The sequence below is a fragment of the Thalassophryne amazonica genome, chromosome 18, assembly GCF_902500255.1.
Source record: "Thalassophryne amazonica chromosome 18, fThaAma1.1, whole genome shotgun sequence".
NCBI classification, from domain to species: Eukaryota; Metazoa; Chordata; class Actinopteri; order Batrachoidiformes; family Batrachoididae; genus Thalassophryne; species Thalassophryne amazonica.
This window is the reverse complement of record NC_047120.1, coordinates 28,096,245-28,157,192: the sequence shown is the minus strand read 5'-3', so window position 1 is coordinate 28,157,192 and position 60,948 is coordinate 28,096,245. Positions and strand designations below refer to the sequence as shown.

At 41.5% G+C, this 60,948-nt stretch overlaps 1 protein-coding gene and 1 long non-coding RNA gene across 2 annotated transcripts; one reads left to right on the top strand and one right to left on the bottom strand.

The window, feature by feature from the left end:
* The first annotated feature begins 1,618 nt into the window (after nucleotides 1-1,618).
* On the top strand, nucleotides 1,619-2,835 carry LOC117531185. Its single transcript, XR_004566548.1, has 2 exons — nucleotides 1,619-2,069; nucleotides 2,101-2,835. It is a non-coding gene; the product is annotated as an uncharacterized LOC117531185 (long non-coding RNA).
* LOC117531183 (G-protein coupled receptor 26-like) lies at nucleotides 2,755-51,267 on the bottom strand. The gene is made up of 3 exons (XM_034194226.1): nucleotides 50,355-51,267; nucleotides 15,946-16,059; nucleotides 2,755-3,414 (listed from the first exon to the last, which is right to left on the bottom strand). The coding sequence occupies exons 1-3, from the start codon at nucleotides 51,020-51,022 to the stop codon at nucleotides 3,186-3,188; spliced, it is 1,011 nt and encodes a 336-aa protein (XP_034050117.1). The 5' UTR covers nucleotides 51,023-51,267; the 3' UTR covers nucleotides 2,755-3,185.
* Nucleotides 51,268-60,948: the final 9,681 nt, after the last annotated feature.

Sequence of the window (60,948 nt, the reverse complement as noted above, 5' to 3'; positions counted from 1 at the left end):
ATGAAAAAGTTCTCTCGTCTAATTTCCATGTGAAGCTGAGGCTGATAAGGTTGGTAGTTATTTCGGTACTGTTGTATAGTTCTGAAGAATGGACCTACAAGAAGATAATACATGAATATTAAGGCTTTTGAGATGAAATGTTTCAGGAGACTGTTTGTCATCCGATAGAGAGATAAGCGAACAAATTAATCGGTCACAGTACAAGTGGGAAAATGTCCTGGGAAACAAACTCCTTTACTCAGTATTGCCAAAGAAAGAAATCTGAAATATTTCTGACACATTACAAGTCAACCGGGGACATTGGCACACACAATTACATGTGGCCAAATTCCAGGAAACAGGGGTCAAGGGAGGCTGAGAAGGAACTGGATGAGTGACATTAAAAAAAAAAGGCACTGAGATGTGCAAGTGACAGGGCGGAGTGATGGAGCTGGGGAAATCATCCATGGAACGTCTTCTACAACAAAACATAACAGACTATTTTTGCAGCGATCAACATTAACACCTCCCTGATCACATGTTCATCTTCACTCTGATTCTTTTTTTGTGAATAATTTCTGTTTGTGTTACCAGATTGTTGTCGTTATCATCCACATTGTTGATTTTGACTGATTTTGACGTCATCTGTCACCGTCGCCATCACTGTCTCTGTTAATATTACTGTGATTGTGTGTCTAATAGTTGTCTATGTGTTCTCCCCTTAAATGGTAAATGGACTGCATTTATATAGCGCTTTTCCATCTGCAACAGATGCTCAAAGCGCTTTACAATTATGCCTCACATTCACCCATTCACACAAACACACACACACCGATGTCAGGGTGCTGCCATGCAAGGCGCTCACTACACACCAGGAGCAATTAGGAGATTAAGGACCTTGCCCAAGGGCCGTTAGTGATTTTCCGGACAGGATGGGGTTTGAGCCGAGGATCCTCTGGTCTCAAGCCCAACGCTAAACTACTAGACCACCTCCCCTTAATTTATGAAGGAATGCAGCAATATTAAAATTGTACATATTCCTAACAGTGTGAGCCAGTTGTGACTCATACTGAAGCTATATATACAGACAAGGTGAGAAAAGCATCCAAATCTGACAACTGTATAATAAGACAGGAAGCATCAGGACCCTAAAGGACCTTCCTTATCCTGCAAAAGTATCAACAGCGCCAGACACTTCATAACTCATTAAGCTACACCTCACGACTCCGTGAGTTTGTCCCAGGCACCTCTTGATCTCAAAGGCCGAAGACCCAGAGAGATGAACGTCAGTGCTGAGATTTAATACTCTATTACTAAATCAAAAATTAAAGCTGTAAAACTATAAATAACATAAAACCCCCAATAACCTTTGAGTTGTGATCTAACAGGAAAGATGCCATTATTTTGCTGTGCAACTTTGAGTTTTCAAAAGAATGTTTCATGGAGGAGCTCTTTTGCAAACAGATTGTGTTTGTTATGATTTATGGTTTCCTTAGCAGTTATGCCGTGACGGCTAAGATTCATCTTTAAACCCAACCACTGCGTTAGACATTTATAAGCTAAAAGCAGAAACTGCACATATGATCTGCTTAGACATGATGCAGTTTTTTAACAAACAATTGGCCTGCAGAGGAAAATTAAGGAATGACATCTTTTTGTCTTTTTACATCAATCATGCCCACAAGTTTGAGGAAGCATGATGCTGTCTCATTGGTTTACTCCACTTTGTGATTATAATCCCAGACCAGAACAATCCATCATGCTCCACTTGTCTTGACGTCCTCAGGGGCTCACGGCTCTCATGAGAGCAAAAGAGTACAATTTTTACCCAATAAAGGTCTGCTCGGCCAGGTTGGTGCCTCCTACAACAACATATGAAACACAAAAAACCCACATGCATGTTGCTGCCCTTCTAATTCAATTAAGGTTCAATGTACTACAATTGTTTAAGAGGCTGCGCAGTGGCACATTCTGTTTGTTTTACAGCTGGTAAACCATTTGACCATATTTATACCATAATACCATATTGTTCTGAATATAAGTTGGCATTTAAAAAGTTCTAAATATGGGGGTTTGTCTTGTATTTGGGGGTGGGGGGCAGGTGGGGGGAGTGGGGGGGAGTGGGGGGAGTAGAGTTTGTACATGTTATATACATCCCACAATAGCTGTTGACAATTACATGTTATATAGGTGTGGCCCACAGACCTGAAGCATCCTAACACTCTGGCTAGCTTAGGGTGCTCAATATCTGAGGAACATAGTGATTGTCCTGAAAAGATGGTGCCTCAAAAACTGATAAAGCAAAGGAGAATAAATTTTAATATAAATTTTGTGCTCATGGTGATGAATGCAGTAGAGTCATCAAACAGCTCTCAAGCAGCCATGAACATTAATTACATCCAGCATGGCAGAATGCAATTTTTGAAGATAGCGCGCCCAAAAACACCATCGTAAAAAAAAGAAACAACATCCACAAAAGCTTACTGTGGTCCTAAAAGCAGAAGTGTGTCAGTATGTTGATGAAAGAAGGAACTCAGAAGCTGCCTATATAATGTGCTTTTATTTGAATTATTTTCAAATAAAAGCATTGTCTTTATATCTTTTAGAAGATTTGGTCTTCAAAAGTATTCTTTCCTACAATATGTCTAGAAAAAGTGGAGTTGGGGGTTGTCTTGCAATCAGGATCACCTTATATTCAGAACAACAGGGTCGTTGGTTTTCTTGTCAGCTGTTGGTGAAGGTAGTTTTCAGTGCTACATTTTAAGTACATAAATCTTTCCTCTCAAACAGAAGTTTGCCCAGCATTTTCCAACAATGGTAAGGATGCATACTGGAGAAATGCAAGATAAAAACACAGCAAAATGAAAGTAAGACACATCAGACAAAGCTACGCTTGTCACTTAACTCCATTGTTCTAAGGTGAGCAGATCTGTCTCTTCAGGAGGATGTGAAATCTGCCATTGCTTCTTATCCACACAGGAACAGGTTCTCTTGCACTGGTCTGCTGATACGGGCATACCATGGCAGCACAGTTATATTCCGATGCTGACATTTGTCGAAAGTGACTTTGTTGCTATGCCTGAAAAAAATTCAAGCAGACGTGGACAGCAACCAATATGTCTCCGCTTCTTCATCAAGTCAGCTTCGGGATGTCTTGACATTTTTCAGACCTGCTCTCGGAGAGCGTGTCGGGATTCTGTGCATTTTCACTCTGGCATCGGAATGGTGTTTACTTGGTTCTCTTGCCCGCGCACCGAAGCATTTAAGGAGCTACGTTTCAGCAGTCTGTTGATGATATCAGTGCATGTCTTTCTGTACTGGTTTCGGAGCAGAGAATACACGAAGGGATCACAGGCTGCCTTGCTGTAAGCTAAACACTTGGAGACAATTCCCCAGTGAGGGTTGATAGGCACCGCTGGAAATAACTCCACAATCCTGCATAAAGAGTGTGGTATAAGAGAGAGACAGACCAAGTCAATGTGCTGGAAAAGACACAGACATCCTAAGTAGAGCTGCAACAATTTTTATATATTTTTATTACTATTTGGTTACAATCAACTGATTCTAAATTAAATATAAAAATAATCAACAGCTATTTAGATAATCACTGAATCATGTTGAGTCATTTAAAAATAATCCAACTTCCATTATTTCAGCTCCAAAATGTTAAATCTATATATTAAAGCCAAGTGGCCTCTGTGTGCCTGTATACATGAGTGTATGTGTTTAGCTTCAATCACGGACAAACTGGGGAGAGCTGACATTTGCCATTTGGTATGTTTATGTATTTTGGGTCAAGGATGAACACAGCCAAAACAGAATGTTGATAGGACTAATATTTTTGGAGAAACTAAGGATATTAGCTATTATATAACAGCTGAGTGGATCCTTGTCATTTGATTGGTTCTTTGTATGTCACATGACATGGATTATTCATCCCATTTGTGTTGCATTGCATTTAGAGTGCAATTTGTTTCCATTTAGAGTGCAAATTTGGTTCCATACTTTTGGTACCATTGCACTCTGCACACACACACACACACACACACACACACACACACACACACAGACCTACACACATACACGCACGTGCCCACACACATTAGCGTGCACGTGCACACTCACACACACACACACATACACACACACACACACACACACACACACAAAATCAACTCCACTGTAAGCTGTCTGGATACATGAAGAACTGTTCAGATGAAAAGCTGAAAAGGTGACGTGATTTTTGGCTGGACTGAGGAACTACACAAAGTCTTCTTTTTTTTAATGGAAGTCCAAAGTCAGTGCACAGCATCACTGGACTACATGTCACATTTTGGACTTCAGCAGCAGTTGGACACCAAAATGTAAGTCCCTTTTCTGTTGTTTATAAATTAATAAAATATCAAATGACAAGGATCTATTTTAGCCATTATATAAAACAAATAATGAATGTTTTTACATTCTTTCAATGGAATGAATATTTAATTTGGTGAAGCTGGAACATACCATTCAACTCAGCTTTACCTCGTTGAATGGTATGTTCCAGCTTTCACCTCATGAAATATTCGTACCATTGAACTCATAAACAGTCATTATTTGTATAACAACACTGAACAATGGACGTTGACAATTACATTCTGGACTCATGCACCATACCAGCAGGGGGTGGTAAAACATCTATATGATTTTATTTAGTAAGTTCAATGTAATGTTGTAATAATAATAATAATTATTATTATTATTATTAGTATTAGTATTATTATTATTATTAAAGTGTATATGATAACAAGAACCAACACAATTTATATATATGAAGACAGTAAATTAACATTAAAATATTACGTAATTAACAAGAAATAGAAGGTTTGAGTTCTTCCTCTAAAAATGGTTTAGGTCTAAAGTTTACGTTTCTGAAAACATTCTGGAATCACACACCATTCCAACTCACTATAGAAACTTTGGTAACACTTTACTTAAAAAGTATCGTCAAAATAGTGACATAACACTGTCATAACTGTTACATGACATAGTCATGAACGTGTCATAAACATTATGTCAATGTCATAAATGTTTTTGACTGCTGTCAATAACTGTCATTCAGTTTTTGTAATGACAAGTTAATATTTTTTTGGATTGTCTTGAATATGACAACTTGATATTAATCAAAGCAACATAACCAGAAACTGCCTTTGGCCTTTTTGCTCTTCAGTTGTATGTCAACTTTTCAACTTACCGAAACCTTGCATAATTTATTACCACCCTACCTATTTTGTAAACACTACCAAATCTAGAGCCCATGGATCCCCACGGGCAACGCACTAGTAATACTTATTTCTTTACTGGAATCTGGCAGCAGGCTTAGTATCTGTGGGTTGTGGACAAAAGGACATATGAAGGCATCATCTTAGTCTCTGGAAAAACACTGATTGATATTTTCCAACATCTCCTGACATTTTATGGACCTAACAACTAATGGATTTGTTGGTCAATTATTTAATTAATTAAAAAGCATGTAATTACATAATTAGACTAATTCAAATAGTGATAATTACTGGTGGACAAAACAATGTATTTTCAGACAAAAATTCTAATCAGTGATTGGAATTTGGTTTTGAGTTTACTTAAAGGGGACTGAGGGGCCTTGGGGGATGGCAGCATGCACTCACCGAGTGCCCTTCCAGTTATGTAATGTTAAATCAAAGATTGACTTTCTAAATTAAAATTAATCATAGCACCAATACAAAATGTGGTTGAAGTGAAACAATGTGTGCTACTTCTTTCCTGTTTCCACAGTGTGTGTTCGCTTGAGGCTGAGTTTCATCTGCAGTTTTAATTTATACGAACTAATTAACATTGCTCATTATTTAATGCAGTACCAAACCAAGGACACAGCAAAAAAAAAAAGGGACAGAGAGTACCATCAAATATTGCTTTGCCTCTCGTTCTTCAACAGGGATTTTGGTGGAGCACATCTGTTCTATTTACACCGTATCCTGTTTTTGAAAAAAAACACTGATCCTCTTGCACTCTGAGATTACTCTGACCACAATAACACTGACCTTCGAGTGGCTGGGAGACAACACTGACCACACAGTCAAGAACAAAACTGATAATTGAGCAGCATAACAGCAGCGGAGGAGCTCTTACTGTAATATACTGAGACCGTCGTGGTTCCGTAGGGGTTGCACAAGTTCAGATGTTTTTTTAAGCCTCCAGTTATGCCGTGAAAGTCAAGTCGAGGTCAATTAATCGTGGATGATGTACGAGGTGGGTATGCTTTACAGTAATACTCGTCACTAAACGGCTCATAAAACATATCTTTTGTACATAAATAACACAGAATAATGTAATGTCATATAATTGGAAATTAACTCACCCAGGTTTCAGTCTGTGTGTGTAACTGAATATTTTGTGCTAAACTTACGTTGTTCACGGCAAATCCATAGGTGCCCTACTACACTTTATGAAATTATTAAGCTTGTAATCTCGTCTTTTTCCAAAGCAGCTATCAATCATTTGTCAATTTCTAATGTGGTCCAGAGGTCTTGACCTCTGTGATCTATCACAGTCGCAGTTGCGTGTTGGATATTTTCTCAATGGGTAGATCATCTTTTCGGGACACTGGCTGTGTATGGAACTTGCTGCTGCTGTTTTGCACTGCAGGGGGAAACCACTGCTCTGGTGTCATCCCTTTCATCTGCTGAACAACAAGACCACAATCTGATATTCAGATCACATGTTAACTCACTCTGTGTGTGCACATGTGGTGCGTGGCTATGACCATGGCCATGTCCTGCTTGTAGCATGTCAGTTGTACCACATAAAGCTGGCTTTAAGCCTTTTCCTTGCCAGTGTGGTCCTTCCAGTCATCTTTTTAGAGTCAGAGACTATGTATGTACATTCTTCACTGAAACAGCGGTGGCCATCAGCAGCCAATTCTATGAGTTCAGTCTCAACCTGACTTCAACCTACATGGCCTTCTCTGTCTCTTTCAGTCAAGGGTGTAACAAATAACCAAACATGCAGCAATCCTTCTGCATATACCTCTCTGTCTTGTCTCATTTTTGGCACATCACTGCTGGAATTGTAGAGCAGGTAGCTGAGTGGATAAGAAGATGGCCTGCCAATATGTAAACCTGGGTTTAAATCTTGCTAATGCTGTCTGCATCCTTGGACAAGACACTTAATCTACATTTGTTACAGATTCAGCTAGGCTGAGTCAAAATAGGACCGCAAGATGCAGGACAGTCAGGACAAGGAGGTGAGGGCAAAAACCAAGGTGTTTAATATTCTAATGTGATAGAGGTGAGTAGGCAATCCCACGTGACAACATACCAAACACACCACAAATGACTGGATGAATAAACAAACAATGAGGTAAGAAAAAACAACTGTAAAAACCCACAGTGGGAAGTAACACTTATGAAACTGAATAATCAGGTGATGACAGACAGACATGTGACAGGAGACAAAGGCAAACGTAATCAACCAGCAAAGGAAAGACCAATAGGAGTAGCTTAAAAAAGACTAACAGTGACAAACAGGTGTGCAGGGGAAAATGTAAGGAGGAACTAACAGGTGCATGTGAAACAAGAACAATCAGAGATTTCTGATGTCTACCAATCCAGATCACCTCCAAAATTCAGTGGAATATTCCATGCCCTAATATCAATCTGTGGTGAAAATTTGGTGAGAATCTGTGAAGTACGAGGGCTGTCAATAAAGTATAGGTCCTTTTTATTTTTTTCAAAAACTATATGGATTTCATTCATATGTTTTTATGTCAGACATGCTTGAACCCTCGTGCGTATGCGTGAGTTTTTCCACACCTGTCGGTGACGTCATTCGCCTGTGAGCACTCCTTGTGGGAGGAGTCGTCCAGCTCCTCGTCGGAATTCCTTTGTCTGAGAAGTTGCTGAGAGACTGGCGCTTTGTTTGATCAAAATTTTTTCTAAACCTGTGAGACACATCGAAGTGGACACGGTTCGAAAAATGAAGCTGGTTTTCGGTGAAAATTTTAACGGCTGATGAGAGATTTTGAGGTGATACTGTCGCTTTAAGGACTTCCCACGGAGCGAGACGTCGTGCAGAGCTCCCAGGAGCCGTCGTCAGCCTGTTTCAAGCTGAAAACCTCCACATTTCAGGCTCTATTGATCCAGGACGTCGTGAGAGAACAGAGAAGTTTCAGAAGAAGTCGGTTTCAGCATTTTATCCGGATATTCCACTGTTAAAGGAGATTTTTTTTTAATGAAAGACGTGCGGACGGATTGCAGCGTCGGCTCGCAGCTGCCGCGACGCTCCGCCACAGGAAAAACACCTCTGTTGGAAGCCTTAAGGACAAGTTGGAACATGCCCAGCTGTTAAACAATTTCTCATATACTCACTCCACTGAAAGCCATCAAAAGCCGCCTCGATTTTACAAATGGTTATCAACACGGAGGTGTTTTTCCTGTGCCGCCGCACCGCGCCAGCTGCGTCCCGACGCGCGGACCCGTCCGCACGTCTTTCATTAAAAAAATCTCCTTTAACAGTGGAATATCCGGATAAAATGCTGAAACCGACTTCTTCTGAAACTTCTCTGTTCTCTCACGACGTCCTGGATCAATAGAGCCTAAAATGTGGAGGTTTTCAGCTTGAAACAGGCTGACGACGGCGCCTGAGAGTGCTGCGCGACGTCTCGCACCGTGCGAAGTCCTTAAAGCGACAGTATCACCTCAAAATCTCTCATCAGCCGTTAAAATTTTCACCGAAAACCAGCTTAATTTTTCGAACCGTGTCCACTTCGATGTGCCTCACAGGTTTAGAAAAAATTTTGATCAAACAAAGCGCCAGTCTCTCAGCAACTTCTCAGACAAAGGAATTCCGACGAGGGGCTGGACGACTCCTCCCACAAGGAGTGCTCACAGGCGAATGACGTCACCGACAGGCGTGGAAAAACTCACGCATGCGCACGATGGTTCAAGCATGCCTGACGTAAAAATATATGAATGAAATCCATATAGTTTTTGAAAAAAATTAAAAGGACCTATACTTTATTGACAGCCCTCGTAGTTTTGAAGAAATCCTTGAAAGCCTATATTAAGGGGAAACTTCATTCAGAATCTGGATCTGAATACAGATCACCTCCAAAATTCAGTGGAGTTTTCCATGCCCTAATATCTATCTGTGGTGCAAATTTGGTGAGAGATTCAATTTATTTCAATTTATTTTCATTTATATAGCGCCAAATCACAACAAGATTGCCTCAAGGCGCTTCACACAAGTAATGTCTAACCTTACCAAAACCCAGAGCAACAGTAGTAAGGAAAAACTCCCTCTGAGGAAGAAACCTCAAGCAGACCAGACTCAAACGGGTGACCCTCTGCTTGGACCATGCTACAGTTCAAGCAGTAGTATGGACAGTGACACAATCACTCAAAGCCTATATAAAGGGAAATTTTGATCCAGAATCCAGATCCGGATCACCTCCAAAATTCAGTCTAGTCTTACATTCCCTAATATCTATCTGTGGTGCAAATTTGGTGAGAATCTGTGAAGTAGTTTTGCTGTAATCCTTCAAAACCTATATAAAATGAATCTTGATCCAGAATCTGGATCCACATCACCTCCAAAATGTAATGGATTCTTCCATGGCCTAATATGTATCTGTGTTGAAAATTTTGTCAAAATCTGTCAGGTAGTTTTGATGTAATCCTGCTAAAAGTAATCCTTCAAAGCCTGTATAAAGTGAATCTTGATCCAGAATCCAGATTCAAATCCAGATCACCTACTCAATTTAAAGGGTTCTTCTGTGGACTAATATCTATCTGTGGTGAAAATTTCGTCAAAATCCATTCAGTAATTTTGACGTAATCCTGCTAACAGACAGACAGACAAATAAATACTGATGATTTTATTACGTCCTTGGCGGATGTAATAACAGAAACACTCACAGAGGAATAACTAAACAGACAATAACTGAAGATCATGAACACAGAACAGCAAACGGTGAGTAGATCAATACTAACAATAAACAACCGAAACCACAGACTATAACAAAATCCACACATAAAATACAACCCCTGGCAATAATTATGGAATCACCGGCCTCGGAGGATGTTCATTCAGTTGTTTAATTTTGTAGAAAAAAAGCAGATCACAGACATGACACAAAACTAAAGTCATTTCAAATGGCAACTTTCTGGCTTTAAGAAACACTATAATAAATCAGGAAAAATAATTGTGGCAGTCAGTAACGGTTACTTTTTTAGACCAAGCAGAGGGAAAAAAATATGGACTCACTCAATTCTAAGGAATAAATTATGGAATCACACTGTAAATTTTCATCCCCAAAACTAACACCTGCATCAAATCAGATCTGCTCGTTAGTCTGCATCTAAAAAGGAGTGATCACACCTTGGAGAGCTGTTGCACCAAGTGGACTGACATGAATCATGGCTCCAACACGAGAGATGTCAATTGAAACAAAGGAGAGGATTATCAAACTCTTATCAAACTCTTAAAAGAGGGTAAATCATCACGCAATGTTGCAAAAGATGTTGGTTGTTCACAGTCAGCTGTGTCTAAACTCTGGACCAAATACAAACAACATGGGAAGGTTGTTAAAGGCAAACATACTGGTAGACCAAGGAAGACATCAAAGCGTCAAGATAGAAAACTTAAAGCAATATGTCTCAAAAATCGAAAATGCACAACAAAACAAATGAGGAACGAATGGGAGGAAACTGGAGTCAACGTCTGTAACCGAACTGTAAGAAACCGCCTAAAGGAAATGGGATTTACATACAGAAAAACTAAACGAAAGCCATCAATAACACCTAAACAGAAAAAAACAAGGTTACAATGGGCTAAGGAAAAGCAATCGTGGACTGTGGATGACTGGATGAAAGTCATATTCAGTGATCTCGAATCTGCATTGGGCAAGGTGATGATGTTGGAACTTTTGTTTGGTGCCGTTCCAATGAGACTTATAAAGATGACTGCCTGAAGAGAATATGTAAATTTCCACAGTCATTGATGATATGGGGCTGCATGTTAGGTAAAGGCACTGGGGAGATGGCTGTCATTACATCATCAATAAATGCACAAGTTTACGTTGATATTTTGGACACTATTCTTATCCCATCAATTGAAAGGATGTTTGGGGATGATGAAATCATTTTTCAAGCAAAAACTGTGAAAACATTCCTTGCAAAAAGACACACAGGGTCAAAGAAAATGGAAAATGAAGAAAATGGTCCATGACAAGGCTCCAACCTGCAAAGCTGATCTGGCAACAGCAATCAGAGAAAGTTGGAGCCAGATTGATGAAGAGTACTGTTTGTCACTCATTAAGTCCATGCCTCAGAGACTGCAAGCTGTTATAAAAGCCAGAGGTGGTGCAACAAAATACTAGTGATGTGTTGGAGCGTTCTTTTGTTTTTCATGATTCCATAATTTTTTCCTCAGAATTGAGTGATTCCATATTTTTTTCCCTCTGCTTGGTCTAAAAAAGTAACCGTTACTGACTGCCACAATTTTTTTTCCTGATTTCTTATAGTGTTTCTTAAAGCCAGAAACAACTAAACAATTAAACAACTGAATGAAAATCCTCCGAGGCCGGTGATTCCATAATTTTTGCCAGGGGTTGTAAAAGACAACCACGGATGAGAATACAGCGAAAACGGACCTCAAAGAAGAAGAGATACATGAATAATCAAAACCAAATCCATAGTCAAAACAGCTGTAAATGGGTACCAGCCTCGGCTGGGGAAGTAACCTGTGTGTGACTGGCGTCCCGCCCAGGGGGAGTTGCAGACTCTCGTTCACGTAATGGCACGGAATCCAGAGATAAGCATCGGCACCAACAGGCCCGAAGCATATATACAACTTACTTTTTACTTCTGGAATTATCTCCTCTCTCTGAGAGTGAGGAATTTTAACTCCAGACACATACCATTCTTCTTCAAGCCATATCTCATGCCATCCCCCCATCAATCACACGTGATAAATATTTCTCTGGCTTTTGGCACAATTCCAACCATTTTTAAAATAGCCCGATAACACCTCTGCTTAAAAAGCTTTCTCTCAATCTTACTTGGGTTGAAAACTATCAGTCAGTCTCACATCACTCATTCCTATCTAAAGCTATTGAAAGGGTGGTTTTCAAACAGCTCTCAACTTGCTCTCACAGAATGACCTTCATGATCCATATCAAACAAGCGTTAAAAGTGTCCACTCCACTGAAACAGCTCCACTATCTGTGACGGAAGCTTTAAAAACTGCAAGAACAGCAACTCAGTCTTGTGTACTGAACCTAGTAAGTAAGTCCCTTCAGCTGCTCCCCTGTTTTTCACTCAGGGTCAGCACAGTAGATCCGACTTAGATTTACACCAGACACCCTTCCTGACACAACTCCACATTACATGGAGAAATGGCAGGGGTGGGGTTTGAACCAGGAACCTTCCGCATTGAAACCAAGTGCACTAACCACTTGGTAATTGTGCCATCATAAAATACTGTATGTAATAGAAATATAAATTGTACAAGTACACTAACTACTTGGCCACCACCCCCTTCTTCTGTACCGCACCTACCTGACTAATTTTACTTTTCATATGGTTAGCCAATGTATTCATCTGTACTCTCAATCATGGGCATACTGGGCAAAGCACATTCTTGGGGTGAAACCCATCTCCTTGGACATTCATTTAATATACCATGGCTGGGGCAGTGGTCCACATGTCATTGCCTCTCATATCACCTCTATGCAGATGATACCTAACTCTATATGTCATTCCTGCCAGAATACCACATGGTATCAACATGTATCTGGAAAGGTCTCTCAGATATAGCCTCATGGATGAAGGAATATCACCTTCAACTAAATCTTTCAAAAACTGAACTACTGATCTGCCTAGCCAAAGAATCTCTGCATCACAATATCAACATAAATATTGCCTCTCTTCCCCTTCAACTAGAGTGGCAAGAAACACTGGTGTCATGATTGATGAATAACTATCCTTCTCTGACCGTGTTGCCACTGTCTCACAATCATGCTGCTTTGCACACTAAAATGGGAAGAGTACAAAGAATAAAAAAAAAAATCACTGAAAAACTGTGACATCAACTGGTTACGATTGACTAGTTTGTGCCACCCTGTTGGCACAGTAGTTAGCATTTTCAACACAGAGCAAAAAGGCCATGGGTTCAAGCTCATACTTGCCCAGTACCAATGCCCTGTGCAGTTTGCAAGTTCTCCCAGTGTCTGTGTGAATGCCTTTGCATTCATATATAGGGTGTTTTAAAAAATGTACCCAAAAGTACTCTGAAATATGAATACCAGGAAATGGTTTTACTGGGAAATAATGGTGTTTTTCTCATTTCAGGAACCCTAAAGTTTTTTCTGCAAGATATTAAAGGCTAGGAAAAATGCTGCAGTTGACCCTAATTCAGAAAACACAAATCGTCAAGTTCTGTGCAAGGCATCCTAAAGGCTGACTTGCATCTCTTTCCATACAAAATTCAGTCTCAGGGCGAATTAACTCGCCACCAAATGGCAAGGAGACTCGAATTTGGTAGGTGGTTTTCCATATATATATATATATATATATATATATATATATATATATACACACACAAACACACTTTTTAAAAGATGTATGATGATTTATAGTCATTTTGACTTAGAAAGGAACACTTCAAAGAAATCTTTTAAATGAATTCATATTCAAGATGAGTGTATATAAACTTTTTATACCTAGTAAAGTCAGTGAAAGCCATCCTGTGTTATTAGGATGAGGGCCCAACTTCAGAAGTCAATCTTTACCATGGCTGATTTGCAAGGTTGTAACTTTTGTAATTTGGCGATTCTAGACTTCAGTCATTTCCAAACCAGGATATTCATTAATTTCCTTTACCCACTTACTCCAGTCAAGGATCACCCAGTAGTCATAGGGCTTAAGGCAGGGTACACCCTGGACAGGACGCCAGTCTATCGCAAAGCCACATACGAGGGCTGTCAATAAAGTAACGGCCCTTTTTATTTTTTTCAAAAACTATATGGATTTCATTCATATGTTTTTACGTCAGACATGCTTGAACCCTCGTGCGCATGCGTGAGTTTTTCCACGCCTGTTGGTGACGTCATTCGCCTGTGAGCACTCCTTGTGGGAGGAGTCGTCAGACCCTCGTCGGAATTCCTTTGTCTGAGAAGTTGCTGATGAGACTGGCGCATTGTTTGATCAAAATTTTTTCTAAACCTGTGAGACACATCGCAGTGGACACGGTTTCGAAAAATTAAGCTGGTTTTTCAGTGAAAATTTTAACGGCTGATGAGAGATTTTGGAGGTGAGACTGTCGCTTTAAGGACTTTTCACGGTGCGAGACGTCGCACAGCGCTCTCAGCCGGCGTCATCAGTCTGTTCAAGCTGAAAACCTCCACATTTCAGGCTCTATTGATCCAGGACGTCGTGAGAGAACAGAGAAGTTTCAGAAGAAGTCGGTTTCAGCATTTTATCCGGATATTCCACTGTTAAAGGAGATTTTTTTAATGAAAGACGTGCGGCGACGGGTCGCGACGCTCCGCCACAGGAAAAACACCCTCTGTTGAAAGCCTTAAGGACAAGTTGGAACATGTCCTGCCTGCTAACAGTTTCTCATATACTCACTCCACTGAAAGCCATCAAAGCCGCCTGGATTTTACAAATGGTTATCAACACGGAGGTGTTTTTCCTGTGCCGCCGCGCCGCGTCGGCTGCGTCCCGACGCGCGGATCCGTCCGCACGTCTTTCATTAAAAAACTCTCCTTTAACAGTGGAATATCCGGATAAAATGCTGAAACCGACTTCTTCTGAAACTTCTCTGTTCTCTCACGACGTCCTGGATCAATAGAGCCTGAAATGTGGAGGTTTTCAGCTTGAACAGGCTGATGACGCCGCCTGAGAGCGCTGCACGACGTCTCGCACCGTGAAAAGTCCTTAAAGCGACAGAATCACCTCAAATCTCTCATCAGCCGTTAAAATTTTCACTGAAACCAGCTTAATTTTCGAACCGTGTCCACTTCGATGTGTCTCACAGGTTTAGAAAAATTTTGATCAAACAACGCGCCAGTCTCTCAGCAACTTCTCAGACAAAGGAATTCTGATGAGGGGCTGGATGACTCCTCCCACAAGGAGTGCTCTCAGGCGAATGACGTCACCGACAGGCGTGGAAAAACTCACGCATGCGCACGAGGGTTCAAGCATGTCTGACGTAAAAACATATGAATGAAATCCGTATAGTTTTTTGAAAAAAATAAAAAGGACCATTACTTTATTGACAGCCCTCGTATAGACAAACAAGTGTGAGAAAGGTGGAACACCTGGAGGGAAGTCATGCAAACATGGGAAGAACATGCAAACTGCACACAGAAAGGGCCAGGTGGGAAGCAATTCCACAACCTTCTTGCTGTAAGATGACAGTCCTAATCATTCATCCACTGTGCCGTCCCAATCAAGTCTATATTAAGTTGAAGACACATTCAGTGACTTGGAAATGGTCATTGTTCATCTCCTGCTGTCGCTCAAGAAAACGTCATAAAAGTAATGCTTTCAATAATTTTATTTTGGTTTGTCCAATTACTTATGGGCTCTGAAATTCAACACACTATGTACGTATACAAAGGGCCATAATACCGAAAAGCTGGTAAGGTTAAATTGCAAGATCATCTAGAATTATTTAATTTCAGCTTCATTGTGGTGGTGTACAGAGATTACAAAAACTGTGTCTCTGTCCAATCATTTATGGACCTGACTGTAAGAAAAATACTGGAAATATAGCAGTAACAGTGGAGTATAGAGGTACAGTGTGTTAGTTATCACAAGGTCAGCCAATCTCATCTCCTGACTGGAGTAGGCAGAGCGGGTGTGGGAGGTGATGGCAGGGTTGGGAGGTTTGGGAGATATCAGAAACACCACAGGTCGCACATGTGACAGTGTACACTCTCACCTCGTGATCACGTAGGGAGCAAAGCAAAGCATGAAGGTGCCGATAAACGTGCTGATCTTCCTGTTGCTCTCTGGCGTCGCCTTTTCTGCCTCCTCCAAGCAGCGCTGGCGAACACTAGTAACACAGAAGAAATGAAAACATGGAATGGTCCAAGGATTTCTGAAGAGGCATACCAAAGACTGAAAATAGGACCAGGACTGCCCCTGGTCAAACTGGGGCCCCAACTGACTTTTTTGAAGAGTTGTGGTTGTGTGGTGTGTATATGTCCACCAGTGTCAGTTGCACGGATCAGTAAACCTGACATGTACATACTCATTAAGAGACACCTAAGTGTCACGTATATTTAGACATGACTACATTGGCATGACACTGCGTCATGTGGAGGTATGGTTTTGTATGAATTCCGTTGCAAAGTCTGACGTAATGCGTTACATGATGAATCTCCTTCCGGACCCAAACAAAGACAATACGTGTTTTTCTCTGCACTCGTTGGTTCTGGCGGCACAGTGTAAACAGTGAAGGAATGCCACAGTGTTGTTTGCCCATGTGCACCAATCGACCTGAAACTTCACCAGATTGTCTTTCTATAGTCAGTGGTGGGCACAGCTAACCAAAAAGTTAGCTTCAATAAACATCAATCCGATAACTGAAAAGTTATCTTTCATGACACTAAACCGATAAACTGCTAAAAAATGTATCTTTATAATTTATTTATATAATTATTTATATTATATTATATTACTATTTATATAATTATTTAGCTTTATCTTATCTTTATCAATAAAAATTTATCTTTATTGCGAGATGATCGAGTAACACAATTACATTTAGTATTGACGCGGCTACATCAGATTTCACTGTCAGCTTCTGATAAACCATTTTCACTTCACTTTTCGCTGCTGGGTAAATTAAGGATCACAAACACGTAAGAATGCACGATAATGAATGAATAAAAAAATAAAACCCCAAACACTGTCATCATCTTCAAAAGCGGTAAAAACACAGTATTAGAAGTCACAGTTTATCTCGGTATTAGATACACCGTCATTATGAGCTAAAAGCTGCTGCTTTTTTCACATGCTTTCAACCCTACGGATCAAACAACCGAATTACGTCCATTAACCCTCTGGGGTCCGAGGGTATTTTTTGGACAGTTCACTCGCCTGGCATAAATGTTTTATTATTGCTGTTAACAGCTCTCCCTGTATCCCACAATCAAGTTTTATGTCTCTTTTTTTCAGGACAACCTGTGCTTTCAAAATATATATGTTTCTGTTGTGTTTTATAAGTGTAATAAAGGTTTACAATCAAAAATAAAGCGAAAAATAATTTTCCACACACATTTATTCAAAACACACAGTTGCCCCTGACAGTGCTATTCCTGTTATCAGGAGCCTCCTTGGTGACTTGGGCTTAACAGCAAAAACAAGCCTTAGAAACCTTGGCGTTATTTTTGATGAAGGAATGTCTCTTGCTCAGCACGCAAGCAAGCTTGTGAAGAATTGCTTTTTTCACCTGCGAAATATCGCCAAACTTAAACAATTGGTGTCACAGAAAGAATTAGAGGAAATCATCCATGCCTTTGTCTCCATGCAGTTGGACTATTGCAACAGCCTGTTCACTTGCCTGGGTAAGAAGGAGATAAATCGGTTGCAGTATGTCCAGAACTCTGCTGCGAGGCTTCTGACCCGCACCAACAGGAGAACCCACATCACGCCTATCTTGGAATCCCTAAACTGGCTCCCTGTTGCCTCCAGAATTAATTTTAAAATCTTGGTTTTGACTTTCAGAGCACTACATGGTCAGGCTCCTGATTACATTGCTGACTTGATTCAGCCTTACACCTCAGCCCGCAGCCTCAGATCTTTAGGTCAGAACCTGTTGATGGTTCCTCGAACCTCCTTTAAAACTCGAGGAGACCGATCTTTTAAAGCCGTAGCGCCTCGTCTCTGGAACGAACTCCCTCTGTCCCTGCGATCCCTGGACTCTGTTGAGATGTTCAAAAAGCAACTAAAGACTCTACTTTTTAAACAGGCTTTTCATGGCCAATAATCTTTTAGTACTGAGTGTTTTACTGTATATTTTTATTGTTTTACCTTGTAAAGCGCTTTGTGACCCCTGTCTGTGAAAAGCGCTATATAAATAAAGTTTACTTACTTACTTACTTACAGCAAACTATAATAAAGAACTATTTTGACACTTTATAAAGGTTATTTGAGGTCTTGTGTGAAAGACTGAACAACAAAAAGATTCAAGCAATAAACACAAATGCACATTTTGAACAATATATACAAAATGGTCTATGTGTTTTGTTGTCCATTGATATGGTAAACAGTGTTTTACGCAGCAAAAGCAACAGTTATGTTATATGGCTGGGGGGGCCTGGCTGCCGGTTTGTTTCTGTCTTTTGGTTTTCCTCCCAGGTGGCGTGCATTTGGGACTGAGTGGCTGTGTTGCTGAGGCTGTCAGGACCTCACCCTGATCACCTGCGACTCGTCAGGACTCACAGCTGTGGTGCATCTGGATGGATTGGAACATGTTGGCATTTAAGACTGGAGTGCACAGTGTGTATTTGCCAGAGACTCGACCTTGTGACCAGACGGGTGAGATCGTCGTCTCGGGAGCCATCTCATCAGCAGCGGATGCTGAGAACGTCCAGGTTTGATGCACAGTCTGTGAAAGAGGAGGGGGTGAGGTCTCACGCTCGTCAGCACACTTCCTGAGGTACGTTAGATTTTGTGACTAACAGTTATACAGTCAGTAAATGTGGTGTCCCTCACACCTTATTGTATTGAGCTGTTTGTTAGTCATGTATCAGCTTCCACTGCAGTGGAGTTTTGTGAACTGGATGTTCCATGCCTGCAGGTTGGGAAGCTGATCAGTAATCAAGCCAGGAGGTGTTTGCTGTTTGTACACCTTTAAGTGTTCTGTGTGTAGAGTGTGGACTCACATAATGGTTCCTTCTTTCACAGACTCGGTTGTTGCGGCCACCTGGGGGGTGTCGGCGGGGTCCTTGGGTCCGAAACAGCTTCTGGCTCCGGACCGTTAGCGCTGCTGGGAGCGCACCACGCCAGGCCGCACCTTTTTGTTATTATATTATCACTGTTATGTATTAAATTCAGTTAGCCTTTGAACCGTGCTCTGCTTATTTCATACTGGGTCCTTCAAACGCTGGTCGGTTCTCCGAGCTGCGTCCGACACATAACAGTAGTCTCTGGCCAAACATCACGGACCCAGAGGTAGCAGAGACGGTAACGCGCCGGGAAGGCGGCAGCAGACGTTCAGTGGTTATCCGGATCAGTTGCGGGGCTCTCCGCCCGGAAGGTGCGTGTTTGAGAACCCATTACTGGATACTGATTTGTGCTCTCTTGCAGCCGTGTTCCTGTATTGTGCCTTATCCGTGGGTCGTGGTGGAGTGTGACTGGCGACGGCTTCGCGTCACACTCCGACCGGATAAGAGGTTTAAACGGGAGCTGCAAGAGTGCGTTTGTAATGGGTTCACGCGCACGGCGGAGCTCTGTTAGCACGGGTCGCTGGGCTTCCTGTGTTACAGTCGTAGCCCCGTTTCCCCGGACAAAGGTAACTACTGCGTCTGTTGTTTCAGCTCCGGCGTTATTTAGTTGAGCACATTTTGGTTGTGTGTTGCACTCAGCTGCGCACATAAAAGCAGCTCGTTTGTTTTTTCTGTCGCCAAAGGGTTTTTTTTTTGTTTTTAGCACTCTGGCTCCCCCTTGTGGTGACTGAATCACGTTACCGTCAAGCTCTTGAGTAGGAACAGGTGTGTTCCATTTGGTTGAGCTTGACGGTATAACTCACTGATTTGTTTTGTGTTAGTTCATTTTGTGTGGGTGTTGTTTGAGTTGGTTTTTGTGTGGGATTTTATTTTTTGTTTTCCACTATTTGTCTGGGGTTGTGACCCTGCAGCCTGTCTGAAAACGAACAAAACAAGACAAAAAAAAAAAAAAAAAAAAAAAAGGGGACCCAAACAACTGTGTGTTGGTCTGTTTGTTTTTCCTTTTATTTTTTTTTTGTTTCACTTCCCCAGGGTTAGATGGAACGGTCCCCTGGGGGGTGATGGGGTGGCACTTGGGTTGTTTTTTCTCTTTTTGTTTTTTGTTATGCCCTCTCTTCTCCTCTGACTCCAGCCGGGTGTGCCGTGGTGTCGGCATTGCTGGAGGGGTGCAGTTGGGTTGTGCTGGGCGTTTCCCAGGTAGCCTCTGCACCCGGGAGGGGAGGGGGGGGTTTGGGGTATCTTTTTGTTCCCCCCCCCCAGTTTCTGCCCTCAGGGTTTGACTGTGGTGTCCTCTGGGGGGGAAAGGGCTGTAGGCCCATCTAGCCATGGACGGCCGGGGCTGGGTCCATTGGTCATGAGGGGAGGCGTCTCCTGGGGTTGACGAGTGGTCCTCTGGGAGGCGCTGGTAGTCCCCGTGGGTGACGTTGGGTCCCAGAGGGACCTCGGTCGTGGTTATTACTCCTGGAGCTGGCGGGAGGCCCTCTGGGGGGTGTTGGTCCCTACATGTCGTTTGGGGGGGAGGAGGGGGGGGTGTTGTAGCATTTTTGTTTGTGAGCTGAAGTTTGGGTTTTTCTTTTCTCCCCTTCCCTGGGGTTTGATGGAACGGTCCTCTGGGGGGGGGGGGGGGGGGTATTTTGGCATTTTTGTTTGTAGGCTTGGGTTTGGGTTGTTTTTCCTTTCTCCCCTTCCCTGGGGTTTGATGGGACGGTCCCCTGGGGAGGGGGGGGGTGTTTTGGTTGTTTGTGTTTTGTTTTATGACTAATTACACATGTTTGGATAAAGGCTGACCGCACAGGTGTAGGAACTCCTGGCCACACCTGTGCTACGAGACTGTCAGAAACAAGGGCAAAGATGCAGCCAGTTCAACCAGTCTGTTGGAGGATGAACGCAGACACGGTTTCCAGCCATGGTCCCTGGAGGGGGGGTGTTTCTCCTGGGCCAGGTGTGTGTGGTCGCCGGGAGGCTTCCCGTGAGGGTGGGGTACTGTTATATGGCTGGGGGGGCCTGGCTGCCGGTTTGTTTCTGTCTTTTGGTTTTCCTCCCAGGTGGCGTGCATTTGGGACTGAGTGGCTGTGTTGCTGAGGCTGTCAGGACCTCACCCTGATCACCTGCGACTCGTCAGGACTCACAGCTGTGGTGCATCTGGATGGATTGGAACATGTTGGCATTTAAGACTGGAGTGCACAGTGTGTATTTGCCAGAGACTCGACCTTGTGACCAGACGGGTGAGATCGTCGTCTCGGGAGCCATCTCATCAGCAGCGGATGCTGAGAACGTCCAGGTTTGATGCACAGTCTGTGAAAGAGGAGGGGGTGAGGTCTCACGCTCGTCAGCACACTTCCTGAGGTACGTTAGATTTTGTGACTAACAGTTATACAGTCAGTAAATGTGGTGTCCCTCACACCTTATTGTATTGAGCTGTTTGTTAGTCATGTATCAGCTTTCACTGCAGTGGAGTTTTGGGAACTGGATGTTTCATGCCTGCAGGTTGGGAAGCTGATCAGTAATCAAGCCAGGAGGTGTTTGCTGTTTGTACACCTTTAAGTGTTCTGTGTGTAGAGTGTGGACTCACATAATGGTTCCTTCTTTCACAGACTCGGTTGTTGCGGCCACCTGGGGGGTGTCAGCGGGGTCCTTGGGTCCGAAACAGCTTCTGGCTCCGGACCGTTAGCGCTGCTGGGAGCGCACCACGCCAGGCCGCACCTTTTTGTTATTATATTATCACTGTTATGTATTAAATTCAGTTAGCCTTTGAACCGTGCTCTGCTTATTTCATACTGGGTCCTTCAAACGCTGGTTGGTTCTCCGAGCTGCGTCCGACACATAACAAGTTATCCAGTAACATTCACATGCAAACTAGTGGAGCAATCCTGATAATTACACACTCTTTGTTTGAGCATGTGAGATTGTCATCAGAGGCTCTCCGTGTGCTCCTGCATTCACTGATCGCTGTGCATAATGGCGCAGGGCACACTGCCCTTACCAAAAAGTAGTATATGCAAGTATATTTCAAGTATACTTCTAGTTTACTTTTTATATACTTATCAGTACTATTTTTTGGTAAGGGTGCGTATGTACTAATAGTATGTACTCACTGGAGCAGCCAGGGGGCTATTCAAACTGGCCAACTAGTAACATATCACTCCTAAAAACGATCTTTGGCTTTTCACGTGAGGTAAATCTGCCCTACGATTGGATTTTGGAAAACCATGTGACGGTGAACCAATTGGACACTCACATTGCGCATGTCATCACACAGCTTCTATGAGGAGTACAAAGATGGCCAATGGCTGGCTTGAAAGTCCGCGGAGTTAGCTTTTCAGCAAAAAAAAAAAAGAGTAAGTTTCTATCTCATATCATTCAAAAGTTATTTATAATATAGTAAAGCTTGGTCTTAGCCATCGTATACGACGGCGTTGGCCCCAGAGGGTTAATGTATTGATCGGCAGAGTAAAAGACACGTAGTAAATATAAATTCTTACCTGTTAGTGTCAGTGGGATTCATCTGAATAAATAATCCACATAAAGCGTCCTTTAAAAAAAAAATTCAAAAATTCAAATTCAAATATATTAATTTATATAGCGCCAATTCACGATGAAATCCTCTCAAGGCGCTTCACACAACATAATAAAAACAGAAAAAAAGAATACAAGAATAAAAACACATCATAACACTAATGATAAAAAAAAATCCAAAACAGTGTCTAAACATGAAGAAAAGTCCCTCCCTCTGTATACAGCTGCACTGTGAGAGCTCCTCTCCCCCACCGAGTCTTGGCAATTATATTACAGCCACAAAGAAATAAAATAAATAATGTTAAAATTAGTCCATTCTGTTTTTGTGTCGAATGGACTCACTCACTGTAACGTCCAAAGTGAACCTGAACTACACAACCCACAATGCTCCCTACGTCGACCGGCCATTCAAGTTTTGCGCTTAATGATGACATCATCAACAAGTGACAGTCTGCTACAAACAGACAGACTAAACTGTTTGATTTTAGGGTTTACAAATGTTTTTGACCGTTAAACTTTGTTCACTTTACCAGCAAAAAAATGTTATTGGACTGAAAGTTATCGGAACTAAATTTATCAGAAGATAATTGGTCCGATGATGTTTTAAAACTGATCTGAAAAGCTAATCCGCTAGCAAAAACATTAGCTTTGTTAATTATCTGTTATCAGATTAGCTGAATTGTACCCACCACTATCTAAAGGTTTCCGACTAATGGAAAAGAAAAAAGTAGATGGCTGCAGCTGATCGGGTAAATAAACACGACTATATTAGACATGTTAATGTCACCTTCGCAAAAGTATTTAATTTTGATCAGCGATTGCAAGTGGAACGGGTATCATTAAGAATCTATAAATTATTTGTTATTTGGTTCACATTGTGCCAGAGCTAACTGGTGGTCGGAGATAACAGCTCTGACCACTTACCATGATGAAAACACGTTTGTTTTTATCTCGCAAGTGCGCCGCTGAGGAAATGAGATTGTTCTGACTATTTACCCAGACTGACAACAAATATGACAAAAGTAAGTACTTTTATGCACTCTTTTTGGTATTTTGTGAATGCAGAAACACGCAGTCCTGTGTTATTAAACAAATGCACCCTTGCGCATGCTCTGCTGTGAAAAACAAAATTCGCTGCCTAATCAGTGGGTCAGAGTCCGACAATTTAGCCAGACTGACAACAATTATGAGTAAAGTAAGTCCTTTTATGCATTTTTTGTGGTTTCTTGAGGCATTTTGTGAAGGCAGAAATGCGCTCCAATCTCAAAATGCGCTTCTGTGATATAAGCTTAAGCACCCTCTCTTCTTCTGTGGTGTTTAATGGCAGCCAGCATCCTGTACCATTTGTAACATTTACAGACATCACCCAACCAGAATCAAACAAATTCAAGCCCTTTTTAACCCGTTCTGGTGCGCAAAAACAGAATTTTGTGTTGTGAAAGTGTAGTGACACAGACCCACAACAGGGGGCGCAAATGAACGGTCAATAGATGAGCCAAAAATTAACAATTTAATGTTGTGAAGGAGCACAACAAACATACAGACAATCACAGAATATGATTACAGTCAATCCACAAAGGTGACGTGTGGGCAGGCTCGAGGATAGAAGACGTCTGTCCTGAGAAGAGCCGGAACCACACGATTTCCGCCGCCACCGAACCTGGTGAATACTGGAGCCGGCAAGTCCCGAATTCCCAGGTGATCACCGTCCCCGACTGTCGGATCTGGTACTGCTGGCGAGAACAAAGACAGTCAAGTGTGGGTGTGTGTACACCCAGTAACAACAACGGGGGGAATGCCACCTCCACCTCTCACTCAGAAAACAAGTACGTGCAGCAGTTGAGAGTACTTATCACAGAATAGCGTGGGGAGCGAAGACGTCAGCTCTCCACGTCTCTCACACTCAGCCTCCGGCTGCGAGCACTCACGGAACTGACTGCAAACACTGTGTAACAAACACTTGTCAGAAAAGACAAAAGCAACGGCTGAGAGTTTTACCTCCAATGAAGTACGATATGGAGATGTGGAGATGACGTCTGGTCTTTATGGAGTGAGAGGACGTTGAGTAGATGGGTGACAGCTGTCAAGAGGTAATGAGTGACAGCTGTCACCCCCGGCTGTGTCCATGGCGGCAGCGCCCTCTCGTGCCTGAAGCCCGCACTTCAGGCAGGGCGCCCACTGGTGGTGGGCCAGCAGTACCTCCTCTTCTGGTGGCCCACACACAACATTTTTTCAATGTAAACAAAGTGACCAGCTCAGCCATCGCTGTAGAGAAACCCACGTGCGTAGTTTGTTTGGGTCCGGAAAGAGATTTATCACATGACGCGTTACATCACAGCTTTGCAACTGAATACCATCCAGACATAAACAGAGAAGGTGGTGGTATTCATATTTCTCCAGGGCAGAAGGGTCGTGGTTCAAAGCCACCCGTATCCACTCCAATCCACGTGAAACCTGTGATGCAGATCTGTTGTGGCAACTCTGAGTGAAACCAGGGAGGATTCAAAGGGATTTACTTTCCATCCAGAGCTACACAGGGAGTAAGCCACACAAACAGTACCAATGGTGAAAATGGTAAGAGAAGGCAATACAGTTGATTGCATGTTTTATCTACAAAGACCAAATACCCATGCTGGGGCAGCTTGCTGTGATTTGGCACTATATAATAAACTGAATTGAAAACTGAATTTTAGATTCATATCGGTTAATTATTTCACCCCTATTCGGTACTTTAAACAATGGTGAGCGAGGAGGTGGATTAGGGCTGTTCGTGTTATATAGTGAAATAATAAAAGTTGCGAGAGACTTCGGGCCACATGTTGTTTTTGTCCCACTTGGGGATTTATAGGTGCAGACCAAATTAAACTCAATCAGATAAGATTTAGCGGTCCCCCAGAATGACACATTTTCCTCTCCCTCCGCTGGCAAGGCAACATCACTCTAACGGGAGAAGACTCTGATGCCATTATTTTTCTTTTACAGGGACATGTGATGGCTTCTAATCGCAAAAAGTGGTGGTTGATTGGTCACCCAGAGGAGAACATTACTGGAAGTCATCTCCCTTTTTTGCTTGTTTGGGGAAAATTGTTGCTTTGTGGGGGACCCCTAAACAATGTCCGATTACAATAAAATTTGGCACAGATCTTTTATTTTATTAGTGGAACAAGAACAGCATGTGGCCAAAAAGATTTTGTAATATTTGACATTTTGAACAGGTCTAATGTGGATGGCGTTGATCCAGCAACTTCACGGGCGAGTATGATGATGGCACCTTCTCCCAAGTTGAGAGTGTTATCTAGAGGAGGTGTAGCACCTGTGATGAACTTCTGTTGTGCCCTGATGTTGTCTTGTTGTCCATACATCACAAGGTTTGTTTACAATGTGCCCTGAACCAGAACTCTGCTGAAACTGATCTCTCATGTGAGTCACGGAGTGCAAGACGACACAAGATTCACAACTGTGAAACAGTGAATGTATAATGCATTCGATCTGACATTTTATTTACCTATTTTATATGTTTTACAAGGATAATTTAACAGTAGTTTAGTTCAAACAGCATTTTGCCAAATATGCTATATGATGCTCTTGAAATAAATCATAAAAATATGATGTCCATTGCTTTTGTAAATGTGGCCAATGATAAATAGTCTCTAGAAATGTAGTATTCAACTCTTGGACACTGGTCTAGTGTTAAAAAAAGCAATGAAAAATCACAATAAATCATATTATTGCATTGTAGTACTTACGGAATTGCAATTCTTAAGAATTGCAATACATACTGAACAGGCACCTAAATGTTATACACTTCAGCAGCCTGTGTGCTTACTGCTCAGAAACTGAATTTTTGTGAAAATCTGAGTACAAATGTGCTTGAGTTAGTGCCATTTTGGTTAGGACTATGGTAGTGGTTAAACTTTAAAATCTTTAAAGACAAATTCTTTAAAAATCGATTCTCATGTCACAACATTTTAAACACTGCAATATTGTGAGTATTGATATTTTTGTGCTTCACTTTTTCCACATTGTGTTATGTTGCAGCCTCATTCCAAAATGGAACAAATTAATTTTCACCCTCAAAATTCTGCTCACAGCACCCCAAAATGATAAGAAAATGATAAAAAAAACATTTTTAATTTTGAATATTTGTTAAAAATTAAAACAAAGAAATCACATGTACATAGTATTCAGACCCTTTGCTCAATACTTTATTGTTACACCTTTGGCAGAAATTACAGCTTCGTCTTCTTGAATATGATGTCACTAGCTTGGTGCACCTATCTTTGGGCAGTTTTGTCCATTCCTCTTTGCAGCACCTCTCAAGCTCCATCAGGTTGAACGGGGAACGTTGGTGCACAGCCATTTTCAGATCTCTCCAGAGATGTTCAATCAGATTCAGGTCTGGGCTCTGGCTGGGCCACTCAAGGACATTCACAGAGTTGTCCTGAAGCCACTCCTTTGATATCTTGGCTGTGTGCTTAGGGTCATTGTCTTACTGAAAGATGAACCATCAACCCAGTCTGAGGTCAAGAGCGCTCTGGAGCAGGTTTTCATCCAGGATGTCTCTGTACATTGCTGCATTCATCTTTACCTCAATCCTGACTGGTCTCACAGTACCTGCCACTGAAAAACATCCTCACAGCATGATGCTGCCACCACCATGCTTCACTGTAGGGATGGTGCCTGGTTTCTTCCAAACATGATGTCTGGCATTCATGGAAAAGAGTTCAATCTTTGTTTCATCAGACCAGAGAATTTGTTTCCCATGATCTGAAAGTCCATCAGGTGCCTTATGGCAAACTCCAGGTGGGCTGCCATGTGCCCTTTACTCAGGAGTGGCTTCCATCTGGCCACTCTACCATACAGGCCTGATTGGTGGATTGCTGCTGGTAAACTAATGCCTTCAGTGCAGTTATTTCCAGCTGACTGATTTTGCTCTTTTTCTCACTGTCCGAGGCACTGACGAAAACTTTGACAGATACTGGCCCTGCACCCCAGGGTGCCGGACTGACATCAGGATGCCCTGCCTATAGCACCAACGACTGCAAATCAAATCTATGGACCTGCCAGTGCTGAACATGGACATGCATGGCTTAAAGACACAAGATAGACTGTTTTGGGGGTTTTTTTTGTTTTCAATTATGGACTCTGTTTTAGTTGCTCTTCTGTTTTTTTTTTCTGTTTCTGTTTTCCATTTCTTCTGTTTCTTAGCAAATTCTTGTGAAATGTTATAAAAACCTTGTAAATATGAGAATGGCGTAAGCAGTGGGTCACCCCACTGAGTCTGGTCTGCTTGAGGTTTCTTCCTCATTATCACCAGAGGGAGCTCTTCCTTACCACTGTCACCTGTGTGCTTGCTCAGGGGAAGTTGGTAAGGTTAGACCATACTCATTTGAAGCACCTTGAGGCAGCACTGTTGTGATTTGGCACTATACAAATTGGTGACTTTTGTTACTGTATCTGCAAATATTATAAATAATTATGTAAAATTCAACCATTAATGGAGGATTAGGGGCCTTAACCCTCTGGGGTCCGAGGGCATTTTTTGGACAGTTCACTCGCCTGGCATAAATGTTTTATTATTGCTGTTAACAGCTCTCCCTGCATCCCACAATCAAGTTTTATGTGTCTTTTTTCAGGACAACCTGTGCTTTCAGAATATACATGCTTTTGTTGTGTTTTATAAGGGTAATAAAGGTTTACAATCAAAAATATGCAAGGAAAAAATAAAGCGAAAAATATTTTTCCACACACATTTATTCAAAACACACAGCAAACTATAATAAACTGTTTTGACACTTTATAAAGGTAATTTGAGGTCTTGTGTGAAAGACTGAACAACAAAAAGGTTCAAACAATAAACACAAATGCACATTTTGAACAATATATACAAAATGGTCTATGCGTTTTGTTGTCCATTGATATGGTAAACAGTGCTTTACGCAGAGAAAGCAACAGAGTTATCCAGTAACATTCACATGTAAACTAATGGAGCAATCCTGATAGTTACACACTCTTTGTTTGAGCACGTGAGATTGTCATCAGAGGCTCTCCGTCTGCTCCTGCTTTCACTGATCGCTGTGCGTAATGGCGCAGGGCACACTGAGTATGTACTCACTGGAGCACCCAGGGGGCTATTTAAATGGGCCAACTAGTAACATATCACTCCTGAAAACGATCTTTGGCTTTTCAAGTGAGATAAATCCCCCCCACGACTGGATTTTGGAAAACCATGTGAGGGTGAACCAATTCCGATTGGACACTCACATTGCGCACGTCATCACACAGCTTCTATGAGGAGTACAAAGATGGTCGACGGCTGGCTCAAAAGTCCGCAGAGTCAGTAAAAAAGTAAGTTTCTATCTCATATCATTCAAAAGTTATTTATAATTTAGTAAAGTTTGGTCTTAGCCGTCGTATACGACGGCGTCGGCCCCAGAGGGTTAACGTAAGTGCCTCTAAAGTGTCGGTATGATGGAAAATGGCCCAGCTGGCCCAGAACAACGTCAGAGACGTGTGCAGATGCCTCAAGACCGCCTCCGGATTTGGGCAGGGTGCCAGCAGGAATGCAGAGGGAGATTCTCGATTTGCAGAGGAGCTAAACAGTTACTTCAACTGTTTTGGCTCCTCCATGCTGCTTTCCTCTGCTTCAGCCGCAGAAGCTGAAGCAGAGGAAAGCAGCATGACCTGATGGGATCCCCATGAGGCTGCTGAGGACAGGTGCAGATGAGCTCTGCTACATCTTCAACATGAGCCACAGCCTGGGGGTGGTCCCCACCCTGTGGAAGACCTTCTGTGTGGTCCCGGTTCCCAAAACACCGCACGCCAAGGAACCGGCCCACTACAGACCAGTTGCCCTGACATCCCACCTCATGAAGACCATGGAACGGCTTGTCCTGTCTCACCTCTGCACCGTGGTGAGCGATATCCTGGACCCACTGCAGTTCGCCTACAGGCCCAACATCGGGGTAGATGACACTGTCATCTACCTACTGCAGCAAGTGCTCACCCACCTGGAGACCAGTGGGAGCGCTGTGAGAGTCATGTTCTTTGATTTCTCCAGCACTTTCAACACCATCAGACCAGCGCTGCTGCGAAGGAAGCTGGAGGACGCAGGTGTGGATGGACATCTCGCTGCCTGGACCATCGACTACCTCACTGACCGCCCACAGTATGTGCGGCTATGTGGCTGTCAGTCTGAGGTGGTAAGGTGCAGCACCGGGGCCCCCCAGGGTACTGTCCTCTCGCCTTTCCTCTTCACCCTTTACACCTTGGACTTCACCTACAACACAGACAGCTGCCACCTCCAGAAGTTCTCTGATGACTCCACCACTGTGGGTCGTGTGCCTGAGGGGAACGAGCTGGAGTCCCGGTCGGTCATCACAGACTTCGTGGACTGGTGTGAGCGCAACCACTTGTGTCTCAACACCAGTAAGACGAAGGAGATGGTGATCGACTTCAGGAGGAAACCACCACCTCACCTACCGGCGAACATCCAGGGGGTGGACATAAACAGTGTGGACAGTTTCAAATACCTGTGTGTTCACCTCAACAGCAAACTGGACTGGACTCACAACACCGACACTGTGTACAAAAAAGGCCAGAGTCGCCTCCACCTCCTGAGGAGACTGAGATCCTTTGGAGTGAGCAGGCCTCTGCTTAAGACCTTCTACGACTCTGTTTTAGCCTCTGCTCTTCTCTGTGCTGTCGTCTGTTGGGCCCCGGGCAGCACAGAGCCGGAGAGAAAGAGACTGAACAAGCTGGTCAGTCCAGCTCTGTCCTGGGCTGTCCTCTGGAGTCTCTGGAGGAGGTGGCTGAGAGGAGGGTGTTAGCCAAGTTCAAATCCATCATGGACAACTCCTCTCACCCTCTGCACCGGACTGTAGTGGAGCTGAAGAGCTCGTTCTGTGACAGACTGAGGCACCCTCAGTAGAAGAAGGAACGATACTGCAGGTCATTCCTCCCTGCTGCTGTCAGACTGTACAATAACACTGTGAAATAACCACATGCAATAATATGTCCACAAATCATGTTCAATAACAACTTGTTTACAAATCCCAGCACTAATGTCACCTTACCACATCTAAACTCCATCTCACATATTGTAAATAAGATGCTCCTATCCCTTTCAATCCCAATCATGTTTAGATATATGCATATGTACTATACGAGGTCTGTCCAAAAAGTAACAGACCTTTTTATTTTTTTCAAAAACTATATGGATTTGAATCACGTGTGATTGCATCAGCCAAGCTTGAACCTTCGTATGCATGCGTGAGTTTTTTCACGCCTGTCGGTTGTGTCATTTGTGTGAGCAGTGGTCCACCCCCCTCGTCGGATTTTTATTGTCAGGGAAATGGCAGAATGACTGCCGCTTTGCTCCATGAAATTTTTTTCAGAAACTGTTAGAGACAGCCAGTTGGAAACCATTCGAAAGATGGCTTTCGGTGAAGATTCTGTCGGCGTCACACGGATTAAGGAGTGTTAAAACCTTTTTAAAGACAGCCCACAGCGGTGGAGGGCGCGCGGCGCACCGAGCAGCCATCAACAGGCTGGAACGACCAGATCATTTCCAAAGTGAACGCTGTGTTGATCCGGGACATCGGCGTGACTACCACAGAAATGGCAAGAGAGCTGGACATAGCACTTTTGCGGCACATTCCACTGTTACAGGAGATTTTGTAATGAAAGACGTGCGGAGGATTTCGCGCATCGGGACGGAGCCGCTCGGATACTTTTCTAATAAATGGTAAATGGTAAATGGACTGCATTTATATAGCGCTTTTCTATCTGCATCAGATGCTCAAAGCGCTTTACAATTATGCCTCACATTCACCCCGATGTCAGTAGACCTCATATATGTGTGTGTGTGTATATACGAGGTCTATTAGAAAAGTATCCGACCTTATTATTTTTTCAAAAACCATACGGATTTGAATCACGTGTGATTACATCAGACATGCTTGAACCCTCGTGGGCATGCGAGAGTTTTTTCATGCCTGTCGGTTACATCATTCGCCTGTGGGCAGTCTTTGAGTGAGGAGTCGTCCACCCGCTCGTCGATTTTTTTCATTGTTTAGGAATGGCTCAGAGACTGTTGCTTTGTTTCATAAAAATTTTTTCAAAACTGTAAGGCACAACTGAGTGGACACCATTCAATAAATTCAGCTGGTTTTCGGTAAAAATTTTAACGGCTGATGAGAGATTTTGGTCTGGTAGTGTCGCTTTAAGGACGGTCCACGGCGCCTGACGGCGATCTGCGCTTCGAGGCGGCAGCGTCTCGCCATTTCAAGTTGAAAACTTCCACATTTCAGGCTCTGTTGACGCAGTAAGTCGTCAGAGAACAGAGAACTTTCAGAAGAAGTCGGCATGAGGAGTTTATTCGGACATTCCATTGTTAACGGTCATTTTGTAATGAAAGAACGTGCGGGCAGAGTCGCATGTCGGGCTGGACCCGACCGCGGGGGGTCGCGGCAGGAAAAACACCTCCGTTGGAAATCTTAACGGGCACGTTGGAACATGCCCAAGCTGTTAAACAATTTCTCAGTTACTCACTTGTTGAAAGCCATTAAAAGCCGCCTGAATTCTACAAATGGTTTTCAACACGGAGGTGTTTTTCCTGTCGCGGCGCACACAGATTTGCCGAGTCGTCACGGAAACGACTCGGCGAATTTGTACGTCTTTCATTAAAAAAATGTCCTTAAACAGTGGAATGTCCGCATAAATTCCTCATGCCGGCCTCTTCTGAATCTTCTCTGGTCTCTCACGATGTCCTGGGTGAATTAAGCCTTAAATTAGGATGTTTTAAGCTCGAAACAGGCCGACGACAGCGCCTGGAAGCACTGCAGGACGTCCCGCTCCGTGGGAAGTCCTTACACCGACAGAAACACCCCATAATCTCTCATCAGCCGTTAAACTTTTCACAGAAAACCATCTTAATTTCTCAAATAGTGTCCACTCGGATATTCCTCACAGGTCCAGAAAAAATTTTGATAAAGCAACGCGCGCCGTCTCGAGCAGCGTGTGAAACAAAGGAATTCAGCCAAGAGGGCGGGACCACATCTCACTCAAGGCCTGCCCACAGGGAAATGACGTCACCGACACGCGTGAAAAAACTCACGCATGCGCACGAGGGTTCAAGCATGATTGGTGTAATCGCATGTCATTCAAATCCATATAGTTAAAAAAAATAATAAAAGGGTCGGTTTATTATCTAAGAGACCTCGTATATATATATATATATATATATATATATATATATATATATATATATATATATATATATATATATATGTGCACGTGTGTGTATATGTGTATATGTATATGTACATATGTATGTATGTGTGTATATATACACATACATATTCTATTTCTACCTCATTTTCTTATGTCTTGTACTGTTACAAGTATAATTGCTTATCCTTGCACATGCTGCTTGATGAACATTTTCCTCTACTTGCACCCATCTTGTGTGTTTTTTAAAAGCTGATGTAACTGGTGAATTTCTCCTCTGTGAGATCAATAAAGTTTATCTTATGTTATCTTTAAATGTTTGGGAGCCACTGCCTTCTCTCCCATTCGCCCCCTGGGTGCCTCCCTAGGGAGGTGTTGCATGCACGTCCAGCTGAGAGGAGACCCCGAGGAAGACTCAGGTGTTTGTTTCCCCCAGTGGAGAGATTATATCTCCACACTGAACTGTGAACTCCTCTGTATCCCCCAGTCAGAGGGAAGTTTGGGATCCCCTGCTGGAGCTGTTGCCCACACGACCCAATCCCGGATAAGCGGTTGAAGATGAGTGAGTGAGTAAGCATTCTCTCAAACATGGAGGCCCCTATGGTTACCTTCCATGTTACATGTTCTAAAAAACCTGGCAAAATCCCATTTGGGGAATGGTAATGCCAACATTGCTATCTTGAAGGCAAATATTTCTGAGCACTGGGCGTAAACAGGCTAGACTACTGCTTGAACTCATGCAAGAGCCTGCTGTGGGCATTCTGTAGACATTCCATATAATCAGAGTGTCACCTGTCATCTCCTTGAAACAGGAGCGCATAGCGCACCGTGCTGTAGTGTTGAATGCATGTAAGGTAAAAGGGTGTGGCACACGCAAACATGGGGAGAACATGCAAAGTCCACACTGAAAAGACCAGATAGAAAGTGGTCCCATGATCTTCTTGCTGCGAAGCAGTTGCGAACAGTGCTAACCACTAAGCCACTGTGCCATCATGCTACTGTGGGGAGGATTATGTTGTGGAAATTGATCAGGTTGGGCAGAGCGATCGTACAGCAACAGATGGAAAAAGGCACATAACAGTGTTGCTGTGACAGTAACTTGGATAAACACCTATGGGAATATTGCATCCTTTAACACATGTTATTCCACTCACCACTGCACATGAGGTGAGTACATGAGTTGTGACTGTTCCAGATGGTATATGAGATATAAATCATGCACGCAAATGGACTTATTGTAGGCAGACATTTTTTGAAACTAACTTATAGCTGTTCATCTGTCTTAAAGCACTGTTTGCCTGAGTTGGGATCCTTATGGAGTGATTCTTCTTTGTCTGTTATATGGTTGGAGGAATGTGCAATTTGTGTTTTTGTATCAAAGCACAGATTGTTGCTCATCTCAGTGATGTTTTATCAGTAGATACATTTCCATTTTATGTTTCATATTTGTACTCTGTGAAAAGAGAATACTGCCCACACATGATGCACAGGATGCAGAGAAGAAAAAATGCAGCATTAAAATAGGGTTATTAAAGTTGTGTTTTTTCCATTAGTTATGTCTTTTATGTCTTCATCATTTTTATAGTCAATTCCATTTATACTACCTATTATGCGCTAATGGACTTTCACCACACACACACACATGCTGAACTGAATATGTGTGTGATGAAAACACTTACTGTATGTAAGGCGTGTCTCAGTGCTGCACTCTTAAAATATCACTGCATTAGACTGTACCTATGTTTTTAAGGGTTCAAAGTACAAATGCTTTCTTGTAAAAACAGATGACGTGACTGCGCCATATGCTATATTTCTGAACAAACACACCCATGGGTACACAGAGGAGTGCAAGCACACTTGACATTGAAAAAAAAATGCACACTGGGCATGAAAATGGCAACTGGGTGTAAATTGCAATGATACCTGTGCTGTGATGTGCCCCACTTTGCATATGGTGGAAGATAGGAGCCAGAATATCATGATTATATTTCATCCCCCCACCCTGAAAAAAAAATGGAACAGTGTAAAAAAATATGTGCCCTCACAACATGATTAACACAATCATTAGCCTCCTTTATTTAGTGTCTATAGCATTGGAGGAAAGGCAGTTATTGTGAGTGACATTTTGATGGAATTGGATTTTGCATCCCTCCGGAATACTGAGTCGATGATTCAAATGCCAGGGCAGAATTGACACAGCATCTTTAATGGCACTGTTACACTGTAACTACACAGAGTTATTTCAGCCTTTAGAAGCCAAAAGATATGACTGCAATTACAGTAAATGCCCCCAAGGACAAATACGGTTTCTCCTTGATTAGATACATTTTATGTGTTTTCTTTCATCATCCTTTTATGAATAATCTGAAATGACCATTATTTGCTTCGGACTGACAGTATGAGTGGACTGTGAGGGTGGAGAAACTGTGCATGCTGCACCAGTCACAGCTTTATTGTTGAGTGGAACAGAGAAAGATTTTATACAAGGAATCTAGGCTCAAGTTTCCCCACACTGAAAAAAATTTGGAGTGATATTTACTTGAAAACCCATGAAAGTTTTGTCAAATTCCAAGTAAATTTTACGAGGAGAATTCTTAAGTAAATTTTACTTGCATATATTAGTTTTTTCAGCTGTTCCCCTTGTTTTTATTCAAGGTTGCCACAGCAGAACCAATTTGGATCTGCATGTTGATTTGGCACAAATTCTAAACCGGATGCCCTTCCTGATGCACATCCACATTAGATGGAGAAATGTAATGTGAATAAGTGACCAGACCTGGATAAGTTTCTGAAAATGAATGAATGAATGAAGGAAGGAAGGAAGGAAATTCAAAACATATTTAGGTCAGGTCTGAATGCAGAGCTGAAATTATTAATCGATTAATCAATTATTAATTTAATGACCAACTATTTTGGTATTCGATTAATCATTATGCCTCTGTTTCCTTAATGTTCAAATTCTCTGATTTCATCTTTTTAAATGTGAATATTTTCTGGGGGGGTTTCTCCGCTGTAACAGTAAACTAAATACCTTTGGTGTGAAGAAGTTAGTGTATCCTGTAATATCACACATATAAGCCATCACATTTACCTCTAGTTTTCTATGGATACATGAACATGTCCAAGATATTGATTATGTCTTTGTCGTCATTTGCTTCTGTTGTGAAGAAATACAGTATGGTACTCTGTGGTTAAATCTATGTGGAGTAGACAGTTCTCAAAAACTGAGTGACTGTGCAAAAAGGAGATGAGTGAGGAGAGCCACCAAGACATCCAGACAACCCAGAAGAAGTTATAGGCTTCTATGGCTGTGGATGGAGAAATTGTGCATTGCGAAATTTTTGAATTGTGCATCACCACTCTTTGGGCCCTTTCACACATAACATGATTGAAGCCGACTAGCGCAGAAAGGAAAAATTGCATGTCATTTGCGAAAAGCTGCACCTGTACAGCTGTTGCTACAACTATTCGTGCACACCAGTGGCTGAAAGATCTGTGAGAGCCTATTCGAGCGTGCCCACAGGACACACGTGTCGGGCCGGACACATGGTCATGACTGTACGTCTATGGCAATCCAGTCTCACGGCAAGTCGTAATTCAGCAGCACGAAATATACATTAATCTATTGGTTCGTGATATTGTGACGAAAAGCGCCTCATTTTCATCACGGCAGCACAAATTCATTCTAATTCATTCCGTGATGGCTGCACAAAATTAAAAGTGAAGCGGGGAGGTCAGAGTGGTTATGGTTAGGGTGGGGGTAGGAGTAAAATTAGGTTATGGTTAAGGTTAGGATTGGGGATAGGAGTAGGGTTAGTAATAGTGAGTTAAAAAAAAACCCTGTCACGAAAATTTGACTCATTGCATCACAGGAGCATGAAAAAAAAAACATGAGACTGGGCTGCTATGACTATGAGCCATCTACAGAGGAACAGACGGTTCATACGTTTATTGTCTACTCAATAAGAGGGATTCAATAAATTGCAGTGTTTTTTATGGTGTGTGTTTTTTGTTTTTTTTTTCTTCTCCACAGCAGAGGCGCGATGTGGTGCAACATGTTCCAGCTGGTTTTGTTTTGTTTTTTTTCTCCACAACAGAAGTGCGATGTGGCGCAACACATTCCAGCTGCTCACACTGTGTTCAAAACCATTGCCAGTGTATCGTGCGCACCTGTGCCACCATGCATCCCTCATGACAGCAGGTGGAATATTTTGTGGTTCCCCATTTTGTGTTTGGTTCATGGATTTTCTTCTAGTTTCTGCATCTTTCATGTTATGTGTGAAGGGGCCCTTAGCTTCATATTGCAGTAGAGCAGAGAAGAATTTTCTTGTAACAAAATAGATCAAATCTAGGCTCACATTGCCGATGTACTTTCTTTAAAAAAAAGAAATCCTTCTCTATTCCACTTCATCATGAAGCTGTGTAACTGGTGATGCAAAATTCAAAACTACATCATGAATGTAAAAGTTGATTGTAAAAGATGGATGTAACAGTGATGGTTTATACAGTATGTGTGATACTAAAAGGGGCATATACTTATTCACACCATCATTTTTGGCTTTTACATTTTTATTTCTTTTAATTCATGATGCAGAAATTACTTTTCACTGTGAGTTGTTTAAAGGGCATTATTCTAGAATTTTTAATATAAAAAGCCTGAATATTTGTTTTGTTTATTTGATGCGCTAAAAATTTCAAACAAGGAAAAACTCAAGGGGTTCACAAACTTTTAAGCAACATCGTATATGAAAAGACATGACTTCAAGACATCACAAAATAAAATCAAAAATGTTTTGTGGTTTTTTGTTCGTTTTATTTGGGGGTTTTTTTGTAGTTTGTTTTGTTTTTTATATGAACCAGTCTCTACTGCTCATAATAGATGATAGCAGAATGCTGAAGAGACGGAAGAATGACTGTGGTAAATGCTGTTGTGAAATTTGACACACACAAAAAAAAAATGCAGAAAAGACTTTCAGCTTTTAACGTAAGTCCTTTTTTCTTCTTGTTATTGGCGGGACAAGGGGCAGCGGGCCGAGAAACGCACATGGAGCAGACAGACACCAAAGAACTACTTTAAAAACACCTCCAGTCTGTGTTTATTTATTCCATGTTAAGGAATTAAAGAATTTCCATGAGTCATCTTTTAAAACAAGGGCATCTTAAGTGGATCAGAGTCTGCTTTTGGCAGGCTCTGATGATGAATCCAATGATCTGATGTTGAATCCGGCTGAAAGGACGCAACAGGTCTGATTAAAAGACTTAATATTTTTGCAGTGTGCCACTTTGTAAAGTTCTCCATTCTGCTGCTACATTGATTAGCTCCTTACACCGGTTATGTGCATGCTCCATGTCATCTTCTGTTTGTTGTGGGAGCGTTACAGTGCCACACACAGGCCTTGCATATATACTACACGATTTTCAGTAGATTCGTGTGCACACAGGTATTTCTTGAAATGGTACCGTGTTTACGAAACACTCCATTATGCTCTAAATTTCTGGTGAAATCCGGAGCTAAGCACCGGCACTGGTCTCAAGGCCGATATAGGATGTTTTCTTTCACATATAATTGCAAAGGATTATTTGTGCAATCCTAGTTGTCATGCCAATTCCTGAAATGGATCACTTTATTGCCATGTCTCCTTCCTGTTACATTCCAGCAGCATGATGCCTGAGTTTTTGCAGTGCAGAACTGACAGAAAAAACACCACGGCATCGCTAAAAGGAATCATTACGCTCCAAGGTGTATGATTCTGATGGATCAGACAATTTGGATTCACATCCCTTCTTGATAAGCCATCTTTCTTCACATGTTGTACCACTAATGATGATTAAAAAGAAAGGTGAAAGTATTATTTCATTTCTATTTTGAGAATGCCATAGATTTTTGTAACTCTGTTCCATTGATGCTCATTCATTAATTCCTAATTTTAAAAAAGTTGGTCACAAACAAAGCGATCATCAAAAGCAGGGCTATACAATCCAACCACTAGGAGTAGTGGGCAGCCACAGTCCGGTGACCTTTTCCATAATACTGTGTTAATTATCCCAACACTCATGTTGATACATTAAATGGATTTAAGACAGCTTTAAATCTCTGTGATCACATCAACCTCCACTCCTGTAGATGTCACTGTAGGGCACGATTGATTGCCTATCAGTAGTGACACCTCATCGCTCATGAACTGAATCTGTGGCAGCCCACTATGGCTTTATAAATGACCCAAAAATAATATCTCCTAAGATAAAAACATCCCCAGTGCTGTGCTTCTCCAAAGCATCAGTCAGTGACCCGCTAGAGTGCTTCCCCTTCCAACAAATCTTTACTTCAAAGCAAATGTTACAGTATCCACTCCAGCTGTCTACAAGTATGACTCCAAAGCAAAAACAAAAAAAAAACATTGTCAATCTACAACAGCAAATAGATAAAGTTACTGAATAAATTATCACTGACAAGTAATGTTAATCTAAAGTTATCTAACTCGACCCCTTTACACTTTTTAGTACACATCACCGGCAAGTCCTAACACTTCCAGGTCATGGGTCAAACCACATACACTGCCATTTTAATATGCTGTTGCACCTGAAAAGCTCATTTTTTGTGGCACATTAAAAACATGTGTCCCATACAAAAAAGATGTTCAGGTCTTCAGCTCTGCCTGAAACTAATAAGCCCTTATTACGGAGAAATTGCTGAAGCCTCTCTGGTTTCCATACACAAACTGCTTCGTACTTTGTCGCCATGCTACATCTCAAGTTTGTTAACACCTTGAACATTAAAGGGGCATGATGCAACATATTTTTATTTTAATTTTACAGTTTGGGAGTAATTGGAATTGTTAAATGACTTGTTTTGGGGAGAATGGGGGCTCTCTCTACTCCACCAAGGGTCTCATAGCAGAAAACCAGCCTTGCAACTACAAACACGTTGACCCGCTGTCCTTTGAACAAGAGTCTCAGGTCTCGAGAGAAACACAAACTCCTTTATGGCATTCATCCGAAAAGTATTCACAGCGCTTCACTTTTTCCAGATTTTATTACGTTATAGCTTTATTACAAAATGGATGAAATTCTCTTTTTTTGTCCTCAAAATGCCACACACAATTTTTAGATTTTCAAATGTATTTAAAAAAAAAAAAAAGAACTCATATGTAAGTATTCACATCTTTTGCCATGAAGCTCAAAATTGAGCTCAGGTGCATCCTGTTTCCAATGATAATCCTTAAGATGTTTCTACAGCTTCATTGAAGTCCACCTGGGGTAAATTCAGTTGACTGGACATGATTTGAAAAGACACACCTGTCTACATAAAAGGCCCCACAGTTGACAGTGCATGTCAGAGCACAAACCAAGCATGAAGTCAAAGGAGCTGTCTGTAGACCTCTGACACAGGATTGTCTCAAGGCACAAATCTAGGGAAGGGTACAGAAACATTTCTGCTGCTTTGAAGGCCTCAATGAGCACAGTGGCCTCAATCATCCATAAATGGAAGACGTTCGGCTCCACTAGGACTCTTCCTAGAGCTGGCCGCCTGTCTAAATTGAGCAATCAGAGGAAAAAGGCCTTAGTCAAGGAGGTGACCTAGAACCTGAATGTCACTCTGTCAGAGCTCCAGCATTCCTCTGTGGAGAGGAGGACCTTCCAGAAGGACAACCATCTCTGCAGCAGTCCACAATCAGGCCTGTATGGTAGAGTGGCCAGATGGACGCCACTCCTTAGTAAAAGGCACATGGCAGCCCACCTGGAGTTTGCCAAAAGGCACCTGAAGGACTCTCAGATCATGAGAAATAAAATTCTCTAGTCTGATGAGACAAAAATTGAACTCTTTGGTGTGAATGCCAGGCATCATGTTTGGAGGAAACCAGGCACCATCCCTACAGTGAGGTATGGTGGTGGCAGCATCATGCTGTGGGGTTGTTTTTCAGCGGCAGGAACTGGGAGACTAGTCAGGATTGAGGGAAAGATGAATGTAGCAATGTACAGAGGCATCCTGGATGAAAACCTACTCCAGGAGGCTCTTGACCTCAGACTGGGGTGACGGTTCATCTTTCAGCAGGACAATGACCCTAAACACACAGCCAAGATATCAAAGGAGTGGCTTCAGGACAAGTCTGTGAATGTCCTTGAGTGGCCCACCAAGAACCCAGACCTGAATTCGATTGAACATCTCTGGAGAGATCTGAAAATGGCTGTGCACCAATGTTCCCCATCCAACCTGATGGAATTTGAGAGGTGCCGCAAAGAGGAATGGGTAAAACTGCCCAAAGGTAGGTGCACCAAGCTTGTGGCATCATATTCAAGAAGACTTGAAGCTGTAATTGCTGCTAAACGTCTAATAACACAGTATTGAGCAAAGGGTGTGAATACTTACATACAGGTGATTTCTTTTTTTATTTTTACTAAATTTGTAAAAATTAAAAAAAAATGTTCATGTTGTCATGGGGTGTTGTGAGTAGAATTTTGAGGGGAAAAAAATTTATTTACTCCATTTTGGAATAAGGCTGCAACATAACAAAATGTGGAAAAAGTGAAGCACTGTGAATACTTTCTGGATGCCCTATACACGCCTGAGTATCGAGGCACCAGCGAGTTAGTGGCTGTAAGAACAAGCCAATGGAGGCTTTATTTCTTACAAACGAAAGGAAAAAAGGCTCTCAGAAGAAGCGAGGGAGAAAGAGGTTGTGAGGGGTCAGACACAGCTCAACTTCGGCTAGGCTTTGTTGGAATAGCAGTGTGTACAAAAAGTGTACAAAACAGATGCAGACCTGTGTTCCTTGCTAATGGGGAAGCTGGATTTGAGCAGAACGTGCCATGGTATGAAGGTATGACTCATATTTCCTCACTGTTCACGTGCTGTCCTCACAATCAAAACATCAAACAACTTCACCGTACGTCCTCGCCAAGAGAGAAAGAGAGCGAGCAAGCGAGCGAGCGAGTGAGAGAGAGAGAGAGAGAGAGAGAAAGTAAACAAACATGCAGGCAATGGGAAGGCTCTCTGCTATAGAAATAAACTCTCTGTTCTTTGTGTATTACTGTGGATTTTTGCTTTCTTGACACGGTTCCACGGATTCCGTTCGCCGGCTCTGTTGAAAACAAATGCACATGGAGGAGCAGGGCTGGCAGTAAGTTTTGAAGACAGTTTTGTGACATATGTACTCCTGTAGGGGAGCTCCGTGGAGAAGAATGCGACCAAAAAAACAGAAGAAACAGTGAAAAAACTAACCAAAGTTGCACAGTTCTTTAATATTTCCCAACAGCCACTGCATTCACTAACCTCTAAACAGATCTGTTAGCATGAGTAATGTGGAACTTTAATGTCAGTTGGTAAGCTTGTCAGTGCACTACCACCAATAGCTGGACAGCAGTGTGTAGCAGCAGACTGACAATGCAACAAAGAAAAAGTCGTGCATTTCAAATGCTACTTAAGCAAATCTACTAAAGTCAAAATTACTTAAATATACTTAAAGTACCAAAAGTAACAGTACTCATTACCTGGAAGGTCCCATTTCATAATAATATGCAAGATCCATTCACATAATATCAGACCTTATTTTATCCCACAGAAACAAATGAAGTGTGCAAGTTGTCCTTTGGTGGGGAGGTGTTGGGAACTTCATGTGCATGCATGAATTTTTTTTTCCACCCACACCGCATCAGTCGGTAGCAGTCAGCTTTAGAGTAAACATGTGTACTGAGCACCTGTTGGGTTCTAATTTTCTATAATATGACAGAACGACTTGAGCAAAGGTATTGCATCAAATATAACCAACAGCTTGGTGATGCCTAAGCAGAAACCATTCACAAGATTCAGCAGGCTTTTGCCTATGATGCCATGAGAATAAAACAAATAAAAGAGTGGTATAACTACTTCAGAAATGGGCACGCATCAGTGGAGAGCAAATCATGTTCCGGTAGACCAACCACAAGCCGAAATGATCAAGCGATTGACAGAATATGGACTTTGGTCATGGATGACCGTCATGCCACCATCCAAGAACTTGCAGACGAGCTGGGGATAAGCACTGGTTCAGTACATTCCATTTTGACAGATGACTTGGCCATGCAGAGAGTGTCAGCAACGTTCATGGCAAACCTGCTAAACGAGGAGCACAAGCATTTGCAACTGGAAGTCTAGCAGGACATGCTGATATGTGCAAACAGTGGCCGTGACTTCCTGAACACCATCTACTGACTGTTCCCCAAGATTAAAACAACACAAGGGACTCGATTTGGCTCACAAGAAGACATCAGGTGGAATGCGACGGTCCAGCTGGATACCATTCCAAACCAAGTCTTCGAGAAATGCTTTCAACAATGGCAGAGAGATTGGGAGAAGGGTGTGTGGTTCCAAGGATACTACTTCAAATGGAATTAGCATTTCAAACCCCCAGGTGAGTGACTGTATTTTTTGCGGCCAAAAGGTGGATACTTTTTGAATGCACTTTGCATGATGGTTGGTTGTTGGTTATATTTACAGTTGTTTTTTTTTTTGTCCAAGAAAGTGGCCCAAGGAAGGAAAACCCGTGATTTCCAAAGTGTAAACAGCAATAAAGTTTAAAATTATCCAAAAATATTATGGATTATTATTTCAAAGGACTGCATCCACGCTCTGGGACAGCCCTGACCGAGCATCAGCCCACCCAACACATTGTAAAAACAGAGAATAATTAATTTTCACAATGTTTTTCTAATTGCTTCCGCGTCTTACCAGTAATGACGTCATGAGTGTGCGCTGGTAGTAGTCACATGATAGTGATGCCAGTTTGAGAGTTCCACAGAATACCGTTCCGTTACGATCTCCCATGACCCAGAAAAAGCGCAAAAACGGTGTGAATTGGCTTATTCCGGCATGCCTCCAATCAGGCAGGCTTATAAAGTGCAGACCTGTCAACTGGCTGGCTTATAGAGTGCATACCTGGCAACCTGCTCGGAAACAAAAGTAAAGTGCCCAGCTGTGTTCTCAGCCAGAACCACGTCAAACGCTGCTTTTTCTTCAAATGTTTACCCTGATGGAGCACTCTCAAACAAGTTCCAAGCTGTACTCACTCGGACTACCCCATTTAAAGATGTTTTAACATGATCCTGCAAGACTGTTAGGATGAAACGGGAAGGAACAGCGCTCTGTGGAATAGGGGTATAAGAGAGCTGAAGCCAAGGTGGAATGGATCTGGCACCAAGGCAATAGTCACACACTGTGATGGACTGAGTAAACTGACTAGAAGGGATTTTAACAAGAATTTTCCCCCTAGTAAAAGTCATCTACTCTGTCAGTCTCTGGTGAATTTCAGGTTCTGATGGAATGAATGGACAGCCACCGAATGCAAACTGGATGTTGTTTTATTTTTAACAAGGAGGAAAAACGGACAGCGAGGGATGGATTATTTAAGAGCAGAGTCTCCTGCTTTTAAGGAGGTAGGAGTAAATCTGTGTGATTTTCAAAAAGGAATTAATTTATAACCTTACAAAAGTTAACTTTGTAAACTGCCATCAGAGCCAGGTTTCCTGTTTTAATATAACACTGTGCAAAACACGAAAACACTGTTGTATCTTTCGATTAAGTAAGTTACTGTCCGTGTAGTTATCACAGAAAAATTACTGCACCTCACATCGCCACCTGCAGTTTGCCACTGCAGACAGAATTCTGCCGTAACAGTTTTTCTGCTGCCAACATGTGAAAGCAGCTTAATGTCGACTAGGCGTCCAATGACAAGCCACAAACAAGGGTAGGACAAAACAAATGTGCAACTACCTGATGTCTGCTCTAAGTTTTGAACATGTACATAACTCTTCCTCACTTTCCGTGAGGCAACACGCTCCAACAGCGGTCAGGGCGCGGAGTCATCCATCAAATGTGAAATGGTAATTCTGTATCAGAATCCACATCAATACTTTCGTATGGTAGCTTAAATTCATCCATTTTGGTGGCAGTACGTGACTTTCTCTCACTCACAGCTAACAATGGGATTATGGCGTGCGTAGCAACGCATGCAGCCGGTGTTCTGTGGAATTGTGTGTCTCATTACATAAATTAACAGTTCCGCATCCCGACAATATTGCACATGCGTGCGCAAGCGCAGTTGCGCGGAGGGCTGGCCTGTTGACAGGAATAACATCTTGTCAGAATACCGGTCCGGGAGCGAAGTCATCAATCAAATGTGAAAATCCATCAAATGTGAAATGGTAATTCTGCGTCAGAATCTACATCAGTACTTTTGTATGGTAGCTTAAATTCACCCATTTTGGCAGCGGTACGCGACTTTCTCTCACTCTCAGCTAACAGCGGCATTATGACGTGCATAGCAACGTGCGCAGCCGGTGTTCTGTCGAATTGTGTGTCTCATCACATAAATCGACAGGACCGTGTCCCGACAATATTGTGCATGTGTGAGCAAGTGCAGTTGCGCGGAGGGCTGGCCTGTCAACAGGAATAACATCTTGTCAGAACACTGGTCCGGGAGCGGAGTAATAGATCCAAATGTGAAACGGTCGATTATTTTGCCACTGTTACCCCGATATTATAAGGTCTGAAATCTCATATAATTAACCAATCAGATTTGTGGAAATAAATATCCATTAAGTAGGAAATTACTACTTATTTTGGCACATCTGCAGTGCTTGGATCAGCAGAGTAGTGCTGATGCTGTGAGAATCACAGCTCCATTTTATTTCTGTTGTGCTACACACAAGACAAAAAAACTGCTTTTTTATGTATCGAAGTATAAAGTCATTTTCACATAAAGACATAATGCTCACGAAAATGTGGTGAACTGTGATTCTGTTGTGTAAACCAGCAGTTTTATGCTGCAGGCTTGTTTAAGCATTAACAATCATGTATTAAACACATCCATGGATTTGTTAAAAGAAAAATTATCTTTGAGTCACAAAGTTTTTCCATTCAGATTTTAACTTTGATGGAACACATTTGAGAATTAAAATAGCCCAGGTTAAACTGTTTCAATTAGAGATTAGATTAGATAGAACTGTATTAATCCGTTGGAAAGACTCCCTCTGGGAAATTGAGGTTCCAGCAGCATTTGGTTTATGAACTAATTAATTATGCATTAATTATGAACTTAAATGAGTTCATAATTAAAGGGGTCATGCAGTGTAAAAGTACTTTTTATGTACCTTTTACATTTTCATGTGTTTGAGGTTAAATCCCCAAAGTCCCACAATTCTGTGTTTCCACAGGCATTCTCTTGCTATTAACGTTATTTAGGCCTCACAGCTTGTTAGAAACCTCTGTGACATATGTAACAGAACTACTCCCCCTCCCCTCAATGCAATAATTTTACTTAAAGTAGTGAGATAATATAAAGAAATTAAGGTTTTTGCAAAATAACTGCTGTTGCGAATGCATATTATCCTCCTGTGTCTGCCAACTGGCAGTAATACATTCCATGTGTGTGTGTGTGTGTGTGTGTGTGTGTGTGTGTGTGCACGTGTGTACATGTGCATGCGTGCGTGTGTGTTTTATTGCCATACGGGGACAAGACATAGTGGTCCTCCTAAATTACAGTGACAGTTACCTTGAAATTGAGCCAAGGTCGCTGTAATTGACTGGTGTTGGAGGATCACCCAAGTACACCCTTATGCTAAATATGAATGAAATTGGTCACCTGCTTCTTGAAATATTGCATTAACAAGGGTGACGATGACAATATCTTGAATAACTTACTGTGACCTTGAAACTGACCCCAAGGTCACCATAATCAACTGGTTTCAGGGGATCACCCATGTACACTGTTATGCTAATTATGACTGAAACTGGTCAACTGGTTCTTGAGATGTCATGCCCACAAGGATGGCAATGATAATATCTTAAATATCTTGATGTGACCTTCAAATTAACCACAAGGTCACTGTAATCAACTGGTGTTGGGGATCACCCATGTACCCCAAATATGAATAAAACTGGTCAAGTGGTTCTTGACATATCACGCTAAAAAGGGTGGCAATCACAATATTTTGAAGATTTCACTGTGACCTTGAAATTGACCCCCAAGGTTGCTGTAATTGACTGATGTCGGGGAATCACCCAAGTACACCCTAGTGCTAAATATGAGTGAAATTGGTCAACTGGTTCTTGAGATATCACGCTAAAAAGTGAAAATGGATGGACAGACAGGCATGCTGATCACCGCATCATACCGAGGGATAAAAAGTATTATCATATACCTATAAATGATACACCAATATGATTGGATAAAACACTAAAGAATAAATAGCAATACACCCTTTTTACGGACGGGTAATATTTTTCATACCACCCGAGTAATCAGCTAATCCAGACAGCGGAGCGGTGCCACGACGAAGAGGCATGGTCAGAGGAACTGTGAAATACTGGTGAGTCACTATTAATAATTTCTTACGTGTCCAACCTTGTAGGTTGATCATTAAAATTAAATTAAAAATTAAATTTAAATTTTTAGTTCTAAAAGCCATCATAATTATTTATAGGAAAACGTTCTTTTTTTTCTACTAAGGTCTGAACTTTGAGTGTTTACACAGGAGACAAAAGTGAGAAAATGTTAATGCCTGTTTGAGAAAAGTGCATAAAGTGTGTAGTGAAGGGTTTTACAGCCTTAAAACATCTGTAATAATTGTAAAAAATAACACTGACTACTTCGCAGATTTCGCCTATCGCAAGTTATTTTTAGAACGTAACTCCCGCGATAAACGAGGGACCACTGTATATGATAAAATCGTTATCAAGTTGTTCACCAATGAATATGGCTTTTTACACCCTTCAGAAAACCATACAACATTTATCATTTATAGGTATATGATAAAATCGTTATCAAGTTGTTTTACCAATGAATATGGCTTTTAACACCCTTTAGAAAACCATACAACTTCAGAAAACCATACACCCTGAGGCAGAAGGTGTATAAAGCCATGTTCATTGGTGAACAACTTGATAACTGATAATATCATCATTTAATACTGACACCATCCTTAAAGGGAAAAATGCCATATGAATTTTAGGTCATATCGCCCACCCCTAAAAAGTGTCACATTGTGATGTATCATAATATAATCACATTGTGGCCACTGTGTCATGATATATTTCATATTGTGAAGTCGTTGCTAATATCCAGACTTCATCAAAGGTGAGTAGACCCCTCAGATTATTAACCAAACAGCAAAAATGGTCGCAAAGATTGGTTTCAGTTTGTACAGGGGTCAAAAGTGAAAGTTGCTCCAATTTTGGTAAAAAAAAAAAATAAATAAAACAGTGATGCAAATTGTTGGTTGAAATAAAAGGATTAATACATGGAATAGTTTTGACTGTGCTGAATGTTTGGTCTCCAAAGTAAAGGTGAGACAAGTTTGACGTCCATTGGATTCTATGACGTATGACATATGTTACACCATAACATGATAACTAAGCATGACAGATGGTGCAAACTATAACTTTTTAAAATGCTATTAACTCAACCAATAATTTGCATAATTTTTTACCAAAATTTTAACATTTGACCCCTGTACAAACTGAAACTGACCTTTGTCCATGGATTTCAGTCATAAATAGTCCAAAGTATACCTTTTTGGAATCGTTATTATCAGACAAATAATGTGGTATAGTTTTCAACATGATTGGAGCATTTTTTAAATTCTGACCTCTGTCTAATTCTTTATTGACCCCTGTAGCTCATTAGAGGTCAGCTCCAGGATGGAAATAAACATTAGTTAATTTAGAAGTGTGCCAAATTCCATGCTTTTGTCACAAAATCAACAATTGTTGTGAAACTTTTAGTGAAATTTGCGTGTAATTTAATTTACATTAGCGACGTTAGCAGGTATCATAGTTTAGCTGACGTTAGCTCCCCTCCACACTAACCACTGTGAGGCAAAAATCCAACCATAATTTTTTATATCCCACCCAAGCCAGCCATCAAGATGACCACTGCCATGGATGAGAAGCTGGATGTCTAGTAACTTCCTACTTTTAAACTCTGATAAGACTGAAATGATGGTTCTTGGTCCAGCGAGACATCGGCATCAGTTTGAGCAGCTGGTGCTCGGCCTGGGTTTGTGTGTCATACATCATACAGACAAAGTGAGGAACCTTGGGGTAATTTTTGATCCCATGTTGTCCTTTGACCTCCACATCAGGGATGTTACTCAGACTGCTTTTTTCCATTTGCGAAATATAGCGAGGATCCGCCCCATCCTGTCTATGGCTGATGCTGAGACCCTGATTCATGCTTTTGTTTCTCCTAGATTATTGTAATGTTCTATTTTCAGGGTTACCGCAGTCCAGCATTAGGGGTCTTCAGCTGGTTCAGAACGCTGCTGCCAGACTTTTGTCATGTAGCAGAAGGTCTGAATATATCACACCCATTTTGGCATCTTTACACTGGCTCCCTGTCTCTGTGACAGCAGATTTTAAGGTTTTGTTATTGACTTATGAAGTTGTTCATGGACTAGCGCCATCTTATCTGGCTGATCTGGTGGAACCTTACGTGCCGGCCCGGGCTTTGCAGTCACAGGATGCGGGACTTCTCTGTGTTCCCAGGATGAAGAAGAAGTCAGTGGGTCAAAGAGCTTTTTCTCATCGTGCACCCACTCTGTGGAATGGTCTTCCTGTGACCGTGATGTAGTCGGAGTCCGTGGACATTTTTAAGTCAAGACTTAAAACCTATTTTTATTCTCTTTCTTATGAATAGTTTTTATTTTTTTTTTATCTGTTTTATTCTTTTACTTCTGTTTTTAATTATGTATTTGAATTTTTTATTCATTTTAATTATTTATTTAATTTTTATATTGAATTGTTCTGTGTGAGGCGCCTTGAGACAGCTTTTGTTGTGATTTGGCGCATTATAAGATGATTGAATTGAAACTGATTAAATTGAATTGAAATTGCTATGTCCATAAAAATATGTTTGATAAACAGTAAATACTGAACCAATGCTAGCCTGTTAGCCTATCAGTTTTGTTTGGTAACTTCGACATTGGGGTGTGACGGGGAGGCACATGTTTTTCCCACCCAGGTCATGCCGGGTTTTGCCTGTGCCCCGCCTCTTTACCCATTTATGGGTTGGCTGTTAAGCTATTTGTAACTACAGTGACATTTGAAGAACAAATGTCAATTTTCTGTTATATGCACATTAAAACATATTTTAACTATATGGAGCCCAGTGAGCAAAGCTATCACACCAAATTTGGTATAAATGGGATAGAAAACAATCCAACAACATACTCATGTGCCCAAAAGGGTGTAGGCAGAAGCAAACGCATATAAACACCCACCTCTTTAACCAAAAAAGTAAAAATGCATACATATGTATATAAATGTATATCACATGTATATCTACATATACCCATGATAACTAATACAAAAGATTAATTAATAACTAAAGTTTCAAAACATGCACGTTCATTCATTCAAATTTTTATAAGCATCACAGACACACATATACAATATTTTGTCTTTATACATAGATTTGAGGTGCCCTCTCCTGTTAGTGGTGCCTTAGGCAACTGTCTGGGTTGCCTATGCCTAAAAACGCCCCTGCTTTAAACCAAGACGTAAACCTAATAAACTGTTTGGGCCCTTGGATCCAACATGAACCGGATCATATCTGAACCAGGAACGAAACGAGTGTCCACTTTGATCACACGTGATGAGCAGGAACAAAGATCTCACCTGGGGTGAATGTCCACGAGCAGCACCAAAGTTTGCATGGTGATGACGTCGATCCTTTTACAGTGAAAGCGCGCCACTTTGAGCACTTTGAGGTAAGTGACGCACAGCACGACAAAAGACAGGAGGAAGGTGAACGAGTGAAAGAAGACTGTGAAGACCACAAACTGAGTCCGACTGCTCGCCTTCGGGTTGGACAGGGTGCAGGACGCGTAAAGCCGGTGGTATCCCACCCACGACAGGCACGTGGCCACCGTGGAGAAGGACACGGAGTGCGCCCACATGTACAGCAACACCAACGCCGCGTCTTTGTGGCGCATTTTGGAGTGGTACCTCAGTGGGAAAACCACGGCGATCCACCTGTCGATGCTCAGCGCTGCCATGCTCAGCATGGAGTTGGTGGACAGGAAAGTCTCCAGGAAGCCCACGATCTGGCAGAAGCCGTCTCCTCCTGGCTGAGACTTGCTGACGAGTCCCGCCAAAGTGAGCGGCATGTTGGCCACCGTCAGCAACAGGTTGCAGAAGGTCAGGTTGAGGTTGAACAGCCCGGGGACCTGCCTGCGGATCTCCGGATTGTACAGGAAGCAGATCAGCACGAGCACGTTGGACAGCAGCGACACGACGATGATGACAACCACCAGCACGCACAGGATCACCTCCGCACAGTCCATCCTGTGGCCCCGCGACTCACTTACTCCCACTTTTGGTGCGCATATCCACTTCTGCACTTGGGCGCTGTGTTGTCAGCCACAGCCGCGTGCGCGCAACTCTCCAAGTGGTGGAGATCCCGTCAGCTACATGTCTGCGCCTGAAGGATGTTTTAGGTCGATTCCCCGCCAGAGAGGAGAGATCCGGATCGTGCAGCGCTGCTCAGTGCGCCCTGATGCGCACTCACCGCTCCGTGCGCGCTGTGTGGTCTCTCTCCTCCGCGTCGTCCAGGCTCCTCACATCGGGGGGGGGGGGGGGGGGGGGGGGGGGGGTGCACTGATGATATATATATGTGTATATATATGAAGCTGTCTTCAGAAGTGTTCAGAATAACAGTAGTGCTATGTGACTAAAAAGATTCATCCAGGTTTTGAGTATATTTCTTATTGTTACATGGGAAACAAGGTACCAGTAGATTCAGTAGATTCTCACAAATCCAACAAGACCAACCATTCATGATATGCACACTCTTAAGGCTATGAAATTGGGCTATTAGTAAAAAAAAAAGTAGAAAAAGGGGTGTTCACAATAATAATAGCATCTGCTGCTGCTGCTGCTGCTGTTATTATGTTCAAACTGCTTTTTTAGCAATCCTGTGAATCACTAAACTAGTATTTAGTTGTATAACCACAGTTTTTCATGATTTCTTCACATCTGCGAGGCATTAATTTTGTTGGTTTGGAACCAAGATTTTGCTGGTTTACTAGTGTGCTTGGGGTCATTGTCTTGTTGAAACACCCATTTCAAGGGCATGTCCTCTTCAGCATAAGGCAACATGACCTCTTCAAGTATTTTGACATGTCCAAACTGATCCATGATACCTGGTATGCGATATATAGGCCCAACACCATAGTAGGAGAAACATGCCCATATCATGATGCTTGCACCACCATGCTTCACTGTTTTCACTGTGAACTGTGGCTTGAATTCAGAGTTTGGGGGTCGTCTCACAAACTGTCTGCGGCCCTTGGACCCAAAAAGAACAATTTTACTCTCATCAGTCCACAAAATATTCCTCCATTTCTCTTTAGGCCAGTTGATGTGTTCTTTGGCAAATTGTAACCTCTTCTGCACATGTCTTTTATTTAACAGAGGGACTTTGCGGGGGATTCTTGCAAATAAATTAGCTTCACACAGGCGTCTTCTAACTGTCACAGCACTTACAGGTAACTCCAGACTGTCTTTGATCATCCTGGAGCTGATCAATGGGTGAGCCTATTCTGGTTATTCTTCTTTAAATCAAGTTTGGGTTTATTTTTGTAAATATGTTAAAGTTATGTGCATAATAATATGTATGCCTATTTTGAACACTTTAAAAAAACAGTTACGTGTGTATCTCAGCAGTGACCTTCATGTCTTTAGGTCTTTGGCCTTTCAGATTGAGAGACACAGTGGAAAAGCTTATAAATCATATAAAAATTTGAGCAACATTGGTTCTTTTGTATTTGTTGAATTGTTGTATTTGATGGTCAGCCCCAGAATTGCCCTTTTGGCAAAGGTCAAGGTAAAAAGCGAATTGTGCATTACTAGTGTGCATGCACAAACTCTGAGCATCACTCTTGTTTGGCTACCAAAGCCAGGTAGCGTGATTATGTGTGTTACGGGCAAAGCATAGCTTTAACTCACTTAAGCCTTATGTTTGGGTGATGTGTAAACATGTCAGGTGCACACTGCGCTTTTGTTGACTGTGCAAACAGATGCCAACTCTGTTTGTTTTGCACAACTTTCCCACGGAGAAAAAAAAAATTCCAGAAGGTCACAAGAGATGGATTAAAATAGTAAGTTTAGAATAGTAAGTCGTTTATAGTTATCACAGTCAGTTTAATAACGTGACCGGAACATTACTATGGTAAACAAAGACAAGTTGTAGCTTCCTTGTATTCCTTGTGGAGCTGTTTAAGAGGTGCTCTCTCGTCATTTTCCATTAAATATTCAACACTTTTAGTATACCAACCCAGTCTCACGGCAGGTCGTAGCAGCACTACAAAAAATACGTTAATCTATGGCACAAAAATTGGGGCACTTTTCATAACGGGGGCACAAATTCTTTTCGTGACATGGGCACTAAATGAAGGGTGACACAGGGGTCTGGGGGGTTATGGTTAGGGTTAGGGGAGAGTAGACACATTACGTTATGGTTAGAGTTAGGAGAAGGGGAAAATTATAGATCACAAAATTAAAAAAAAACAGCGTCACGAAAATTGGGCACTTTCGTGACAGGAGCACAAAAAAAAAACGTGAGACTGGGTTGCAGTATACATGTGGGGGTCACATTTTTACACCAGTATTTTTGCAAATCCATATGTCACTTGCAGTGAGTCGGTGTAACAATTCCGTCAAATCTGCGCTGTATGCTAGCACAGTAAGTTACCTCGGCACTTACAAAAATGGTTCAGTTCATCGACTTTCCACCATTTTAAAGTCATCTAAACTGCCATCTTTATCATGTTTACACAGGTTCTGTCAGTAGGCAGCATTTTATCCAATCCCACAATACACTGCACAGCCCAAGATGCGCAATTTGCTTATTTGGGTGAAATGTCCAAAATTTGGATTATTCACTCCAGTGTCCACCAAACCTGCAATACATTTCACAAATCATGGGGTCAGGGTCTTTGGGGTAAAAGGTTAAAATTTAAGTTGTGGACCAGAATGGAAATAAGTGTTTACACTTTCTATTATCCAAGCATTGTAATATGAACTGTACAGTGTATTTTTGTATTTTGTGCATTATTTTACACAATTAAGTTTTTTACACCAATATGCACCAAAAGTGGCACACATATTGAAGTGGTTTCTGGAATTGCCCTGGCAACATCAAATTTGCCAAATGTCAATCACTGGGGCCAAGGTCATGTCTGCCTGTCTGTTTGCTGACTGACTCCTCCCAGGTCCTTGTGCTGATTTGTACAAAACTTGGCTTTCCGTGAAGGTTGACTTCAAAATTGACATGGAAGAATTCATTATGGCAAATGTCAAAGTCAAAGAATTCAATAGGCCACATGTGGCACACAATTATCATGGGCATAAGAAAGTCTGACACACACACACACTGCAATTTTATATCTTCCATGTGCCCTTTAGGGCCAGTGGTTTGTAACGTATCTTTGGCCATAGCTGGACATGCCTGTTTTCACCACTTTGTGTTGAAGAATGGAATAGTGTGGATTTGATTGCTAATGCCTGAATAGTCTAGACACATCCCCTGATTTTTATTTGGGTGAACAAATATGTGAATAAATAAATATGAAAATAAGTGAATGTGGAAATATTCAAATAAGGAAATGAAAAACAAAATCAGTCAATTTTCAGAAAATAAAATCTCAAATTAGCCCTGTGATAGACTGGCCTGTCTGTGACTGCTGGAATGGGCTCCAGCCCCCCCCCCCCCCCCCCCCCGTGATCCCTGATTGGAGAAAGAAGTTACAGAAAATGAATGAATGAATCTGAAATCAATATAAACAGAAAATATAATTTCAGAATAGTTCATTTTATCCATCTATTTTTAACATTTTTGTGCATATTAATTTTTTTAAAACAAATTTGCACATAATTGAGGTTTTATTTCCAGCATTTCTTTGTTTTTTGGATACATTTATTATTACTACTATACAACAATTATTCTTTCATACTGTATAGTAATGCAGGTTTGGAATAATCCTTGTGTGAGTGTCTCCAAATGATTAATGTTCAGAGTCTATTGGTTAAACATCAAGGATATCACTGCCGTCAGTCGGGTTAGAGAGGTGAGCCAAAGCTAATATTTGTACAGTACACGGAGAAACAAGCAGGATGGAGAACTGAAACTTCCCTAATCAAAAACCTGGATCAGTCCACAAGTCACAGAAAGAAGATCGAAGACAATTAACCCCTTCTAAGCCTGTATATATCCCATCGATGGGAAATTTCACTTATTATTTGTGAGATACTGACAAGCCAAAATGAGGAGGGTGGTAGGGGGTTAAATAAAAACATTATTATGATCTTACCTTTACTTATAAATGAAGTCCATGTGCCGCTCCTTCTGAACAAAAGCATCAATGACTTGTTTGCAGAAGTCTTCCTTATCTTCCTTCAGTTTTAAAAGTCTCTCTGTCTCAGTGGAGATCACTGCCAGGGAAGAAAGTCATCCTTCATCAGTCCTGTTCCGACTGTATGTTTTGAGCCTTTTCTGGCTTTGAATGTGAGTGGTCGTCAGCTCATGTTTGATGAGACTTCTTTGCAAATTCTTCAGATCACAATACAACCCCTGGCAAAAATTATGGAATCACCGGCCTCAGACGATGTTCATTCAGTTGTTTAATTTTGTAGAAAAAAAGCAGATCACAGACATGACACAAAACTAAAGTCATTTCAAATGGCAACTTTCTGGCTTTAAGAAACACTATAAGAAATCAGGAAAAAAAAATTGTGGCAGTCAGTAACGGTTACTTTTTTAGACCAAGCAGAGGGAAAAAAATATGGACTCACTCAATTCTGAGGAAAAAATTATGGAATCATGAAAAACAAAAGAACGCTCCAACACATCACTAGTATTTTGTTGCACCACCTCTGGCTTTTATAACAGCTTGCAGTCTCTGAGGCATGGACTTAATGAGTGACAAACAGTACTCTTCATCAATCTGGCTCCAACTTTCTCTGATTGCTGTTGCCAGATCAGCTTTGCAGGTTGGAGCCTTGTCATGGACCATTTTCTTCAACTTCCACCAAAGATTTTCAAATGGATTAAGATCCGGACTATTTGCAGGCCATGATGTTGACCCTATGTGTCTTTTTGCAAGGAATGTTTTCACAGTTTTTACTCTATGGCAAGATGCATTATCATCTTGAAAAAGGATTTCATCATCCCCAAACATCCTTTCAATTGATGGGATAAGAAAAGTGTCCAAAATATCAACGTAAACTTGTGCATTTATTGATGATGTAATGACAGCCATCTCCCCAGTGCCTTTACCTGACATGCAGCCCCATATCATCAATGACTGTGGAAATTTACATGTTCTCTTCAGACAGTCATCTTTATAAATTTCATTGGAACAGCACCAAACAAAAGTTCCAGCATCATCACCTTGCCCAATGCAGATTCGAGATTCATTACTGAATATGACTTTCATCCAGTCATCCACAGTCCACGATTGCTTTTCCTTAGCCCATTGTAACCTTGTTTTTTCTGTTTAGGTGTTAATGATGGCTTTCGTTTAGCTTTTCTAAATCCCATTTCCTTTAGGCGGTTTCTTACAGTTCGGTCACAGACGTTGACTCCAGTTTCCTCCCATTCGTTCCTCATTTGTTTTGTTGTGCATTTTCGATTTTTGAGACATATTGCCTTAAGTTTTCTGTCTTGACGCTTTGATGTCTTCCTTGGTCTACCAGTATGTTTGCCTTTAACAACCTTCCCATGTTGTTTGTATTTGGTCCAGAGTGTAGACACAGCTGACTGTGAACAACCAACATCTTTTGCAACATTGCATGATGATTTACCCTCTTTTAAGAGTTTGATCATCCTCTCCTTTGTTTCAATTGATATCTCTAGTGTTGGAGCCATGATTCATGTCAGTCCACTTGGTGCAACAGCTCTCCAAGGTGTGATCACTCCTTTTTAGATGCAGACTAACGAGCAGATCTGATTTGATGCAGGTGTTAGTTTTGGGGATGAAAATTTACAGGGTGATTCCATAATTTATTCCTCAGAATTGAGTGAGTCCATATTTTTTTCCCTCTGCTTGGTCTAAAAAAGTAACTGTTACTGACTGCCACAATTTTTTTTTTCCTGATTTCTTATAGTGTTTCTTAAAGCCAGAAAGCTGCCATTTGAAATGACTTTAGTTTTGTGTCATGTCTGTGATCTGCCTTTTTTCTACAAAATTAAACAACTGAATGAATATCCTCCGAGGCCGGTGATTCCATAATTATTGCCAGGGGTTGTATATCCCATCTGAGTCCAGACATTGTCACAAGTTGAGAAAATAAGGCAGGAAAAGTAGAAAAGGCAGTTTATTACTGGACATCCACACAGTCAGCCTTTTTGTGTGTACCACAATGTTTGAAAAGAGTGGGTCTTCTGTTGTCTGAAGCAAACCTTTTAGTTCCGGTGTTGGTTGTCCTTTAATTATTACCTCCTGCTTCGATTGAAAGTCCAGTTTAAAAATTGTTTCAGTTTGGATATGTAACCCTCCATTCTGAAACTAATGGTCAAGCTTGCTGTCACTTATTCTGCAGCTGACGAGTTGCTGCAAGAAGAATCTCTGGGATCACTGGTGCCCCCTACCATGAGGCAGGAGAACTGCGTGCCTCACTTCGTGCCTTTTTGCAGCCGTTTTATGATTGCTCAGCACACGAAACATGTTACACACACATACAGCTGCTGACAAAAAAAAAAAAACACTTTACATCATGTACATCAGCAAAACTATGGAATTTAAGTTCATACAGCCAAAGTGTTTGACCATTAAAATGAGGTCAAACACCTCATTAAAATATCTAGCTAGCTAGCTAGCTAGCTAGCTAGATAGCTAGATAGATAGATAGATAGATAGATAGATAGATAGATAGATAGATAGATAGATAGATAGATAGATAGATAGATAGATAGATAGATAGATAGATAGATAGATTGATTGATTGATTGATTGATTAAATTTCTAAAGAATGTGTGAAATTTTGACTTACTGGGTGCAATGTTGAGAAATGTTGGTTTCTCAAAAATGCAAAACATGAAGAACCATGCCCTACTATTTCTGGGTCAAGCTCAAAACCTCTCAATCCCCCCTCATATATAACTACAATATCAACACAGAAGGACACCAAACACAGTAAAGATGATCATAAGTGATACTATAAATGTAAAAGTACACACAGAAATACTGGCACAAAGAAATATTAATAACATAATAAAACTCCAACCGCAACAAAACACCAGGGTCAATAAAGGAACAAAAAATAACACCTTCAACTGCTTACTCCAGTTAAGGGTCATGAAGGTCTGGAGTCTATGTCATAGGGCATGAGGCGGGGTACACCCTGGACAGGAATCCCAGTCTGACGTGGGGCCACATATAGACAAACAAATACACGCACACCTGCACACACAACTTCGGACAATTTAAAGTTTTCAATCCACCTAACCTGTATGTCTTTGGATGTGGGAGGAAGCCGGAGCACCCGGAGGGAACCCACGCAAACATGGGGAGAACACGCAAACTCTACACAGAAAGGCCATAGGTGGGAATTGATCCCATGACCTTCTTGCTGTGAGGCAACAGTGCTAACCACTAAGCCACCGTGCTGCCCACAAAACTTAACATATAGAATAACAGTCTCACAGTAGCTTGTGGCGGCATAATGAAAACGGCACTAATCTATGGGTTTGTGACGGGACATGAAAATGGTGCGCTTTTCATGATGGGGGCACAAATTAATTTTGTGACGGGGCACAAAATGTGGGGTGATGGGGAGTCTGGGGAGGTTTTGGTTAAGGTTAGGGGAGGGTAGACACTTACACTGTGGTTAGGGTTAGAGTTAGGAGAAGGGGAGGATTATAAATAGCAAAATAAAAAACCTGTGTCATGAAAATGGGGCACAATTCGTGACGGGGGCACGGAAAAAAAACGTGAGACTGGGCTGAGAATAAATAAAAATGAGACATAAAAGAACAAGAGGCAAAACACCAGGATCATTATAGTGTCGATCAGCTAATCATTTGTCATGATGTGGTATAAATGATGTCATAAAGATGTCACTAAAACATCACAAAATGATGTCATCTATTGTAATGTGTGTATACGACATCGTCCCTCTGATATATCTCATTGAAAATCAATTTAACACTAAATTATACATGTGGAATGCAGATAAATGCTTTTCATGAACACGGGATGCAAACTGTACATATTAATTAGAAATTTTGTGATGACTCTAATTATTTTATCCCCTCCCCCCTCCCAAAAACCTTAGACATTATGATGGTATCAACTGGATGATCAGAGACAAATGAGCACTACACATGTGGTCAGGTTTGGTCTCACTGCTCTGATCATTTTAATTAACTCTGCTCCATCAAACTGATAAAGGAGGAATATCTTCCGTTTCCCCCGAAGCCGGCATACGCCCACACAGCCTGCCCCCGTGGATGTCAGTGTGGAGAGCATCTCTGAAGTGTGGAGCTCATCGGAGTGTGCGGCGGCGGCACGTGAGCCACTGAAGGAAGCAAAGGAGGCTGAAAAGAAAAGAGGGGGGAGAGGGAATGTGTGGGAGGAAAAAATAATTGATACTGCAACGCACATCAGCGCATTCAAGACGGTGACACAGAGATGACAGTGCAGCTGTGAAACAAGCCAAAGTGTTCTCTTTTGTCCCCCAAAAGTGAACTAAAAAGAGAAGAATGCATGGTATTCTGTGGTAGAAACACTCATTTAAAATGTTGTAAGGATGGGTGGAAATATGGAGCCGTGTTGATGTTAGCTCTCCTCAGTGATACTTAAAGAATTAGCTATATCACATTGTATAGCAAACATTACTAGTTTATTAAAGTGTGCGCAGGAGTGCGATGTAAACTGTTCCAAAAAACAAATCAGTCAATTGCAACAAAGGAAAGTCCATCCATCCACGTTCTATACCCGCTTACTCCAACTAAGAGTGACGGGGGGCTGGAGCCTAGCTCAGCAGTCATAGGGCATGAGGCGGCGTATACATCGACCGCTACTGCTTATTGGTGCTGACGAGCCATGAGGCCGCCATCTTAGATCGGTCATCCGACCCGCTTCACTCAGTACTGTTTGACAAACACAGTGCATTTAATCCATCGTAACTCTGAATACTAAACTGATTTTCACGCGGGGGGGGTTCTGCAAATGTCATACATGTAGCAATGATACAGGACAAATGGTTCGGCGTATCTATCTATCTATCTGCTTCTCTATCATATATTAGTGGATATATCTACAGTATCTATCTATAAATAAGATTAGATAGATAGATAGATAGATAGATAGATAGATAGATAGATAGATAGATAGATAGATAGATAGATAGATAGATAGATAGATAGATAGATAGATAGATAGATAGATAGATAGATAGATAGATAGATAGATAGATAGATAGATAGATAGATAGATAGATAGATAGATAGATAGATAGATAGATAGATAGATAGATAGATAGATAGATCGATCGATCGATCGATCCACTAATATATGATAGAGAAGCAGATAGTGGCAGTAAAGTCAACTGTTTTAGTCATTTGAAGAGACAATATATGATTAGACTAATAGATAGATAGATAGATAGATAGATAGATAGATAGATAGATAGATAGATAGATAGATAGATAGATAGATAGATAGATAGATAGATAGATAGATAGATAGATAGATAGATAGATAGATAGATAGATAGATAGATAGATAGATAGATAGATAGATAGATAGATAGATAGATAGATAGATAGATAGATAGATAGATAGAATTACAATATATATAAATCATATATGGAGTATCAATATAATTCATTCATATATAAAAAGTTATATATCAGAAAACAATATATACAGATGATGATATACAAATGATATATACAAATCACATAGCTGATCAATATACTTCATATCAGGTCAGAGAGAGAAAGAGTTCCAAGGCTGTACAAAGCAGAGAGAGAACAAAATGTAAATGTAAATTGTCAAATTAACACAAGATCATGACATCCCCACCCCAAATCATATTTGCACATGTACAAACTTGCTTGTGAAAGGTTTCCAGCTAAAAGCCCTGAAAGAGGACTGTATACAGAGCCCTCTGCAGCTCTCTGCACCTTATTACAATACTACTAATAATAATGCTTTATATTTACGTATATAGCGCTTTACACAGTGATAAAGACACTTTACAGAAC

Bases quoted from the DNA above. Each gene is read 5' to 3' on its own strand.
- LOC117531183 (XM_034194226.1), bottom strand. From the start codon at position 51,022: ATGGACTGTGCGGAGGTGATCCTGTGCGTGCTGGTGGTTGTCATCATC. The intron at 16,060-50,354 runs GTGAGATCTTTG...CTGTGTTACTAG, and splicing joins CTCGTGGACATTCACCCCAG to TGTTCGCCAGCGCTGCTTGG. The intron at 3,415-15,945 runs GTGAGAGTGTAC...CTCTTTATGCAG, and splicing joins GCTCCCTACGTGATCACGAG to GATTGTGGAGTTATTTCCAG.